At 44.7% G+C, this 60,948-nt stretch overlaps 1 protein-coding gene across 1 annotated transcript; it reads left to right on the forward strand.

Moving 5' to 3' along the window:
• Positions 1-45,036: 45,036 nt before the first annotated feature.
• LOC142784747 (uncharacterized) lies at positions 45,037-60,626 on the forward strand. The gene is made up of 5 exons (XM_075883247.1): positions 45,037-45,254; positions 54,542-54,648; positions 56,117-56,383; positions 59,793-59,843; positions 60,597-60,626. The coding sequence occupies exons 1-5, from the start codon at positions 45,236-45,238 to the stop codon at positions 60,624-60,626; spliced, it is 474 nt and encodes a 157-aa protein (XP_075739362.1). The 5' UTR covers positions 45,037-45,235.
• The last annotated feature ends 322 nt before the right edge of the window (positions 60,627-60,948 follow it).

The raw sequence follows: 60,948 nt of genomic DNA on the forward strand, positions 1-60,948 counted from the left end.
CGATTAAGTGGTATTGGGCAAATCGCTTGGAAGTGCATTTGAGTTAACTTGGGATAAAAATTTTCTGTAGGCACCCACCCAGTGCGTGCATCGAACGAGCCGACCATTTTCAAAAAAAAAAAGAAACCGTCTGCAACATTCTCATATGGCGCTAGAAAGCTTTTATTGTGTATTTATCATTTTAAATATTCAATAATAAATATTTCTTTTTTTTACCTATACCATAGGATACAAAATTTGTCGCCTGCTTAAGAGGGATCCGCAGAATATTTTAGCGATTCAAAATAAGCACCAGCTTACGTAATACTTCTGATCACTGGAAATACCTTGCTTATAGCTTAGTTTATTTGGTTACGCATCTAAGTTGTAGCATCATTTCACGCGGAAATAACTACACTCTTCCACACTGCATTAGCCGTGCATGATGTACCCAAACTAAACATGATTTACACTCTGCTAATGATTGTATCCCCATGCACACCAAATAACCAAGACACCTATAATAAATTTTAGCATACGCAATGCACAAATTTTGTTATTAAATGGAAGAATGTCCTTCGCGGGACGACGTTCAAGACAAATGCGTTATCAGCGTTTAACAAACGTAGCTTCTGTACCGTACTGCACGTAACTTCAGATGAGTCGCAAATGGTCTCAAACCTCCCATTGTCTTTGATAAATTGCACCAATGCTTTCGGCTTAGACAAAACCTCGTGACAATTGTCGTGCAATCAAGTTGACTGCTGGGTCCCACCACTCAGTGATGAGGCATAATGCGTCTGGGTGGTAAACGATGGGGCGTGGCACGTTTCGCTACATTCCTAATTCACACCTACATTGTCCCGTGCATTGTCTTCAGGGTAGCTGTTTGTTTTAGTTGGAGCAGCGGAGATTTTCTTGTCTTGTTAGGTTGTATTGCGAAAGAATACGCACGCCTTTGTCTCTAAGATAAGTATGGTCCGAACACAAAGCATATGTCAGCCTGCTGCCATGGTGAACAGCAGAGGGCTACCAAAACTAAACACACCGTGAATGGAGATCGGGAAATAAGATGATCGATTGATTTGTGGGGTTTAACGTCCCAAAACCACAATTTGATTGTGAGAGACGCCGTAGTGGCGAGCTCCGGCAATTTTGACCACCTGGGGTTCTTTAACGTGCACCCAAATCTGAGTACACGGGCCTACAACATTTCCGCCTCCATCGGAAATGCAGCCGCCGCAGCCGGGATTCGATCCAGCGACGCGCGGGTCAGCAGCCGAATACCTTAGCCACTAGACCACCGCGGTGGGGCAATCGGGAAATAAGCGTCCGTCTACTTTAATGTATACAGAGGGCGTGCAAATTATGTATTTTGTAAATGATTGCAAGTTAGGGAAAAACATAACTTTTGCTCAAATGGTCGGTGGCATTTTTCTTTGAATAACCAAGTAAAAATACAACTTTACTTAAAAGTGCTTAACACCACTTTTCAATTACCATCTGGAGGATTCGCCATTTTGGTGGTGGACTATCTTCAGGTTGCGCATTACGAACGTTAGCTGGAGCTAACGGCGCTTACATTTACTGTTTGTTTTGTCCGCGAGAATTCACAAGTTTTGACGGTGTGTTTGTTTTTTCACTAAGTAAATTGTATTACGGCTTCGCTAATGCAACTCACATTGAGCAATAGCTTTAGTTGAATAAAGATAAAAAAGCACCACAGCTTACAACCGTGAAATTACACGATAGTTGGTTTGTATTCGTGATTTACATGCGTGATCAATCAGAATTTTTTTATCTTTCCTTTTTTACCTTGTAGCTATGACGCAAGCACTTTAAAACTGACGGGATCCTGTTTCATAAGCGCACATAACTGATGATTCATTATACCACAATAGTACGTAGGAGTGCGCTGCTGTATGAATATTTGTGAACTCGCAGTATACACGCAGAAAGTGGCATTGCCAGAAGGAAAATATTTAGAAAAAGGCTTCCAAGTACCTTCATTTTTTTAGATGCAAAATCATCTTATTTTCGGGGTAGTGTCCGTTCTGCGGCGGCCACACCTGTACTGCGCATGCTCCAAATCTCCCCCTCCCCTCGCGCTACAAGAGGAGAGAGAAGGTTGTTTGAGTGCTGCCTTCACTTCGATTTTCATTTCCCATTTCTCTCTATATGCCACAGCTGCACACTCGTATATGAGCCGGTACTACCTTGCTCCTGTCACTCTCCTTCACAACATCGCCATGGGAGCTCGCAAACCAGAACGTAAACGGTAACGCCGGCAAGTGAATCTCGAAGCGTCGCGGCTGCAAAAGTGCGTGTTCGCTGCGCTTCTGTCGTTCTCTCTCTTTATTTCTGTACCAGAGTGCGAAACACCATGAACAACGTCAACGTCTCCGCTAGTTCCTGCGGCAGCGCCACCACGAGGTAGCAGGGAAGCCAAACGTAAACGTCAGCGTCGACAAGCGGTAATTGAAATGCCTCGACAACCACCGTAATATAAATAACATAAAAGAAACGGAAACTCAATGTGCACCCTCCGCAATGCTTTCGCATCCCACCATGGTTGCCCGTTGAGAAATTTAATGTGTAATTTTATACGAGTGAAGCTCTTTACTGCGGCACCCATTCGTCCCTCGTAGCCGTAGTAGTGTATAACGAGTGTAACATTTTGACCTCCAAGATGGTGCTGGTGAGAAATTTCTTCTGTGCGTTGTTGGACAATAAAAGATAGTGCTCAATGTACATGTAATGGCTGCTAATAGGGAATGATAGACAGGAGCATTCACCTTTTAGGTAACCTGTACGCTTTAATTTTTTTATTGTTCTACAACGCACAGAAGACAAGAAAGGGTTGCTACGTTATACTCGCTGGGCGTAACCTTTAGAAAGGTTTAGGGAGCGTGGAGCCGCAGTGCCATGAATACAGTGAACTAGTATATACCATGAACTCGAGGTCGCTGGGCGTAACATTTAGAAAGGTTTAGGGAGCGTCGAGCCGCAGTGCCATAAATACAGTGAACTAGTATATACCATGAACTCGAGGTGGTTAAAGGTGGGAAGTAGACACGAAGCGCAAGCCGTAAGAAAGTGTGCGTGTGCCTCCTCTCGTTCAGTCTTTGGAATGTACGCTGGATGGTGGTGCTTCTATATGAGGAATACAAGATGAAAAGATGCGAGATGGTGGTACTTGGAGCGTTGAATAGGTGGACGAACGGACACACAGACAGATGCATGGATGAACTCATGGATGACTGCACGGACGGATGGACGCATGGACGGACGCAGGAGCGGATGCATGAAAGAAAGCAGGGACGGACGCACAGATGAACGTGCGTGCGCAGGAACAGACGCACGCATGGACGGGCGGATGAGCGCACGGGTGGCCACACAGACGCAGGCATGGATGGACGGAAGCAAGAACGAATGGACGAACGGATGCTTCGCCCCACTATCCATCATTCACTCCGTGGATATGCTGCCATTTTTTTAACTGTTGCATTATTCTGGCGTGCTGTCTCATTTCAAAGTACCTCTAATATAAATGGTCCGGCACTTCACTGTACGGCTCGGAAGTTTTGATGTGACCTTGCTGTTATGATGAGTGCACCCACATTGAGAGGCCTACTTTTAGCCAGGTGTTGCTGTTCATGTGGGTAAAAAAATTCGACTGCGAAGACGATGTGCATGGCCCGAATAAAAAGTAACTGCAGCATACTGCTACAGATATGAAACGCGAGAGCCTTCGTTCGGCGAGCATGAATTCTTCAACGCAATGACGGAAACGGCCACCCATAGGAAATAAAATGCAGCGTCAAAACTTGGGAGCGCAAGCTCGGAAAGGGAGAACCTAAAAATTCAGCGTATCACTCGAAGCCGTTTGGGCTGCGTACTCATATCCCTAATGAAAACTGTAACGACCAGCACCGCCTAATATTGTGAAGTTATGATGATAATGTTGCGCGCATTTACCCAACTTCCGCATAACATTAAAATTGCCGCAAAGCTGCAGCAGATTAGTCTTTTTTCCAGCGAATTGACAACTTTTAGGTTTAGGCAATTAAAAGAAAAAAGACAACGCATAGAGCACAAGTTATTAGGCCACGCACGGCTTTGTTCTTATGATACAATTTTGCGTGAAAAAAATGTGTGCCTTTCACATTTTATGTGGATAGAATAAGTGCACATCCTCACTCTTCAACATCATAAAAACCTTAAAACAGTCGCAGTAATTTTCGTAATTCAGATCTTTTAGTGTCAGTTAGGCCTTATTTGCAGTGGAAGATGCCAGTTATCTGTGCCTCAGGAAATAGCTATTGTATCTTAATATTGAAGTTAACCTATTCAGAGATTTAGTACGAATTGTTTCACTTATTATGAAAAATCTAATACCTGACTCTGCAACAAACGGTTTTAGTATTGCCTTTCATTGGGTTATTCGAAAAACGGATTTTTTTGTGACTAGGAAAGAACTTTATAGCTACGCGTATTCTATTCAAGCATAGCCGAAGTCTAGGCTATGTATGAGTATTATTGAACTTCTACATTCTTCGATTGTATAAAGGATATTCATTTCCTCTTGTTATGCTTGTAAGTGGTTGCTTCCAACTATGTTTCTCTTTGTTAATTTTTGTGAGTAATCATTGCATTGTCCAACTGCCACTCTCTCAAAAGAGAGTAGCAGTATTGTAAGTAAACAAATAAAAACTTATAAGAGCGAAACAAACTTAGTGGATTCTGCATACGACCATCTATACACGTGCAAAAATTCAATGTTTGTGATCTCTAATATTGTTGTGAATCGCTTCCGGCTTTTTTGCATTCCACTGCATTAACTATCACTGTAAGTTTACAGTCTGACTTCAAGTCGAGTGAGCTTTATGAACTCGATAAAGTTATCGTGGATCAGGATGTACCGGAATTCCGTCATTCAAGGGGCTTTATACTGTACGTATGAGGGCCACGGGTGGGCATTACTGCGAGAATTTATACCTTTGTGATGGTGGATTTTACCCAAGGTACTTCTCGCGGAACGGGGCATCTTTCTCCGCATTCTCTACTGATCGACTCACTGCGTGTTCAAAAGACTAGCGCATTGGTGAGCCTACTCTTTAATCTAGGTCACCCTCGATATAGAGCAAAAAAGAAATATTCAAGCGGGAGAAGTTAGGCCCTTAATTAAACTTTATTTCCTACTCTTTCGCACACAACTAGAACTGATTTTACTGCCTTCACTTCCGCCCATTGTCGTTCCGAAACCTATTGAGTGCTCCTTTGAGGGTACTAATAAGCAAAGAATGCTCCTAGAACTGTTTTTACATTCCTTTTAGAAGTTTGCTAAATATGCTAACACTTCATTGAATTCTGGCTGTGGGCTTGCTCTGAAACTCATTCACGAGTAGAGAAAACTTGGAAGTGAGACGAAGGAATATTTGCAAGTAAACAGATGTCATTTTTGTTTGTTCATAAAAAAAATTGCCAGGCCTGGGTGGATTAGGCATACCGTCGCCATAAAGGGAATAGTGGCCTTTCTACAGCTCCTTGTAGACTCTCTTGGGGCAAGTTGTACAAGTACATATGTATAAGGTACCCACCATGTCAAAAGTAATCAAAACTTTCATGAAGAAAGCAAGCATTTACAGACAATGGTGATGATTGTCTATATAGCCTCACAAGGCAGTAGTGGAGTTGTGTCATACTAAGGTCCCGGTCTGGGCAAGACAACTATGACGTGTGAAGAGACTGTTTTCAGCCCACTATTGTGGCAGCCATTGGCCAGTATATTGGCCAAGCCACTGTGATGGATACGAGCCAAGGCATGCAGGAGCAAGCAAGCAAGTCGGCACGGCAGCCATTATCGACTATGTTTGCTTTCATTTAGCATACCATCGCTAGCAAGAAAAATATGGGTACGGGAAAATTATACAAGGGCACAGAAGGCGCGGACTTTGTAGCTTGCCCACTACCATTGTTTTCTCAAAAGTGTATACAAACTCGTTAAGCAGCTACTTTTATTTTATTGTCACTAGTCTGTACCTCAGCCACGCATATGTGTCATTATAAGACGATCTGATAAATAGGCATACGTTGCTCTATTGATTAAAAATTTCAATCGATAATAAGCATTCTTTTCGTTTGTTTCTTTTTCATCTTCATGTACTTGCGCTGTTTTATGACGAAGCTCTGTGAGCTCGCCGATATCGCTACAGTGTTTACGTGAAGGGCCCGTCCTATAAAATGGACAGAGAAGCACGCATGACAATACATGTGAACACATACAAATATGCGCACAAATATTCAAAAGGGCTCCAACCCCCCCTATCGGGAACAACTGGAGGAACGCTTCACTTTGGTATGCACTGGATCCCTGAAATACACCTTGAATTGTGTTTTGAAGAAGTGGTTAACAATTTAAAGTACTGGGAACTCTTCTATGGGAAAGCGGAAAGCCGTCCTGTGGAAGCCCATGTTTCTTTACACTGCTGAAGCGAATACCAAGAGCAACGTAGGAAAAAACTTGCCGTTGAAATATGCTCCGCGAGGCACCACATTTGTTCCGGCTCAATGGATCGATTTTCTTTATATATTGATACCTAATAGGTCTTTCTATTAATGAAACATATGGTCCACTATGAAATGCATGCGTCAAGTATAACTTCTAACTGTAATTCAAACAGTCGATTACGTGCCAGTTCTATTTTTTAAAACACGTTTGATGAAAAATGGTAAAACTGAAGGCACGGGGTAAAAATATTCAAGCATATATACTTGTAGACCCGAAGTACGTAGAAAAGAAACAATTATTTGTCTCCTTCCACGTGCCATTGATTGTTATGGCTTGTAATGATACCGTCACAATTGATTCATTTACCGAGAAGCTCTAAGAAAAAGAGGTGATGGTGATGGTGATGTCGTTTACATTGAAGCATAGCAACTCGCAGGGATTAGCCAGAAATGGGGCAAACTAACCCTTTTCATTAAATTCCGCAGTCAATAAGAATCAGCTGTTTTTCTTCGTTACTAGAACTGCTCTTTATTTAATAACGTTGATTACATATATTTCACCTTCAGAGCGGAGAGGTGAATAGGAAGTCACGATATGGGTTGGTTGCAGAATGTTTTGACTTAGATAATGCAAGGCACTTAACGTATCCAAGTTTAATGCCTACTCGAATAAATACTCATAAAGTAATAATAAAATTGTGTTAAAATATAGCACACATTTTCCAAATTGCTTAGTTCAGGTGAATAAAGCTATCTAGTCTGCTCAAAATTTTAGAAGTCAGTTGATATAAGAGCTTTTATTTGATAAACTAGCCGTGCTTTTGGGACGGAGAGCCCCAATCATTATCACTATTAGTAGTAGTAGTAGTAGTAGTAGTAGTAGTATATTTTAGTTCTTGGAATACAACAAAAAGTAACCCAGGAAAAAGGCAATAAATAGGCACGAGAAAAAGCCCGCTATGGTGGTCCAGTAGCTATAGTACTCGGCTGCTGACCCGCAGCCGGGATTCAGATTTTGGTGCATGTATTCAGATTTTGGTGCAGATTTTGGTGCATGTAAAAAACCCTAGGTGTTCGTAATTTCTGGAGCATTCCACTACGGCGTCTCTCAAAATCATATTGTGGTTTCGGGACGTTAAACTTCGCATATCAATCATCAACGCCTGAGAAAAGCCTCTGCACCCGAAGCTCGCTACCGATAATGAAAAAGTTTTCACGTATCACATATCGCAAGAGCGCTAATAAAAGAATACGGCAATCAAAGTAAAAAAACAACCAACACGTGATGCATTTAACATACTGGTAAGTGCATTGACGAAGGAAGCACAGATGAAGCGATGACTAAAATAATGTTCGAGGAAAGAATAGTTCGAATGTGGGCGTGCACTGTGAGCTCAACAAACGACGGAATTGTAATCCACGCCCTCGTGCTTAGCAGCGTGACAGCTTGTCAGTTAAGCTTTCACAGCAGGCATGCGTTTGTATTTCACGTGCGGCAAACAACAAGCTCAACAATTTTTTTACGGGATTATCTTGTGTGAACAACCTATGCACAGGATACATTCAACACATGGACAAAAATACACGCACGCACGTACGTACACTTTTCCATAAACACCAGCGTTTTGCGATAGTAACGAACGTAAAGATTGAATGTTTGTGCACATATATTAATATTTATTGTGGTTTAACGACCCAAAATAAAGTTATCATAAAGAGAGACCTCGTAGTGGAAGGCTGTGCAGATTTCGACATTTTGACGTTCTTTAACGTGCACCAAAGCATAAGAACACGAGCGTCAAGCATTTTCGCCTCTTTCGAAAATGCGGCTGTCGCGACCACGACTCCATCCCACGACATGTGGGTACGCAGCCGGGTGCCTTAGCCACCAGACCACCTCGGTAACTTGCCCATATTTTATTAGTGTCTAAACTACCAATCCTTCATGACGACGTTTGGTATCCCAAACAAACCTGGGACATTAAGGTGATGGAGATCGCGTCGCCTTTTACGGGCGAAGCTCCTCTTAGTCTAACCTTGTCCTGCGTCAGGCGTAACCAGCTAAATGGACAGACGGAACACAGAGAGACAGATAGTGAGATGAACAGACAGATACACGTACAGACAGAGAGACACACATGGACAGACAGGGACACTTAGCGACCGACAGAGACACGTGCACAGACGGACAGACAGAAAGACAGACGGATGGACGCTTCGACCCACTTATCAGCATTCACTCCGTGATTATGCTGAGATTTTTTGCAATATTTTTTATTCCTTGATTTTTTTTCACCAGTAGAAATGTTGAATGTGCTCGAACGCTCCTTCTTGCACATTGGGGTTGCGCTCGTTGCGACCTTCCTGCAAAAATCAGATGGTCCACGTTGTTGCGCCAAGACGTCGGCGTGAATGTGGTTCGCATTCGGCACGATTTGTCTCCAACGAAGCAGAAACACGTTCTACGGCGATTTGTAACTCGACGTCATCGGCCACAGCCGTATTCATCTGGTCATGCACTCTCATGCATGCGCTTTGGTGCCACCTTGTCGCCGATTACGCGGCGCATCATGCGAGGCTGGCCTGACGAATTGATCGCTGTGGATAACAGCCTGTGCCAGTTCCGCTCGCACAGCAGCGACAGACGTATCTGGAACTCGACCGCTACAAACGCCGCGAGGTAAGACCTGTCTGTTATTAAGGGGCGTTTGTAATTGTTAGTTGGCTTAGTTGTACTAATTCAATGTTTTTATTGTTTCTTCTCTCTGTTTGGGGATTTGCTATGGCGGAAACGATGAGTGGTAACTTGGACAAGTGCTATTTGCCGGAGCTTTAGTGTTGACGTTGACTGGCAAATGTGCTTGGTGGAGCCTTCGCTTTGGGCATCGCAAGAACCACGCATAACAAAAAACCAGATGTTTTGTTTTTCGAGCCGTCGTCACTGGTAGCGTGTGTTGTGTTCGCTTGAGGTTGCGACATGGCGTGCTGAAGATAAAAAAATTACTAATTTTGCCTCATGCTACGAACGAACAGTAATATTGTGAGTCGAGCTGTGAGGATGCACGATTCCCAGTATTACGTTTATTTCGATAGTTTTGCGTAATGTTCCATTTACGGCAATGTAGGTCAGGTGGGCATGTTAAGGAATTCAAGTTATCACTGGCGAGTACTCAGAAAAATGCGATAACGTTCACCGAAGTGGGCAAGCTGATGGCTTCACTCCATCGACGGTAAAGAAGATTGTTTGCTGAGGCAGCCTACTGTGTCGGTATTGTAGCTTTTCTAACAGTCGCGCAAGAGATAGCAAATGCCGGCTGTCTTTTTGAATTGTCGTAAGCATTTGGAACTTTAAAATAGAACATGGTCCATCTCATGCAATGGACGGGTTTGAGTTTTCGATAAGACAGACGGCTTGTAGGTGCTTGGGCCAGTATGGGTGACAGTACCGAGTTGATGAATGAGGCTTTCTTTTTCTTTAATTGGAGGGGACATACTAGGACATTATAATGCGACGTAGTTATGTTAATGTGTCCAGCGGCCGAGGAAGCGCATTTTAAGATTGTCACTTTCGGTGAATGTGCCACTTTGCGTGAGGTGTAACCTGCACGTACTATGCGAGCGAAGTGGCATGCCCACCTTCTTCCACAATTACGTCAGCGTGCCAGAAGCAGTATCATGGTGATATTTACAGTTGGAAATGAGGCCACAAGTATGCACCTAGGTTGCGTGCTTCAGCGTATACAAACAGAGCGGATTAGTTGGTCGCCCGAAACCTGAAGCAGCGTGTCGCTTCACTTACGCATGTGTTGCCACTCATTCCAGCGTAATTTCGGGTGCTCGCTAAGATTGCGACGTAACTAACATACTTTTGTCGCCAGAAATGCAATGAGTCAAGAAACAAGCAACCTATTTTGGAATGATTACATGCACCATGGCACAGCATGGCCAAACAAGTGAACAGCTCAGAGTAAGACCATTTTAGCAAATTAAGCTCCTGGCAGTTAGAAAACAAAACAAAAAACTATTGACAGAGTGCAATATGTTGCGTAGCCAAACCGTTCGTTTAGCCGCGCATTCGAGCAGGGTGTGCCGACTTCGACCATCGACCAGGAAGGACTCGGATAATCTAAGGCAAAATTTCACGTTCCCTGTCGCCTTGAAATAAAGAAGGGCTTTGATGGTGGGTGTAACAGTGACGAAAAAATAAGGGCGGTCACGTGCCATGACCATAATGACTGAAGGTTTCGGCTTATCTCGCGTTAGTTGGTTGACGGTCATGACCTCGCATTTTCTTTTGAGCGTCAGTGGAAAGGAGGCGGAGAAATTTCGCTGCATACGTGAACAAAGTGTTACTGTGGCCCTGACAACGATGTTTTCGCTAAACAGCTGGGAAGTTGATGTCCCGAGACCCCGTCCTTCTATAATAAAATTGTAAAGGAAATTCTGCAGTGGTTTGTCTCAGCCGTTAACGAATTGATTTTGTTTGGGTCACATACTGGAGAGACGAGAAGCCTTATGGTTAGTGGCGACTGCAGTGGGATAATTGAGAATTGCAATCGTGACGACATGAACGCTTCCGAATGCAAGATGGATGACACGATGAAATAGACAACGCACGTTCCGCTTGTGCATATGAACTGTTTAGGGGCTACATGGCTGTATGTAGGCTAGCACGAAATGTGAGCCTTTTGTTGGAAGATTATTTTTACATTCGTGCAGTGACGAAGAGTCATAACCAGCAAGAGAATCAGTCGAGCTCAACTTGAGTCATTTAGTATTGAAGAGTGCAAATGGAAGTGTTTCGAGGAATGGCTGGGGGAGGAGAAAGATTTGTGATGTGTCGCAGACAGGCCATACGATTTCATTCCTGTCGCAGAAAGAGTTGTCGTTAACTGCGAATGCTGCGGCGGCTTCATTTCTGATGAAGGCGGAAATGTTGTAGGCCCGTGTGCTCAGATTTGGGTTCACGTTGAAGAACCCCAGGTGGTCTAAATTTCAGGAGCCCTCAACTACGGCGTCTCTCATAATCATATGGTGGTTTTGGGACGTTAAACACCACATATCAATCAGTTACCTGCGAATACATATAGAGTATAAGGACAATTGTTGAAGTAATGGCTAGTTATGAAGGTCAACTATTGAGATTTGTGGCCTTAATAAGGGAAGTGGTGGAGTTTGTCCATTGACGACGATGCCACGTGCGAGAGATTCACCTATGCAACACGCAGTAGAAATATAAGCGTTTAGTCCGCAGAGCCACCACTCTCATGAAGACTCAGTAACGTCAACAATACATAAACTTGTACGAATGGAAGGCTAGAACACCGACGGGAATGTGCACTAATGCTGGCAACAGAGGTTGCACGTAAAAGACAGAGCTTCGAGGACCTAAACGTTTCACGAAGTACCGGCGAGACCACGCAATAAGCGTTACTTACCCAACATGCATGCATTGTGTATGTGTCGCTACCCGAAGGAAGACGGTCACAATGGAATTAAGCGAAGCACGGCGCTGCTGTTCTAGCTTGTGTGCGCCATGCCTTGTCGAAATGAGTGGTAGCAGTATGCGGATATGGCAGCCCACCAATTTGAAAACGGCACATATATAGGTGGGGAGACTCATATTAAAAACAAAACAGTGAAATATATTGATGCCTCTAAAGTGAGACGTGTCTCAGTTGCGTAGTTTGACAACTTCAAGTTGTCCAAGTCATCCCTTTTTTGTTCATTGAGAACGGCATCACTCTGGTTAGGACAAATTGAGTTTCGAACGCTATGATGGCACGCAGCTGGGTCAAAGATGCAATACACACGTGACTGCCGCAGTTTGGTGGCTTGTGTACCTTGCAATTTTTTCTGGGTTCGTCTTTGCCTAGCAAGTGCAGTACACTCTGCATGTCTTGTCGCAGGCCAGCCTGAGCCACCACAGTTTTGTATCTGTAGTTTTGGCGTATTGTTAATTATGGTGGCAAAAAACAAAGAAACTGGCTTAAATCAGTTGCGGTGATATCTCTCGCTGGCACACAGCTTTCGCGTTATGAATGACGCTGTACTTCGTGGGCGCAGGGTAGGGTATATTGGGAAAGGCATACTAGGAAAGCTCTGTAAAAAGGGGCAAGTACATTTGCGCAAAATTACCGATCAATTATCTGCGAATGGTGTAGAATGAATGACTGGAGTGACACACCGCCATGGAATATCATCCAATGGCTCACCCATACCAACCCACAAAGGTGGCGATAGGTGGTTGACAAGCTCGGACAAGGGTTAACCTCCTCAGCATGTTTCGGCACAGAAGAGTTCCAGCGTTGCTGAAGCCCATTGCGGTTGAAATGCCGAAACACAAGTGTGGTCTTTTGATTTAGGTGCACCTTTAAGAAACCCCTATTTATCTGGAGACCAACGCTGCATCTTGCCTACTAGATATATTGTTGTTCATTTTGTGACACTTTACAATTTTCAAACTGAGCACCAAATATAACCTTCCTAGCACTGACAATCTTGGGATAAAATATTTTAACAGGAGGGCCACCTCCTGCACTACATGTAAAAACGTTGAATCGTAACACTGAATAAGCACCCCCGCAATGCGTGTAGGAACTTGATTAATTTTGGATTTTCCAGTGATGGAGACATGGTCTACTAGAGACGTTGAATCAGCGGGACAATGTTGACGAAGATTGTTGTTGACCCTAGCGCTTGTATTGCCAGCGCAGGTAAGCTTGCATGACTTTTGTAACATTGGCTCTTTTTTGGTTCGCTCGAAACTTTCGGGCAACAACAAACCCTTTCAAGAGCAGCCGCAGCGTCCGGTGAAGACGTTCTCTGACTACGCGCTGAGTATATGCGATATTGACCTCTGGAATTTAGTTCAGGTGCCTTCCTTGCTTACAAAATTTAAGTTATTCACTGTACGCATTGACGGTGGCGGTTCACATTATTGATCGGGTGCAAATGAAATTCCCCGCGCTCGAAGCAGAATGGAAGCTACTTTCAATTGGAACTTTGCTCAGTCCGCTGCCTATTACCGGACTCGTCAACGCCTTTTTCACGAGCGATGATTACGGTGAGTTCGCCCATTCTTTTGTCCAGTTTCATTCTCTAACAAGTCTCTTGTTTCTGCTTTCAGAGCTACCAGCGTTTTTCTTTTCAAAGCTTTACAAACCCTTATTATGAAAGTATTGTTGCTCTGCCACAGTGGTCTTGTGGCTACGGTACTCGGCGGCTGACGCACACGTCACGGGATCGAAGCCTGGCTGTGGCGGCTGCATTTTCGATGGAGGCGGGAATTCTGTAGACCCGCGCGATCAGATTTTGGTGCATGTTAGAAAAAGTCTAGGTGGTCAAAATTTCTGGAGCCCTCCAATACGGCGTCGCTACAATGATATCGTGGTTTGGGGACGTTGAACCTCATACATCGGCATCATCATCATGTAAGTATTGGCTTCTATAGGACTATGTGTGTGGCCTACACTGCTTGTAATGAAAACCCAACTTTGTGTTATTCCGCGAAGTGGGAAAACTGAAGAAAAGTTTTTCGTAATACAAGCCATATGCAATGAAACGCAAAAATTGAGGACCAATGCACGGGCTTTCCTTTTCAATATTGTTACGCCTACGAGGGGTTTATTCGAAGCAGACGTAACGGTCGACTTGACGGTATACCGCAGTGAACGCGAAGCAGCGAGCTCTTGCCACCAACCGAACGTCCTCTTCTTCGGCTACCACCATGTTCCCCGCTACACAGGTGCACATACCTAAATTACACATGTGGTAAAACTTCCCTCCGCGCAGACGAAGCCCACTGGGCGAGTCAAACAGTCTCTCGAGGAACAAAGCGCTTCAAACGTGCAAAATGGACAAGTTCAGTTTTTGCAGACCGTCGGCCGTTTGAATGGAGACGCGCTATGCGGTAAACTAAATCACTGATACGGTCTACAACAAGGTAAGGTCCCGCATAGTGCGCTAGCAGTTTCTCGCTCAAACCGCGTTTTCTAGTTGGTGTCCACAGCAACACTAGGTCGCCGCGATTCTACGTCACGTGTCGGCGTAGGCGGTCAAAATGTGCCTTCGAGCGATCTTGCGAAGCAAGAGTGCGCAAATAAGCAAGGCGTCTATCTTCTTCTGCCCGACAGATGATCTCGGATATGCAGGGATCATGGTGGTCTAAACACGGGAAGATGGTATTCAGGGTATGACGAGGTGGTCGAGCATATAGAAAAAAGAAAGGACTGTAGCCGGTAGTTTCATGCTGAGCGGTGTTGAATGCATATGTAATAAGGGGTATAATACTGTCCCAGTCCTTGTGATCAGATGCAACATACGTAGACAGCATGTTCGAGAGAGTTCTGTTCGTTCGTTCAGTTAGACCGTTCGTTTGGGGATGGTACGGCGTAGAGTGCCGAAACCCTTAAGCACAGACACGAAGCATCTCTTCCATCACGTCTGCTGTGAATTGTCGGCCACGGTCACTGATTACGATTTTGGGAGGTTCATGCCGAAGAATTACAAAACGTAGCATGAAGGAAGACACATCGGCTGCAGTTGCCGATGGTATGGCAGCTGTCTCGCAGTACCGTGTTAAATGGTCGGTGCAAACGACTATCCAGCGATTTCCATCAGAAGACCGGGGAAAGGGTCCAAGGAGGTCAATCCCGACTTGCTCGAATGGAGCTCTAGGGGGCGGCATCGGATGTAATCGCCCTAAAGGAGCACTTGTTGGGCGCTTATGACGTTGACACTTGTTACAGCTAGACACGTATTGTTCCGTCGTCTGGCGCATTTTGGGCCAGTAGAATCTTTCTTGAAGACGGCACAGAGTTTTTGCTGTGCCTAGATGACCGGATGTTGGGTCATCGTGCATAGCCTGCAAAACATAAACGCGAAGATTCTTCGGAACAACCAGAAGATATCGTGAGCCGGTGTTGGTGTAGCTCTTTTTGTACAATAGTCCGTCTCGGATGCAGAAGCGCATAGGCGATGATTTTGGTTTGGTAGCAAAAAGCTGTTGTACGGTGCTGTCCCTTTGTTGCTCATCCTTAAAGGTCTTGTTATCAGGAAACGGGTGGTCGAGTGATGCAATGTAGGCATCGAAGGTGTCCGCGTCACATTCAGTCGTTGGAAGCGGTAGTCGCGAAAGACAATCTGCGTCAGCGTGACGTCGGCCGCTTTTATAGGAAACCGTGAAGTCATATTCTTGTAGACGAAGTGCCCAGCGCGCCAGCCAACCAGATGGGTCACGCAGGTTGACCAACCAGCAGAAAGAATGATGGTCTGTCACGACGGTAAAGGGGCGTCCGTACAGGTAGGACCGGAAGCGCTGCACTGCGAAGACTACTGCAAGGCATTCTTGCTCTGTGACAGTGTAGTTACGCTCGGACTTGCTGAGCGAGCGACTTGCATACGCTACGACGTGTTCTTGATTATCCAAGCGTTGAACCAGGACAGCACCCACACCAATACCACTGGCGTCTGTGTGAATCTCAGTGGGAGCGAGAGGATTGAAGTGGCGAAGAATCGGATGGGACGTCAAAAGAAACTTCAACTCCGAAAAAGCAGACTCGCATTCCCGGGTCCGGTCAAACTGCGCACCTTTCTAAAGCAGACACGTGAGTGGGTATGCGATATTGGCAAAGCCAGGAATGAATCGGCGAAGTATGAACAAAGCCCAAAAAGCTTCGCAGTTCTTTCACCGAGCTTGGCTGCTTAAATGCCTCCACTGCGGCCGTCTTGGCGGGATCCGGTCTTATGCCTTCTTTGTTTACTAAGTGTCCAAGGACGAGTGTTTGGCGCTCTCCAAAACGACATTTCTTTGAGTTCAGCACCAAGCGTGCTTTGCTTAGACAGTCCAGTACGAGACCAAGGCGTGTGTTGTGCTCACAAAACGTGCGCCCAAAAATTACAACGTCGTCCAAGTAACACATACACACTTCCCACTTCAATTCACGTAGAATGTTGTCCATAAATCGCTCAAAAGTTGCGGGCGCGTTGCAGAGTCCGAACGGCATCACATTGAATTCAAATAGTCCATCTGTTGTAACAAATGTCGTTTTCTCCTTGTCTTCCTCGTGCATTGGAATCTGCCAGTAGCCTGACCTCAGAACCACAGACGAAAAGTTAAAGGCCGATGATAGACAGTCGATAGCATCATCAATCCGCGGGAGTGGGTATACGTCTTTTTTATTGATGGCGTTGAGACGGCGGTAGTCAACACAAAATCGCCATGTCCCATCTTTATTCTTCACTAGAATTACTGGAGCGGCCCACGGACTACATAATTCTTGAATTACATTTTGCTTGAGCATCTCGCAAACCTGTTCATTGATCACTGCGTGTTCGGAAGGTGATACACGATATGGTTTCTGTCGGAGAGGTCTGTGAGATGTCGTGTCGATTCGGTGCTTTATACGAGAAGCAGGGATTGACGGTGAATCATGCTGTGCGAAATAAAAAATACCGGCATGTTTGCGCAGAATACTCGCCAGTTCATCACGTTTCTTGGCGCTGAGTGACTTATCAATCATAGCCATAATGGTGGTGTCCCTGGCGTGCAGATTATCGCAACGGGTCTTATCCGGCGAATCATTGCTTTCTGCGAGGGTGGCAAGCGACAATACTTGGTGTTCACGAATCTGTGCAAGTTTCAGACCCTTCGGCAGCACTGTAAATTCATTAGAGCCGTTAATCGCCCATAAACCAGCATGCCCTAGCGCAACCGATAATGTACAGTAGGGTATTAAAACTGTCTTCTTTATGCAACTGAGATGCACGGCTCCACAGTTGCGTCAAATGTTTTCTCGCTTGCAGGTGAACAGTCAGCAGGGACACATTTTGCAGACAACGGCGGCACAGTTGTGTCCACAGACACGCAAAGAGCACTTTCTTGAGAGGGCGAGTTTTCCATAAACGAAACTGGGATATCAGAATCTACTGTAATTTGTCCTGTGCGGCAATCAACAGTAGCACCACATAGCTTCAAGAAATCGAGTCCAAGAATGATGTCGTGCGTAGTATGAGGGAGAACAGCAAACTCCGTGACAAAGTTCTGGCATGCCAAACTAACAGTCACAGTGCAGACACCAACAGGTTGTAACACCTCTCCGCTCACTCCACGAAAGTATCAGGACGGTCCCAACGAAACATAACCTTTCGTCCAAGAAGGCGGGTGAAACGTAAACTCATCACTGACACGCTTGCACCTGTGTCCACCAACGCCATCGTCGGTACACCATCGATAAGCACTCGAACCTTATTTCTAAGCATGGAAGCTAACGGAGGTATATCTATTGAAATCGAAGACTGTCCGGCGACCTCACCTCCAACGGCCGCGCCGGCTAGTTTTCCGTAGGAGGCGAGGAGTGGCAGCGCCGAGGAGACGGTGATCGGTTGGCACGAGGAGCAGGTGGTGGTGTCACACTGCGGTCAGAGGCCGGAGATTGGTTTCGTAGCGGTCCTGGGATCTCGTAAGACGCGCTTCCCGGGAATGTCGGTGCTCGGGTAAGGTCTGAATGGTTAAATCTCCGTGATCGGTCGTACCTTGGCGGCTGCCGGTAGTTGCAATACCTGGCAATGTGTCCTTCGAAGCCACAGTTGTAGCAGACTGGTAGAGGACGCTCGCTGAACCAATGCTGAGACTGCTCAGCTGTGAAGGGTCGGTGACGAGCTTGCTGAGCGGGGGCTGCTCACCTCTGTGTGGCGGGGCCGTGCCGAAGGCGTTGCCCATATCGCTGGTCGGCCGCGAATGAGTCACGACGTGGCCTCGGATTTCCAATTTCGCTGATGTCTGCCACACATACCGATGGTGGCAAAGGAGCTGATGGTGCCGCCGTGTAGTAGGTTGGATTGGTAGGTGGATGAGGAATGGTTTAGTCGACCCTGCCACCTTGTCGCTGCAGCTCTTCACGCACAATTGCCCGAATAGTAGCCGCAAGGTCGGTGGGCGGGTACACGTCGACGCTGGCAACCGTTGTCACACTTGCCAGCCTACCAAATTTCGGGGCGATGCGACGAGTCTTCAATTTTTCAAACGTGCGGCATTGGCGTTGGACGTCGGAGGCAGAGGTGAGGTCATCCCTGCCTATCAGAAAATTGTAAACGTCTTCCGCTATGCCTTTCAATAGGTGTCCGATCCTGCCTTCTTCGGACATCTGCGAGTTTATACTCTTGCAAAGCTTAAGGACGTCCTCTATATAAGCAGTGCAGGTTTCTCCGGGAGTCTGGCTCTTCCAGCAAGAGTCCGCTCCGCGCTTTTCTTTTTTGAATCAGAGTCACCAAACACTTCTTGAGTTCTTGAGCAAAAAGGGCCCATGTTGTCAAGGACTCTTCGTGGTTTTCATACCACATCAGTGCAGTGTCCGTGAGAAACAGCGCAACGTTTTCAAGCTGATCGATAGAGTTCCAGTGATTGTACCGGCTCACCCTTTTGTAGTGCGTTAGCCACGCGTCCACATCTTCTCCTGCCATTCCCGCGAACGGGCGGAGTTCCATGTAGTGATGCCGAGGTGTAGTCAGTGTAGATTGGCGTGAAGTCGAAGCGGTTGATTCCTGACCTTCGCTCTGGGTCATGACGACTGTTGTCGGCGGCAGACCGGCAAGACGACGGCTCCGGCGAACTCCGAACAGCTGTGGCTCCGTGGTACGTCGACGTGTCGTACCCCGCACCTCCACCACTCTGTTACGCCTACGAGGGGTTTATTCGAAGCAGACGTAACGGTCGACTCGACGGTATACCGCAGTGAACGCGAAGCAGCGAGCTCTTGCCACCAACCGAACGTCCTCTTCTTCTGCTACCACCATGTTCCCCGCTACACAGGTGCACATACCTAAATTACACATGTGGTAACAATATTTACAGGTCGTGCGATGTCGGCTTAAATCGGACTGAAGCGCTTACATCGGAGCCAACATTACCTTTAGCGGCAATAATTTGCAGCGACATGATGCGGTAAGCACAAGCGATTGCGAATTGTACCCTTTATAATGAAAACAGTCACGTTTACATCAGCGAGTACTGTACATAAAAAATGAACAGTGAGACATGAAAAGTATGAGACATTTCCACTGCATAGTATCGTTTCAAGCACTCAAACAATATATAAGTGATTATCGCTATCGCGAAAAAATTCTCTAGTGCCGATTAAATATACCTTTCAGAAATACACCTTTAAGACGTTCTCGATTATTAAGACGCTGCACATGTGAGAACCCACTTACGATTATTCTGCTTAAATACCCTTACGTAAGAAAACGCAAAGTGCTTCTAATCATCCTTGACCCAATTTTCGCACTTGCCCCGCGGTGGTGGTCAAGTGGTTAAGGTACTCGGCTGCTGACCCGCAGGTCGCGGGATCAAATCCCGGCTGCGGAGGCTGCATTTTTGATGGAAGCGAAAATGCTGTAGGCCCGAGTGCTCAGATTGGGGTGCACGTTAAAGAACCCCAGGTGTCGAAATTTCCGATGCTTTCCACTATGGCGCCTCTCATAACCATATGGTGGTTTTGGAACAATAAGCCCAACATATCAATCAAATAAATTGATTGTTACACTTATCAGAAAAAAAAATTAATTTTAACTCTATTGGTGAATTTCAGCTTTCCACGCAATATACTTTCTTTGTTGCCATGCATTGCCATATAAGCAGTTGCTATGCTTTCCAAAAGTTTTGCCCCGCCGTGGTGGTCTAGTGGCTAAGGTACTCGGCTGCTGACTCGCAGGTCACGGGTTCGAATCTCGGCTGCGGCGGCTGCATTTCTGATGGAAGCGAAAATGTTGTAGGCCCATGTGCTCAGATTTGGGTGCACGGTAAAGAACCCCCGGTGGTCAAAACTTCCGGAGCCCTCCACTACGGCGTCTCTCATAATCATATGGTGGTTTTCGGATGTTAAACCCCACAAATCAATCAATCAATCGAAAAGTTTTTTTCTTTCTTTTGTTAGAACCTGAACTTCTTTTCTGCTCACGGCAGTAAACACGTTTACGCCAGTAAGCACAAAAAATGGCCGATGCCAGTAAGATATAATAACATTGTCGGGTAAGCAATGCCATCTCTGTACACGTGAATTGATGCAAATATAATATGCCGAAAAGTTGAGTCAAGTGCGGGGAACGTACCTTTGGTTTCAGTGCGAACAAAGACGATTACGGGGAAGACTTGGGAGGAGCACTAACTGTGCGTTGTCCTACATCCTTTACACACGCATTAGGGATAGGTTATACACTTTCAGAACTTTGACTATCTTTTCATTCATGTCAAAGTTGCATGTGTATATGTTAGAAAAGCACGTCGACTGTCTCTAGGACCTGAAGTCGTAACAAACATCACTGTCCACAAAAAAAAGCTCAGTGCATGACTATTTCCCAAAGAGAGCCAGTGTGCATCTCTAAAAGAGTGCCATATATCTGAGTCTCACAATTATAAAATGAGAGTCAAAGAACGCTTTTTCCTTTCTTGTTGTGCAATAAAATCTCGTGACTTCAGATTTCGCGGGACTGGAAGAACTTTACAAGTTAACCGAGTGCTGAAATACCGATAGTAGAATGAAAACAAGGAATGTCTATTACATCAATGAATTTCGATCAATGCAGTTTGAAGTCCTGTAACTATTTCGCATACGAGCAAGGCTAGTGTGGTGATTTTTGTGATTCACTAATTTGTGAACAACGGTAGTTCTCGTGTTTTACCTCTAAACTTGCTTTGAACCCAAACGTTCCTACGTGCCGCTACGCACTTGTACATAGCGACCTCACCTTTCTGTAAGGCCGCGGCCATTTAGGCTATCGAAGATCGCAACTTTTGCTCTTTGAGTCCACGAATGCTTCGAGGATCGTGGAAATCAACAAAATTGAGTTTTTTGCCACTAAAAATGCACAAGACTATTGCGAACAAAAAGCACATCCAACCCTCCAATTTTTCCTATTAACGCGCATGGAATTAACGAGCATTAGCTATAATCCAGGTTCTACGAAGAGCTTGACAGAGTTTTTGTGGCTCGAGATTGAAAACACGAGGTGAAATTTGAGCGCTTGTCTCGTGTGCTCTTACTCCTTCAGTCCTTGTTTAGAATACATACTATATTTAGATTGAAGCAGTCATGGCAGTGGAAGGTATACCCAAAACGGAACACGGCTCTGAAAACCACGGGCGCCATAATAGCCCCTGGTGTAGTCCTTGAAAATCAAGAACAATTAAGTGATCGTTTATAAAACCTGAAAAAACCACTTTTCTTTTTAATAATAAAGAAGTAACTTTATGGAATTTTCTTTGTTGTAATCATATTTTGCGCACACGCTCTTGGTAAATGAACGTTTTTTCTAATTTTTCATGGGCCAAATATGGCCGTTGAGTGCAGCACCTGTAATTTCTTGTGCATGCTGTCTCCAATTGTTTGATTTTGCATAACGGTGACTTGTATTAATAAATAAAGTAAGCAACGAACAAGTTCTCGTACTTTATTATTCCCAGCTGTTGTTCGACCGGACTCACGGAGGGAGAGCAGACCTTAACGCTTGATCGATGTGTCAAGATATTTGAAAGAATTTTTCGCGGAAGGGTTCTTCGCAATGATTGTTACTGGCAGTCAAGTCAATAAACCATAATTTCTGGCGTCATTTGTAAATTACTGCTGCTTTTTCGTGTGTCATGCCACCGTGTTGGTGACTGCAACAAAGGAAATTAGTTTTAGTGTGTTGTGTGCGTATAGTTGTGCTGCACCCACAGCTCCTCGGCCGAATATGAGTGTTTTGCGTGTGCTATGCATTATCAGGAGCTCTTTTAGCGCTGTTTTTCGGTACCGTGCCACCGCACCCATGCTCCTAGGGAGCAAACAAGTTTTTCTAGCTCTATACGTCGCAGCCGCTGCGGCTTTTTCGTAAAACAACTTTTGGTGCTTTTTTGCGTACCACCCGCAGCACCCACGCTCGTCAGGAGTAGTTCATCAGCATCTCTTTGAGCGCTAGGTCCCAAAGTCCACGGCTCTTTCGCAAGTGTACTTTTGTTGTTTTTTTTCGTATCGCGCCATGGCATCGATGCTCCTCGGGAGGGTTTTTTAGCTTGTTTTTCGAGTGCTATGTCGCAGCGTCCACGGCTCTCTCGCGGGAGTATTTTTGGCGTTTTTCCGCGTACCGTGTCATTGCGGCCATGCTCCTCTGATGGAGTTTGTTTTAGCGTGTTTTCTGAGCGCCACGTCACAGCCTCTGCGGCTGTTTCGCGGATGCACTTTTCACGCTTTTACCGCGTACCATGCCATGGCGTCCATACTCATTGAGAGGAGTTATTTCGCGTGTTTTTCGGCGCTACGTCACCGCCTCCGAGGCTCTTTTGCAGAACCGCTTTTGGTGATTTTTCTGCTCACAGTGACCCAGCGTCCACGTTTGTTCGGAGTATTTTAGCGAGTTTTCGAGCTGTATGTCAGAGCGTCCGTGGTTCTTTCGCAGAAGCTCTTCAGCCGCTTTCTTTTTTGTACTGTCCCACAGCATTCATGCTCCACGGAAAACGCCTTTCCAGCGTGGCTTCGAGTGCGATGTCGCAGTGTCTGTGGCTTTTTTGTAGGAGCTTTTAGCGCTTTTTCTACTTACCGTGCCTCAGCGTCCGCGCTCCTCGGGAGAAAATCTTTAGCGTGTTTTTAGAGCACTAGTCACAGCCTCTGCGTCTCTTTCTCAGAAAGCTTTTTGACGCTTTTCTGCGTATCGTACCAAAGTTTCCACGCTCCTCGGAGGAGTTTGTGTGTTTTTCCAGCACATCGTCACAGCTTTTGCGGTGCCATTTGCAGAAACCTTTTTAACGATTTTTCATGTAGCGTGCCAGAGCTTCTACGCTCTTCGGGAGGAGTGTTTTTGGCGTGTTTTTCGAGTGCCATCACAGCATGTGCAGCTCTCTCAAAAGTTCTTCTAGCGCCCTTTCACGTGTATACCTTGCCAAAACTTCGAAAGAGCCTGAGCAGAAGTCTTTTAGCGTCTTTTTTATTCACAGTCGCAGAGTCTGCGGCTGTTTTCCGCTGCTGTGTAGAATTATTTTTGTCTTACCTTGTGCACCTCGTCATGGGTTCTCCACAAGACCTGTTCATTTTAGCGTGTTTTGCGCACACTGTGCCAGAGCACAGACGGCTGCTGAGCTCGAGTTCTCTCAGCATGTTTTCCCTCCAACGTGAACTTCAGCGGCTCCTAAAGAGGAACTCTTTTAGCGTTCTTTGTGCGCATCATGTAACAGCGTCGTTGCCTCCTCTGTGGCAGTGGTTGTAGCATTTTTATTTCTCCGCGTACCATGTGACAGCACAGGCACAATTTGTTGCGGCAGCTCTCATTCGAAGCGCTCCTTCGCATACTACGTGAGAGCAGCAGCAACTAACTTTTGTGGCTACGAGTGAACATACTTACAATGGTGTTATGCACTCGTCAGAACGCTAAAAGTATGTTACATTGGCGATCACATATGGGCTTTGCAGTGCATACGTGAGAGGAGACGAGGGACTAGATGGAAGCGATGTGGTTCACGCCTCTGTCCTCGAGCACAGCAGCTTGTCTCTTCACCAAACAGTGTACGCAGTAGTGTACTGAGACCGCATCCACCAGTTATTCAGCGATACTACACTAAAGACTCCAGCGCCAAGCAGGTCCTTCACTTCACGCAACACTTACGAAAGAAGGCATGATACACTCCTACAAAGCAGCATACAAATTGACAGAACCTCAATACTCTGCTTCTACACCGACAGTCTAGAACCTCTGTCCACTCTGACACATGCTACAGAGGACAAACTTGGATTTGGTGAAGCATGCTGTAGAGCAAAATTGGCCGAGGTCCGCAACATTAATGAGAGGTGCATCTACAGCGCTACGTGTCGTCTGTCCCTCTTGTGTGTGACTGCCCCACGTAAATTATTATTACCAACCAACTAACTCGGCAACATGTCGTAGCGCCATAAGCCAACAGTCCACCCAGTTGCCACGTGTGATGGCAAGCGTGCTATTGTGTCACTAGACGACTAGCGACAACTAGTCGTGAGGGAAACGATGGTACCTTATCGCGAAGGTTGCTTCACTACATCCCACTCAGCTGAATGCGATAGGGGTCATTGCTTGGCCAACTGAATTGGGACCCTGTTCGACGTCGAAATGTTTGACACATGCAAAAGTGCCCGCAGCTTTTTTGCTGGGGCTTTAGGCAACTTTTGCATGCACTTCATGACAGGGCCCCAATGGCTCTTCTGCAAACCCTGTCTAGTCCAACTTTAGAGCAACACCTCTACTCCTTCTGGTACACACTCAGAAAACCTCTACATGCATGAGTTTACCCTACGAACTAAGCATGCATCAGCGCATGGCCTCCGAGATCACGGTTTGGAAGATTAACAGTCTTGAAGGCCATGACAAATGCAAAATGTCTGGTGCTGCCACCAGAAGAACACACAAGAGATGCGGCCTGCATCTGTTTACTGCGCTTTCTTTCCGAGGACACTGGGGGTACCGAGCAGCCTGTGTGTGTTGTGCAGTACGCAGGCATCCTTGTCTTCTTTACCGTGAAATATGGCTGCACTAATGGCGAGCCTACTGTGATATTGAGACGTCCCCCGCTACGCCACCGGTTACCAAAGAGAGGGAAGACCACTCATCCCCTTTTTATCCGGTTCCCTCTTGGATACGTGTCTCAAACACTTCTCACATACAGGGATTCGTGCTGGGGCCGGGAAGTAAGAGACGCTACGACCTGTTCCCGTTTACTGATTCATTTAAATTATTTTTAACTTAAAACATCGTATACCGCGTACATAAACCACTACACGAAATTATAGCACAAGATTTGGACATTTGCGACATTCGACACAGGGCAGGCACATAAAGTAACTGTAACAATACAAGGGGATGCATATAAAAAACACGACGACACAAATGATGAAGTTATCAATTATTAAAACCGCGCAATGTCTCAATATGCCGCATCTTTTCCCGCAAAGCTCGTTTAAGTAAGGGAGGTGAAGTTCGTCTCGCAGAATGTCCATGTAGTCGGGGCCTCGGAGTTGGCTGCTCAAATCAGGGCCGAAGGTAAGTTCTTGGCGTCGAGGTCTGATCTGTCCGATTCTCCAGTGTCTTCATCGTCTTCGTTATAGTCGCCTATATCATGCCTCTCGGTGATTTTCATCTTAGCTTCTCTACCATCTCGAGCTCATCGCATCGTATCTCTCTGACCTCTCCTCGCATTGCATCTCTGATCGCCCGTATTGTCTCGTAGTCCCTTTTTGTAGGACCCGACTCCGCCCTACCGGGGCACCAGACCAATCGCTAAAATCGACGCGGCATATTTTCTTGTAAGTCGCAGTGTATCATCTTCGACGGCCACCCCGCGGCCCGCACCAGTAGAAAACCCTCTCCCAAACAAAGCCGAGCAAGTAACGATGTACAAACTCAAGCCTCAGAGAGAGAGAGAGAGAGAGATAGGCGAGCTGTCCTAAGACACTTTAATTACGGGAGAACAATTGTCCCGATGCTTCCGGTACTTGATGAGCCGATGTCCAGACCAAGTCTCAACGTTTCCATGCAGCTCGGTGTCTCCCGCGAAATTCTCCGTAGCCGCCGCTTCTTCGTCATTCAACGCCGCGGGCGGCCATCCGTGCAGAGCGCAGTAATGAGTCCTTGAGCCACGGAGGCTGACAGAAGTCAGACCGGACCCGGCACAGGCGCTGTGGCAGGGTCGCATTCCCCGAACCAACAAAAGGCTGTCTGCTGCTCCCCCATGCCACAAATCTGAAGGGTGCGCGCGGATTACCTCCACTGTACACTGTCACACTGTATGTAGACGACAAGGCGCCGCCCGGACCTCGTGTTTGCGCGGGGGAGCCCGTGAGAATAGTAGAAATAATCCTTCCAGGTACTCCTCTCCGGAATGCCCATTCGTTACATCGAAGGTTTTCTTTTCCCGTTTTTTATGCGTGGGTTTGAAAAACAAGCGAAAAAATTTTGAAAGGACCGGGGTTCAGTCCGTGTTTTTTGGAACGTCACAATCCCTTTATCTTGCAGAAGAATTTTCCCAACGGGGAAATTCAAACACGAGAAATGCGGGCGCATAGCGCCTTCGACTTGCGCAGCGAAATTGAGACATTGCGGCAGTCCTAGGAATACGATAAGCGAACACAGCACACTTGTGATTCAGCCCTGGCGGCAGCTCGTCGCCGAGAGGAACCATTCTGTGATTGTCGCTGTATCATCACCCACCACGAAGCAGTTCGATTCCGTGTTTCTACCGTGCACAACACACTTGAAACCTTCAGAATTACCGCAGAAACTCGTGGATGATGCGTGGAGAAAACGCACACTGGTCACAGCTGCTCGTCGGTTGGTTTGGCACGCAGCGTTCAGTCATGTGTGCGGAAGGTTCACTACCATGCGAGCACAACACACACTTCGCCTGCACTGTCCACCCTCGGCACAATCAAACAGAGGATACACACATTTCAATACGCTTTCATTCCACACATGCACAATGACCGAGTAGAAATTATAGGACATAAAATGGCATACAACATTGCGGACTCTTATGACTCTAGCCGATCTCCGAGCGCTCAGCGTCCACCTGTATGTAGACTTCTTCCCCGACTCCGAGTGCCGGACCCTCGTTGGATGGTCCGAACTTCCACCTACTCAACTCAGTCGTGGAGTGAGGCATGTGCGAAGCTATCAGACAAGACCACCGCTGCGCATGTCCAGGTTTGGTGCGGTGTACATCGAGTGTGTTGCAGTTCCCCTTTGGCCCCACAAAAACCACCCCGTTGCGATATAGGCATTCTTTAATCTCACCTAGTCTCTCTAACGTTTGGTCTACCACCGTGTCGACCAAGACTCCGACAACTGCATCCTCAGAAAACCTATTCTCATCCAACTCCACATCTGCTACTCCTACTGGTAATGCCTCATCGTCTCGTGGGACCTTCGAGGTAGAAACTGCAGATAAACCGTCTGTATCTGCTCCAGCAACTTCGACAGCTTTTGTTTCACCCAGTGGCACCGGCGTGCCAGAGTTCCCCCTAAAAAACACACTCGCTCAATGGCGGAACGTCGTCCTCGATCACGGAAATTGCATTAACCACATCTGCACACTTTTAACCGGGACTCGTTTTTGCTGAGCTTGTTTCCTCGCGAATATTTACAACCGCGATTGACCTCTGCGCGTCAACGTTATGGGGAGGAGTTGCGTCTAGGTTTCCAGATTCAAATTTTATCACCACCTCCTTGTCTTTATGAATGCGGCTGCCGCCCGTCGAATTCCACTTTCGTCGCCGGTACCGGTGGCATTCTCGCCGAAGTGACCGAACCTGCCACAGTTAGAGCACCCGCCGGGATAAGGCAGCCGCTTCAGGAATTCCTGCCGATTCTGTTTCACCTTATTGCGTACTGCCAAGCTCTCCACAAGTTTGCCGAGGCGGTCAAGGCGGCTATGCATCCCATGAACATCCGTGTCCTCTACTACATATCGAACGGGTAACGAATGGCTCCACGACGCTTTCTCATTCTGTTCCTCCTTCGCTGCTATGGCAATGACCTCGTCAAACGTTTTAGGGTCCCGAGAGAGAACAAATCTGCGGACCGGATCTCTCAGGCCTAATAAAAAATGCCAGAGCAACTGTGTGGCTAGAATTTCACGCCGCAGTGAAGCTTTCACCAGATCCTGACTATCGGAGCTCGCCAGGGTGGTGGTCCCGAGGATGCGCAAGTGACTTGCAAATGACCGCACCTCTAGCACCCGACTCCGCCCTACTGGGAAACCAGACTAATCGCTACTATCGACGCGGCATATTTTTTTGTAAGTCGCAGTGTATCATCTTCGACGGCCACCCCGCGGCCCGCATCAGTAGAAAACCCTCTCCCAAACAAAGCCGAGCAAGTAACGATGTACAAACTCAAGCCTCAGAGAGGGAGATGGGTGAGCTGTCCCAAGACACTTTAATTACGGGCGAACAATGGCCCCGATGCTTCCGGTACTTGATGAGCCCATGTCCAGACCAAGTCTCAACGTTTCCATGCAGCTTGGCGTCTACTGCGAAAATCTCCGTAGCCGCCGCTTCTTCGTCATTCAACGCCTCGGGCGGCCATCTGTGCAGAACGCAGTAATGAGTCCTGGAGCCACGGAGGCTGACAGAAGTCAGACCGGACCCGGCACAAGCGCTGTGGCAGGGTCACATTCCTCGAACCGACAAAAGGTGCTCTGCTGCTCCCCTATGTCACAAATCTGAAGGGTGCGCGCGGATTACCTCCACCGTACACTTTCACACTGTCTGTAGACGACAAGGCGCCACCCGGTCCTCGCGTTTGCGCGGGAGAGCCCGTGAGAATAGTAGAAATAATCCTTCCAGGTACTCCACTCCGGAATGCCCATTCGTTACACCGAAGGTTTTCTTTTCCCTTTTTTGTATGCGTGGCCCTAGTGAAAAAACCTATATAATTTCATACAGGATCCGTATGCTTAAATACAGGGGTTACAGGGGTTAATACAGAAGCTGTGGGAGGACCAAATGTGGTATATAGGGCTTATACAGGACCTTCGTGGTGCTACGTAGGAGCTGAATGGGACCTGGGCAGAACATATAGGGGTATTTAGGAGCTATGTAGGAGCTGAATGGGACCTGGGAAGAACATATAAGGGTATGTAGGAGCTATGGGAATGCTATGTAGGTCACATCTAGCACAATATAGGAGCTAATGGGGCTGAATGGAGGCCATTTATAGGACTTGCATAGGGCTCAATGTCACCCTTAAGAATGAATGTAGAACATGAATAGAACTTATTAGACAGAATATTTAGGCAAGTATAACTTTTTCTGCTATTGAAGTACCCAAACTTTAACTTCTTCAGCTTTATTAGTTAGCTGTACAAATCTCAAGAAATAACCAATTTTAATTAGTGTATACCATGAGATGCAAATATAAGCTACAGAAAATAGATAAGTATATCATATACTTACCAAAGTAATTTCATTTGTGATCACCTTAGTTGTATGCATACTTACATTTGCACAATTTATGTTATGATATTTATGCAAAAGATCATTCAAATGTATTTGTGCAATGAATAATCCTTTCATTAAACTGGTAAATAGTGAATAACTTCCTATTACACACACAATACACAAAAAATATAACAAACAATTCAACCTGAATTAGATTCCGGAGAGATACGTACACCTAGTCTCACTCATATGCTCTGGCATTGCCTCAAGGCACAAGCAGCCAGGATTACCAAGGAAAAGTGCGAATGAGCTCTATGCACCTCGGATCTTGAGGCACAGCTCTGCGCTATCTATAAGAGGGCATGACACGGTCGTGGGGCAAGGCCTCTCAATTCTGACGTAGCAGCTGCTCTCTGTGCTCTAAACACTGAAAGACCTCAATAATGCCATTCATTCATCTATACTTCCCCTCAATAAAAAAGCACATAAAATTTTATCATAAAAGGTTAAAAAAGGTTTTGCAGTACTAGGTTGTTAAAACAAAACTACGTCAAATTTTCAGTTTAAGTTTTCACGCATTGCTTGAAATGGTCAATCGGTGTGTTTCGTTGGTTTGGCACAAGCTTGCTCAGTTAGGAACCGTACTTGGCTGTGTTTATTTGTCAGAACATGAATAAGAGCAAACAATTCTCAAACTTTTCTTCTGAACTGTTGAAAACAGCTTGTTGTACGTACGTATGCATGTATGCACCAGCCAACCATGTATTTCCAACGGCCCTTATGTATTAAAACAAAATTGGTTCAAATATTCAGTTCAAGTTTCAATGCATTTCTTTAAATAGTTCAATGGCGTTTTGGTGGCACAAGCTTGCTTGCTCCTGAAATGTACTTGGCTGAACTTATTGCTTAAAAGCTAAATAAGAGCAAATAGCTCTCAAGATTGTGTTTTGTGTGCTTCCATCCTGACCTTTGAAAAAATGAAGAGCCTAAAAATGCCACATCTCTTAACTCAATTAGTTTTATATATTTTTTTCTGAAATAACTCACGTAAGACTTGTATAACAATCCTTTGAAATTAGAAGGGCCTGAAAAGGACCATAAGTTTTTTAGCTCTATTACTTTTTGGTCTTTTTACATGAAGTAAACAATTTTTATTTTGTATATGTCATGACAATAAAGTATATCCCAAAGTATATAAGATATATTCCGAAAATCTTTTAGTTGCATTTATAATTAGCTTACTTGCCCACATGTTCAAGTCCATTTACAAAATTTGTGCTGTCTACAAAAGCCAATTCATACAAATGTTGTAAATGTGCTACTGATTGATGTTCCTTAATCCTAACATAAAAGAGTGAATTACGCAACTATATCGGGCTGAATTGTGACATAGTTTAGAATACATGTGGAGGGTCTCTGTATAGGTAAAATAGCCTTCAGCCTGCTCTTGCTTGGTATATATTTTAGTGTTTGTGTCAGAGTGGAATTTATGTATGTCTATGTTATTTATTATGTTTTATGTCTCATTCATATGGCATGTGAAAAGGTTTTAAAATTTGACCACTTTGTAATAAAGTTTTTATTCCGTGTAGCAAATTGCTTTCCACACAAAAATATTAAAAACATGTTTCTTTATTTTTACATATGAAGTGGTCAATTCTGTACGAGTCAGATTCAGGGGACATGCTTCTACTCCAGTACAGTTAATATATAAAATCTCGAAATCAATACAATGCAAGGCAAGAAAATATTACGATAGCTTTGTACTATTGGTGCAGCATACTCCCCACTCAGTACAACTAGTACATAAAACCTCAAAAATAAACATTGACACTCAGTACAGCTACTACAGAAAACCTCCAAAAACAAACATCGCCATAATGCAAGGCTAGAAAAAATAGCTGCTGCTATTGAGGTTTTCTGCTGCTTAATACATAATGATGCATGGCTTCAATTACATACAGGCATATATCCACATTCCTCAGCAATGGAATGCAGAGCCATCATGTAATTTATTTATTTGTTCATACACACACCACTGCCAAGACAATAGTTGCAGTTACAATGCTGTAATATACAAAAGCACAAATAACAAGGCCATCAAAACGATTATATTAAATGAAGATTTTAAAATGCAACAAAAAATGAAAGTCAGCTGTTTACAAATCTTTGGTTTGCCCGATACTGAAATACACCTAAACTGTTCAGCCACCTCACAGTGTGATACAATTGCATAAATACCATGAAATAAGTTCATAAAAAAGCAATAAGAGTCATTTACACTTGTTACATTCACATTTTTTCAGCTTGATTGCATGCTTATGTTTTATTATTGCAGACTTTGAAATGTGGGTGCCTAAAACAACGAATTGTTATGCTTCGCAGGATCATTCACACTTATAATCACATTCAGGAACCTCTCTCTTTCATATATTCTAGTGTATGTACAACCTGACATTGCATATGGACTGTTCCTTACCGTCACACTTGAACTGCTTTAAAAAATTTTGTTTTACTGATAGTTGAAATCTCGAACTACTCTACATACTGCTTTTCCAAAAGTTTGTTGAGCAAATTACAGAACTACATCACCAGTTAATTTGTTTCGTATTGCCATAATCTTTACTCAAGTTTTGTCATTGCCCTACTTTACTGCCAGTAATTCTCAGCACAAACCGCACCTGCGATGTTCAAGAAGCTTTAAGACTGCAGTAGATCACTTTGTCAAGATTACGCCCACTTCTGGAACATTGCAGAATATTCTGGAACCTAGGTAACTGCTAACGAGAATGCTAAAATAGTCGATGGCAAATGTATAAACGCTGATGCACCTCACCACTTGCCAGTTAATCAACGGCCAATGTTCTGTTTACTGCTATCAGTGCCAGTGGGAATCGCTGTAATCTGACCTTCAGTTTATGGGCCACAAGTTCAGCCAAATAAACAGTTTCATCTCGCAATCACAGTCTGCTTTCATTGTCCCCGTCACGCCCCCGTGAAATCTGGTGGAGGTGCTGCTTCTTTCATGTGCTAGACTTCCGCGTCAAGCCGTGAACCCATTCCACGTTGCGGTGAAGACGCCCACGCTGGCCACAAGCAGCGAACAAGCCGCAGGCAGCAATGTTTACCACCAGAGTACGAGTTTCTAGAAAACAAGGCTCGAAAGACCATAATGGCCGTAGTGCGGGAAGAACTTCGCTGAATGTTTCTGTCATGCCAGCCACAAGTTTCATCGATCGCAGACTTCGTCAGACAGAAAATCCGGCTCTCAAATATTCCTGAGACATCGCAACCGCAACCCCAAGGCATGGGCTATGCTGGTGCTGCCCGGCACTACACTCCACCTCGACGTCCACGTCAAGTGGCTGCGCTGATGCATTTTTGTCACCAGACACCCCCGCTGCCATACCGTCCGCCCACCGGCCAGTGCTACGCTCTGGCAAACACCGACGTGTGTTGTGCCCCTGATCTCTCTGCTACTACTGCGAAGAAGCTGGGAACACTTACAGCCGCGGCCAGTACCACCAAATAAGACTGTGTGGTTTCGCTATCGAAGCGCCGGTCCACAGTGGGGTTAAAGAATGCGCGCCATCACCGACTACCTCGCAGCCACACAGTGGACATCCCGAGAACCCTTGCATTCACCTTCACCTGGTCACTACATGTCACCTCACTGCCGGTTTTACACTGGCTAGGCCTGGGGCCGGCCGTTTGGCTCATATTCGGAAAACTAAGCACAGCAACCTATAGAGGCGCAGTTGCTGCAGGACGAACAACCGAAGAACAATCACTGACGACGACAATACCACTACACAAATTCAAGAACCCATCACAACCTCAACATAGTTCCGACGTGGAAACTTCGCGGCCAGAAGATCTGATGACGCAACGTCGAAACAGTGGTACAAACCATCGTAGCCGTGATTTGATGGCATGACCCAACCTCAACACCAGGCAACGAACTAGCGACCTCGACGTCCTCATCAACGGCCACAGCGTCAGAGCTCTCGTCGACTGTGGAGCCGACTATTCCGTCATCAATGGGACGTTCGCTGTGAGGTTGAAGTTAGGACTGGTTTCGCGGCTTAAGAAGGCCCGGAAACCCGTACAGCCACAAGTCACCTAGTGACACCGACAGAAATTTTCGGCCAAGTTTATCGTTGAGAACATCGTCCTTTGACATGGCGCTCCAGAGCTTCTCATCACCAACAGAGGTACAGCATTTACTGCTGACCTGACTCAGGCAATCCTGAGATAGAGCCAGACAAGCCACCACCTTACAACTGCATGCCACCAATAAACCAATGACTGAGCGTCTGTTTGGTTATATGGTTCAGGATAAATTTGCTACCCACTTCTGCTACTTTTGTGAACAGAGACAATATTTCTAAATAAAATAAATCAGAGGTCAGAAAAAAACAAAGCCCAAAGTGGGCTACCATCCTGATTTGAAAGCAAATCACTAATGAAGACTCTGGCAAGGAAGGGCTTGCACATAACCATTGTACCATAAAACACCACCAAATATGTCAACATAATGCATGTCATATTTCATGTCAACATAATGCATGACACACTGATTGGGGATACCAACGACAAAAGACTACTACAGTAAACTCTAGTTAAACGGACCCTGAAAGGACAAGAAAAATATGTTCCATTTATTAGGAGTTAAGTTTACTGACCGATCACCAATGTTGCAACTGAGTTTATACCTAATCATATAAGACGCATTAGTTCCTTTTAAGCAGCTACTTATTTTAGGGGAGACTTTGCTCTTAGATGTTTCTTATTTCTTGATTGAGTTTGATGCCAGGGTCATGTCTCTTCGGATGCCTTCTGATGTCCTCTCCACATCAGGTTCTGCATTCAAGTATATTAGGCACCCTGCAGTGAAATAGAGCAAAAACAAGATAAGTATTTCACTTAGTAAATGTAATAGACATTTCTCAAGGACGCAAGCACCACCAAACAGGCGCACAAGCTACTTGTTCATGGGAAAGTGGGTACGCCACAACTGCCATGACAAGCGCACTGCCTTCACACGTTTACTTTTGAACCTGTACCGTGTCAGCACTTTTGAAATCAAGCAAAGTTTGCAAGGTGCAGCATATTGCAGTGTATTCAGTCGTGAATTTCTGTGTTCACCTTCAATGATATCTGTGATTTCTACTGTCAAGTGTTTATGTGTGCCACTGTTGAACCAGCTGAGTGGTTCTGAAGTATCGTTTTTGTTTTGTTTTTTTTCTCACCCGTTTGCTTTATGGCATGAATTAAAACAAAAAGTTTCAAGTTGATTAATATGTGGTGTTTAATGTCCTGAAGCCAACAAATGATTATGAGAGACGCCGTAGTGAAAGGCTCCGGAAATTTCGACCACCTGGGGTTCTTTAACGTGCACCCAAATCTGAGCACACGGGCCTACAACATTTCCGCCTCCATCGGAAATGCAGCCGCCGCAGCCGGGATAAAAAAAAGAAGATTCAAGTCAGCTTTCTAGATAATGTGCAGGATCAGTCAATGAAATTCACGGATGCATTTGGAATAAATGTTCATGAACACTCAATGAGCAAAGGCGAGGTTCCGTTGAGAATGTGAGAGGGTACAGTTTCAATTTATTAAAATAAGATACCTAATCTAGACAGCTTTCATCCCCACTAGAAGCAACAAATGATGACCATCTATCACCCTTTGTTCGTTTTAACAGCAGGTGTTGGATTTTACAGATGCTGGTAGTGTTGTGAAATGTTTGCGCAAAGGTGACAATAATACCGTAGATATATGTACTGTCATAAGCAATATGAGATGCAACACTAATATTACTGTTTAAACGCAGTTGGTGAGTGCAAAAGTGTTCATGAAATTGACTGCTCAATAGAGAGGAACGATATCTTTAGCAACGCCATAGTGTCACGGGTTTGATCTCAACAGCAGTGGTTGCATTTCTATGGATGCAAAATGGTAGGGGCCTGTGTGATCCCAGTGCAGGTTAGAGGAACATAAAATGGTTGAAATTTCCACAGCCCTTCATCACGGCATCCCTCATTTTCATAAGGTTTTTAGGATGGTAAATACTACATGTACTTATATTTACTGTTAATATTATTGCGCTTCCACACGTCAGATTCACCTCTACAAGCTAGAGGGTTTCGCCGATGGTGCACTGGACCTGCGCACCATCGGCGAAATTTTATTTTGTTGTGGCACAGAACAAAAAATTACCATTTCAAAAATGTGAGTTTACTACCTTTCCTCCTTCCAAGAAGTTTCTGGCTACGCCTCTGTCATTGACTAAACATCAATTTGCTATTTAAACTCATATTGCTCACAATGCGTTTTGACAATATCGGCACAATGAGCACATACTGCTCAAATGCCATATTCGACATACGTTCTTTCGGTAGTACCTACACTGACTGAATTATTTTTTTCAAATTTTGCGCACGGAGAAGACACATGTAGGTGCATTTGTAAGAATATTCACTAAATGGCAACATGTTCTTTCTTTTTTGCCCTCCCACAGACTGAACGAGCAGTGAGCAACTGCAAAGTCTACTTACGCCACACAAACGCTTTTCCTCATACACAACTATTGGGCATTCTCGAATTGCCTGAAAAAGAAGACTGGTGATGATGCTGAAGCATTATGAAAGCTTGTTCAGGCACTCTGATTTATGAATTTTTGTGCACTTACCCTCTTGGCTTTCTCCACAAGCCAGGCACCACGGGCAGCCAAAAAAAGCCGTTGAACTGAACTTGGTTGCCAACTGCTGCCCTCACCGGTGCATCAACACAGACACAGATGGTGTAAATCTTGCTGTGAATAACAGTTGAAGAGCATTTCCAAATAAGTTCGCCAGTCCAACACAAGGATTCAACAAACTTTTCCAGAAAGACCAGCATGTTGGGGTGTTTTTGTCCGTACCATAAGCCTCCGAGAATAACATTCTTATATATGTAGGGCGCAGGAAGTTCATTTATTATCATTTGTATGGGCCACATTGAGGAATTAGATAATTTGTATAAAGGGCTACCATTCGTGTTCAAGGTAATAGTCAAATCGCTCCACTTTAACACACCCTTTTCTCGCAAAGTGTGGTGCATCATGCCACTGGTGATGTCACAAATCAAGTGGCACCCGACTTCTGCCTGCTGCTTCAACTTGCTCAGGTTCTCAAACAAAACACCACAGAGACTTTCTATAGTGCTGGAAAGTTGCATTCCAACATCCATAATGGAAAAAAAATGTGCCCCCGCTTTTAACGTCCGACATCTTCACAGTACTCCAGCAGACATTGCAAGTCAGGTGGATTTTGTCGCTAGAAATGTCGAGTAGCTTGCCACACTGACTACAGCAATAATGGGATTTGCTGACGGAATCGCATTTCGCGGACCACAATTTTCTCAGTAGGTATTTTGACTGCGGTAGGCCGCACTTTTTGAAACCGAACAAGGCTTCCACAAGTTTCAACAAGTCGTCCACAGCAGACAAGGAAAGGCCGTGAGCCGCTATGAACGACATTATTAGAACAATAGCGACTGCAATTGTGGTTGCTGATCCCGGAAGTGTTTTTGTTCCAAAATCCGCGACGCATCTGGCAAGCAATTTTGATTCGTTGAACAAGGGTACAGAACTACGGTCGCCAGAAATGTCTCTTTCGGCTCGAGGGTTTTGGTCTCGATCTACAGAAGCGCCGTCTCCACAAAGATAGTCACCACTATCTTCTTCGGTTCCGGAGCTTGGGTCTTGATCTGTATCTCGAAAAGGTCGAGTGTCACCGTCTTCACTGTCATTTTCTGAATGATTGTTTGAGTTGTCAGGGCATTCTTCGGGGCTTTGGTATGCATTGTCGCCTGCGCCATGCGCGCTGTTGAAGGAGTCGTCGCTTCCTTCTGGCACCTATATTCGTACTCCTATAGAACTCGTGTCAACAGAACAGCCGTCCGTGAGACATCAATCTCCTGGTGATGCGGAAGCGTGAGAACTGTCTGGTGGCGAGTTCAAAACACCCGCGAGACGAGTCGTAGCGCTTGCCGAAGCACTGCTGGTCGACTGCTGGCTGTACCATCGCGTCGAACGGGGTACTACATATTCAGTGTCTGGTCCTAAATACAGCTTTCGACGTTTCTTTGCAGTTAGTTGACTCATGACTAGTTAAACAAAGCAAAACTGAAGACCACGATACAATGGTGGAGGTAACGATATGGGTGACGACGGATGAATTACAGCATTAACCCACAGAACACCTACCAATTTAACAGCAGTAGCAATATAGTCGGTATAGTGCCTGGAATGTAAACGTATGAAAAATGAACATAGTAGCGGAATGCAGACAATGTAAAAGCAAAACATGGGACGATCAGCAACCAACTAAATAAAAATTGGCGCTGTCGTCGACAATGGTGTTTAGACTCTTGCAATTGACGTGTACTTTTGCTATGTACAGCACGTAACAGGTGGTCATAAAAGTAGTCGCTTCAAGGATTGCACTATTTTTGTTATCTGCAAGTTTATCACAGCACAGACTATTTTAACAAAGGACGGGACCGAGAGATTATATAAAATAATGGTCTGCTCATAACTGTTATTATAACCCACTGATGCGGCTACCTAAAAGTACTTTCCTTCATAAGCCCATCATTGAATGCCTCTGTATAAAGAGCCAGCTCCGGAACGAGAATTTTCCACCGGCAGTTGTCGATTGTCGAAATTTGTGATGTCTCAACAGCACTTCCCGGAAACCCGACCCCAAAGTTTATCCGCTGAATCAACTAAGAGAGCCGGAAAAAGGGAAAAGTAAAATCACTAAACACTACCGATCGTGTATATCCGTCTTTTCTCCATTTTTGCAGTTCTCTGAGCGCAATGCTTCAAGCCCACATATCCGCTTTCCACGCGCTCGAGCCACCCCAGGTCACACCTGCATTACTACCATGCAGGTCACTGCAGTAGCAGGGGGGGGGGCGGTTCAAACTCCTGCCCCCACACCGAAAGAAATCTTTGGCTGCATCCTGGGTCCTGGGTAAAAGTAGACACCTCGGATAACCTGAGACAGTAAACACGCTGGAGATTGACGCAAGAAAATGTTGCCGCTTATAGTTGTTCTCAGCGCACATGCATATATTTGCATTCATTTAACATGTAAAGATGCAGACATGATTACTGGCCAATGTCGACATGCAACTCTTTCAATTTTAGTTATGCCGCAGGGCACCATCGATTGCTTCAGCATTACTGTAGGTCCTCCTTTGCCGATCTGAAGTACATGTACATGTTACGCACATGAGTATACTCACGGGATAAAACGGGCTATTATTTTTTTGCTTTGACGACTTGTACGCGCAAATACTCAAGATAGAAATATTATGTTGTGACGAATGTGGTTTCTAAGAAGGCAATGTTGGCTCTGATCTTCGTGTCCGAATCAAAATTATATGCCGATATTGCAAGACGAGCTCATTACTTAATAAACAATTGTATCGGATCAGTTGATATGAATCCATCTTAGTAGAAAGCGCAGTCACTATTACACAGAACAAACAACACAAGCGCTTAAGAGACGTTAATAATGAAGAGCCCGCCGAACTATAAATGTAAGTCAATAAACAATTGTATTGGGCCAGTTGGCATGAATCCATCTTGGTAGGAAGTGCAGCCACTATTACACAGAACACACAACACAAGCGCTTGTGTTGTGTGTCCTGTGTAATAGTGGCTTCACTTCCTACCAAGATGGACTCATTACTTAGCCATAAATTAGCCTAATACAGTTCCGAAGGTGGACATTCACATGCCGTGTGGTATGTGAATCAGTTCTTTCCCGTTGCGCCACTGCTGCTCCCGAAGGTCTGTGTTTGAATCCGAATTTCTAGTAGAGGCGAATAAGCTTGAGGCCCTTGTACTTAGATTTCGGTGGACGTTTATGGATTCCATGCGGTCGCCGCTAAGGCGCATGTCTCATTCGTAATCGTTTTCGAACGTTAAACCACAACATTTATATTGTTATTGCGAGTGTTATCATTCCGCAATTACATTTCTAATATGCAAATACCTATCGTTTCGATAATTATAGCGAGCCATGCGCTTTTATTTTTTATCGTGTCGTTCAGTGAATATCGCATAACAGCAGTGCAGTGGTTTATAGGTTGGTTTCTTCATTATTTGATTGGCATTGTCTTGTCGCGCCTGTATATTCATAAGTAAGATTAGGGGTGATGTGTAAAACACGCACGTCTACCAACGTTCTTAAAATTAAGCAAGAACAAAAAAGATACAATCAAGTACATTTTATTTATTTCTCCAGTGTCCTGTTAAGTGGTAGATGTGGCGTGTGTTCGCATTTTGGATGTGCACAAACCACAAGTTTTGTAATGTTCTAGCTGGTATCGTAACTCATTTCCTCAAACGAAACGCTACCTTAAACATGTTTGTCCCACGAAACCACCAACCCCCCTTCAAAATAGGAGTAAAAAACACCCTCAAGAAGCAATACAGGTGAGTAAACTATAAATACTAAGCAGACCTTTCGAGTTGAATGAGTTGTAATTACATTGTTCTACAACAGGCCAAATCATCAAAAATCAAACACAACCCTTTTTTTAAAAACTCACTAGCGCTCTGTGTCATCTAGTGACAGAAATACATTATTTTGCGCGTACATTTACTTTAAAATACACATATGGTATACCTTCTACACATTAGGCGGCGAAACAATCACTAAACGTTTTACAAGTCAGGTTTTTAGCATGTTTATTTTAGCCAATACAAGTGCAGTACACTACATTTGAAGTACTGGATGTTTTGGATGAGACCTCTGAGACGTGCCACGGTAGTAGTCCCTGCAGTCTTTCTTTTTTGTTTTTGGAGTCAGTTTTGATTTTGCGCTCCCACTTAATTATGCCGGCAGCACCGAAGATGGCCTACGTCGTTTACGACGACGGTTACCGGGCTATAGTGAGCGTGAAGCTCATTAAGGACTTCAAGCCAGCGAGTGTGGCTGACTGCCAAGAACACAAAGAAATATATTGGAAGAGCAATGAAGCAGGGCACGTCGACGAAGGGTATTATCGAGGAGACGTCATCCTCCTTGGTGGTGAGTTCCGTCTTCTTTGAGGTGCTAATTTTGGTGGCGTTTAGGAATCTGTTTTACAATACAGAAAAAATGCGTGGCAGACGTCGCTGCTTGCACGTGTGTTATTCGGCGCGTATTCAAAATAAGACGCACGGAATTGCTTCTGAGTTTTTCAGTGTGCCTTATTTGATCCATTGGTGGTGGTTGCGCAACTACTGCTAAGTTGTTCATGCTTATTAGCCCACGTAGCTCTTTTCGTGTGCACGTGGTGGTCGTCTCGGGCACTCAATTTATGATTTGGAATACGGTATGACCTTGCGGGCTGCTATACAAAGAGGCAAAACCCTTTTCATGTATACTCTAAATGTCATTGGAATGTTTCACCAGTCTTTCAGCCCGAAAACGCACCACAATTGGGCTTAATCAAAACACGTGCGTAGCAGGAAAAACAGCGAGCAAGTGATCATTCTGTAATCTAGGAAACTAGAAGACAAATTGTGCACTTATTCACAGTGACAGTCATCCCGGTGGACGCCAAGATCAATTAGAATGTCCGTGGAATGTTATATTGTGCAGCTGGTCGAGTAATTTAAAGCGTGCGGTCCGTCGGCATATAGGCAGTTCAGGCAGGTTAGGCCTGTTCGGTAATGCGGGTATATACTATGTCTTGTAACAACGCCATAAATGTCATCATCTGTCTTTCAAGATCGTATTATTGATCATCTTCAATGCTAAAACAACTCTTTTTGCTTATTGTTAACCTAAATAAAACCCTACCCCTTATGTAATGCCCCTCCTAGAAAGGGGGGCCTTTAAGGTAATAAACTGAACTGAATGCCCAACTTGCGATCAGCTGAGCTACGCATATTTTCTGATTATCTTGTTCTAGTTTGAACTTGATGCAATCTTTGCACCTAGACATTTCACTTGACAAGATCTTTGTACTGCCGCATGTTGAAGCTATAAGTAAATGGCAATGCCAAAATTATTTTGACGAGTTAAATGTAATTAGATATTTTTTTTCTGGAATAGATTGCATTGGTAATAGAATAGCACTTCAAAAAGCTACTGCGGGACAGTTATTAAGCATTCCTAGGAATGGTGTTGCTCACACAGACTGAATTACGTTCAAAAGCTTTGACTAATTGTTTTGTTGATGTGTGTTCCGATAGCTCATATGTATTCACCTGGTATATAATTGAGATTTCGCTATAACTAGCAACATTTGATTTGTCTCAAAGTTTAAATACTTGCATAACTCTTACCATCAGCCATTGACTTGCATCATCTAGAGGTGAATGCATGTACAGCGCAGCTTTCTTTCTGCAGAACCAAACTTTTGTGGTAGAATAGATATGTAGTTGTACTTTGCATGCATTTGTGGTTTTCATAGCACATTGGTGCTTAAGTGGCCTGCTGAAATTTAATTTCGTTTGATAATTTCTGTAGCCACCTTCAGTGACCTTGTCCAGAAGATGGGGAAAAACGGCAGTCGGTTCCTGACACTGTATTTATGACATAGACAGTGAAGAAAAGACAACTGAAAAGGTAACACACATGAAACTTTGTTTTCTTGAAATCGTCCGTGACCTGCATCAGACACCTGGGCAAGAAGTGACTACTGCATTTTCAAATATAGGTGTTAATACTGTGCGGCCAGATTTGGTACATAACACTTATAACTGTATTAAAATGGCATATTTCTAAATTTCATGAAGCTGCAAAACAAGGACGAGATTTTCTCCCGTGACTGTGTTTGGCAGTTTTATAGCAGTGGAAGCTGCTCAGAAGTTCTTTGAAAGGACAAAAGTCTTGGAGAGCTCTTCTTACGGGGCACTATGTGAAGATAATGCAGCTAGTGTACACTGAGCATCTGTTTTGAAGTGGTGATAAAGTTACAGTTTCTTGAATAATCGCCCTCCCAGTGAACAATTCTCATTTCGCGGTTTTACATCGAGCAACAGTCTTCTGATGTGTACGGGACACAGGAGATGCAAAGTCTGGGTTGCAGCACTCTTACAACCAATAGGTGGCAAAACATACTGAGAAACTCTCCCATTGCTTTCGCAACAGTTGAGAAGGCCTTAAGGAAAGGAGCATGCATGTGCAGTCTGTTGTGGCCATTGTCTGGCAAAAAGGGAGGGGGGGTCCTTACAGGGTATTAGGACAAAAAGTGCTGTAGAATACTGGTTATAACTTGATTATTTATGAAAAAAGTCAATGATAACTGGTAATCAATGACCAGTAAACCTAATTGAGTTACCCAGAATGTTAGTTTTGGAAAAGTAATTGATTACTAAAAACACTTTGTGTATAAATCTGATCAGTGTACAGTAAGCTAGGTAGGCATAATATGGCTGCTTGTTACACAAATAGTAACTTTGACTTGCACAGAATGACTTTAGAGAGACTAGCAGGCACAGAGGAGCAACATGTTAAATTTCACAGATATGCATTTATAAGCTTTTTAGATGACATCGTGTGTTGGTGTTGTCGCTTTTATCCTATTATGTGGCAAAAGTTGGTATGGCATAGTTGTTTTTGTTGCAGTCATGGTAACTATGTGTTTATTGATTTTGTGATGCAACTAAGAATTTTTCTAGACAATTTAGCGCTAGTCTTGGGTGTGTGGAAATCGCACTGTTTGAAATCGAATATCACTGCAACTGTGGTGGCTGTGGTGGTTATCGGGACGCCTTGCAATGTGAAAGATGTTATACCCTTGTCACACGGCAAATTCAATGCCATTCACAACAAATTACATTGAGCGGACCTAATTTCATTTTACCTGCGTGCTGTCACATGACGAAAACAAATGTCGTTTTGAAATGATGACCATGACCTCAGCCCTCCTGACCCATGGCTTTGGGAAAAATAAACATATAATAAAACTTGCTTGTAACATGCGTGTATCCACAAAAATAATTTTTATGGGTGGAAAGGTACACCTATAATAAAAAAAGTGGCAGTTTTAAAATAAAAACTTGCCATAGCTGCACGACACACTCGAATACCGTTGGCCGATGGTATGACCGGGCATGAGTACAGTCAACTGAAGCAGGGTGCACAACCTACTCCCCCGCTGCAGAAATGAGACGGCAGCAACGGTTTCGTGTAGTCACCACCTTAGTCACCACATGATTAATATCCACAATACAGGCAATAATGACAACAGAGCACAAACAAAACATGCCCTGCCTTCAGCTGCTGTCATGGAGAGTAGCTTCTTTTTAACGCTATGGCATTAGAGAGCTCGATTAGCAGAAATTCCGGCGTAGGCATCATTGGTTGTGAGCGAAGAAATCATCTTATGCGCTACTGAAAAAAACTGAGAATGATGCAAATAAAATAAACAACAAAAAATTGTTGAGACGCAGTTTGTTTGCATGGCAAGCGGATGTTCTACCACACGGCCACGCATCTGTTTGGAAATGCAATGAATGAACTTCCTCTGCTTGGAAATGCAGTGAAATTACCTTTCATACTTAACAAACACACACGTCCTGTATACATGCTTTACAGTGCAACATGAAATATTGCAGTAATAATATTGCAGTAATAATGCGTAACCTGCCATTTCTAGCGGCCGTCATAACATGTCATTATCATAATGGCTTGAAGGTTTAAAACCGGTCACCCACATCCAAAGGCACATGCGCTACTGTACCTATTTCCTTAAGGCCTCATAGTGGATGCGTAAGAAGTTCAAAAAGGTTTCATGCACCAAGTGTTCGATGCACGTAGTAGCAACAGGATATCCTTATCGCCTTCAACTCCTAAAAACAAAGCTTTAGGCTAGCTTAATTTGTTTTTTTAACTTTTGCACCTGCTATTATGTCATCAAACCAGTAATAAGTTGAGCTAGTAAGGAACAAGATCTTCATAAATTATAAAATGTATATATACTGAAGCTATAGCCATTTCCCTAAAAGTCCCTAACATTGAGACTACTCAGTCAGAAATCGAATGCGATTGCGTTGCAGGAACTCGTTCCACAAAAAAGGTCGTATTCACCAAATGGCATTAGTTTCCCCGTGTGACAGCAAAGAAAGGACATTGCAAACGAAGGACATTACATTTGCTGTGTGACAGGGTGTTAGAATGCTCACTAGTCATGGCTGCAATATGCTACATATCATTTTAACATATGATATAGTAGCGCAAATTTGGTGGGGACACTGAGGACAAGAAAACACTGCACTCGCTAGTCTCACAAACAATGGCGTGTTTTCTTGTCCTCAGGTCACCAAGGACAAGAAAACACGCCATTGGGTCCGGAAAAACACGCCATTGTTTGTGAGACTAGCGAGTGCAGTGTTTTCTTGTCCTCAGGTCCCAGTCGAGGTTGTGCTACTATATCATAGGTTGAAATGATATCTCACCAACTAGCCCAGCTTACAACCTTACTGAACTTCATACGCTAGGTAGTTGCTATAACCTGAATTATGTTTGTATCAATGGAGCGTGTATGTTTCCTGGCATATTTGCTCGTTTTCGGCTTCTAATCAGTGATGTTGGCTTTGGGTTGATGTGTTTATTTGCTAGCATTCAAAAAACAAAAAAGAAAAAAATCAGCAACCAAGAACAAAGAGGTGCCGAAGCAGTGCGAGCTCCGAAGAAAAGCTTGTCGAACTGAGTCGGCTCGAAAAAGAGAGGAACCTTACGAGTCAGCTCAAGAAAAAAAACAAAAGACTAGAGGAAAGAATAGAAATACTTGAGAAGAGAAATGACAAGCTGCAAGACATGCTGCAAAATGAACACAGTAAGTGATATTTATTCCATGCTGCCTTTTAGAATTAAAAAAAATGAATTTTTATGCAGTCAGTGAGCGCTGTGGTTATGTGTACCCAAACACATTTTCTTTGGCATCTTCATGGTATTTCGATGCTTTTTGTTCCACAATTAGGAAGTGGTACCTGAAATAGCCCTTGTAACGTTTGCAGTGCTCGCCCTCTTTCTACGTCGGGGCTTTCTGATAACATTGCCCGATTGCTGTTATCTTGCTATTTTCTTTTCTTTCATGCCAACCTGCGATTGGCTGCGTAGCGCTTAAAAACGCGCCGCAAGGTGAATAAACTGGGATTGTCTTCCTGGCACTGCTTGAGTCGTCTCTTTCCTGGGCCGGCTGTCGTCCAGCCGCCGAATACGTAACAGCTGGTGGCAGCGGTGGCGGCGGTATGGAGCGCACGTCGAGGGCGGCCTTGGCGTCCGGTTTGGTGAGAGCACGGCTTGCTTGACTTCATTGGGAGCATTAGCAGCATTTACTTGGTAGTCGAGGTTCTTTTGTATTTGTTGTTGACTTTGCTAAATAGTAGTACACATAACGGGGTAGCACTTGTTAACTGCAGTCATGATCCTCACGTCGTTAACGAAACCCAACCTAGTGCTGCTAGCTGAAGAGCTCGGTATCCCTGTACAGAAGTCTATGCGGAAGCCTGCAATTATCGAAGCGATATCCAAATGCGGAGCAAACGACGACGAAGTCGAGGAGTGTTGGAGGGCAGTCTCGGAAAGGCTCAAAGAACGAGAAGTAGAACTGAAGTTAAAAGAGATGCAACTGCATAACCTTGAACGCAATGACAGTTTCGATATGCGAGGATACATGCAACCTTTCAAGGCTGGCAGTGACATCACTTTGTATCTCGTCAACTTTGAGAGGACGTGTACAAGAGCTGCACTTGCAAAAGAGACATGGTCACAACGCCTGTTGACATTACTTCCAAATGAGGCAGCCGATGTAATCGCGAGAATGCCAGATGAAGATGCTTATGATTACGAAAAAGTGAAACTTCATTTGAGGCGAAGGTACAGCTTGTCAACAGAAGCCTTGAGGATGAAGTTCCGTAACACGAGGCGTGGCCAAGGGGAGTCATTTTCAGAATTCGCCTACAAATCCATGAGCTTGTTAGAGGAATGGCTTAAGAGTGCCAACGCATACGAGGACAAGCAACGTCTGATTGAACTGTTTGCGCTCGAGCAGTTTTATGCGTCCATTCCGGACCAAATGCGGCTGTGGATTCAGGACAAGCCAAACGTAGAGACTTTGCAAACGGCAGCCAGCTTGGCGGACGAGTACCGTTCCCGTAGAATGGAAAGTTCAGAAGAACAAAGAAAGAAGCCCTCAGGAGCGTTCAAGAAATTTCAGAAAGGAACGAAAGAAACTAACCAAGGGAAACCAGGCGACAGTGTTCCAGCCCAAGGGCATGCAGCCAACGCGAGTGAACCGAAAAGTTCCAAGTTCGAAGAAAAACAACCGCTGGTCTGCTATAAATGCCAACAACCGGGTCACATCGCAGTCGGTTGCCGACAGCCAGCAGTTTCCGTCAATTTGCTAACCGAAGAGAGCGATTTACTCTTGCCCTACACTTATGACATGAAGGTGAACGGCATCAGTTGCAACGTTCTGCGCGACACAGGAGCAACATTTGATATCGTCCACCCGTCATTTGTTAAGCCCGAGAACTTAACAGGTTCATGTGTATGGGTACGCCAGGCACTAGAGCCAGACATGAAGTGTTTGCCGGTAGCCAGAGTCGAAATGAAGGGCGCCTTCGGCACATTCGAAACTGATGCTGCGGTTTCCGATAAACTTCCTCAGAAAATTCCCTACATTTTTTCTAACCGATCAATGAGGGACTTCCAAAATGCAGGACTGGAACTTAATGCTAACCCTGTAATGGTCGTCACGAGGTCCCAAACAAGAGCTCAAGCTACCAGCGCTACCCGTAACACGGAAATTACAGACCAGAGTGAACCGACACAAGCTACTGCACCAAGCGAAACTGTTCCTGTCGACGCCAATTGTGTCGCGCCAGCCATTGATAGCAGCACTCCCGTCGGTAATGCGCTCTCAGGTGAAGCGATAAACCCAGTCAGTGAAAATTTTCAGCTTCTAGCAAAGTTAGACAAAAGCGCTCTCAAAATGGAGCAGGCAAACGACGAGTCGCTGAAGACGTGCTGGGAAAAATCAAAACGGAAACAAAAAGGAGCCGTATCGTTCATAGTCAAAGAAGGCATTTTGTACAGAACATTCAAAAACAAGAAAGGCAGAACCTTTGAACAGCTTGTCGTTCCCAAAAAGTATCGAGTCGCACTTTTGGGTTTGGTTCACAGCGATAGCTGGGCTGGCCATTTAGGTATCAACAAGACCAAGAGCAGGTTATTGAACGACTACTACTGGCCGATGTGCTTCAAAGAATCGGAGAACTGGGTACGTTCCTGCAACGTTTGCCAAAGGACGGGGCGGCCAAACGAAAAACTCAAAGCACCTTTGGTCCAAGTGCCTTTGATTGGCGAACCCTTTCGCAGATTAGTTGTCGACATTGTAGGTCCATTACCAGTAACAGCGGCGGGCAACAAATACTTGCTAACACTCATTTGCCCTGCTACGAAGTTCCCGGAAGCAGTAGTGTTACCCGAATTAAGCTCCACTGCAGTTGTAAACGCGCTACTCGGCGTCTTTGCAAGAATTGGATTTCCTAGTGAAATCCAATGCGACCAAGGTTCTGTGTTCACAAGCGCGCTCACCACGACGTTCTTGAAGAAATGCGGCATATCCGTTCACCACAGCTCAGTCTACCATCCGCAAAGTAATTCAGTCGAGAAACTTCACTCTGTAATGAAGCGCATTCTGCGTGCACTCTGTTTCGAGAAAGGCGCCGACTGGGACGAAGCTGTTCCCGCGATGCTCTTTGCTCTGCGCTCCGTCACTCACGAAGCGACTGGGTTCACGCCGGCGGAACTTGTTTACGGTCGAGCGCTTCGCTCCCCGCTAACGTTGTTGAAAGAAAAGTGGGAAGACAAGTTCGTAGACAAATCAGTTGTCGAGTACGTGCTGACCTTGTTGAAGCGCCTACGTGAATCGCAAGAACTGGCGCAGATAAACATGGCAGAAGCGCAGCAACGCTCAAAGGTGTACTACGACAGATCCGCACGCACACGAACCTTCAAGGAAGGCGATAAAGTGCTGATTCTGCGGTCGTCAAAGGCAAATAAACTGGAAGTAGCATGGGATGGGCCGGTCACGATTAAACAAAAGCTCTCCGACACCAATTACTTGGTAACGACGCCCGGTAAACGCAATGATGTGACGATATATCACTGCAATCTAATGAAGCCTTTTATCGAACGCAGTGAAACGTTGAGCATTGTCCTTAACGAGCCTGAAGAGATCAACGTTCCTCTACCCCAAGTGCCAAGGCCCTGCTCTTCCCCATCAACAGAAGAGATAGTCCAATCTGTCACTAAACAAGCTTCTCTAACTGACAAGCAAAGAAAGGAGTTAGAACTGCTTGTGCGCAACTTCAGAGACTTGTTTAGTCCCACTCCCGGCAGGACAAATCTCGTGGAGCACGACATTGAGTTAACATCCAACCAACCTTTCCGAACCAGGATGCACAGATTTTCCCCCCGTCACGAGAAGATCCTGAACGATTGTGTTCAAAACATGTTGACACTGGGTCTAATCGTGCCAGGAGAAAGCGAGTATGTGTCACCTATGTTTATTGTAGAAAGTCCAGGCAAGGAACCGCGACCCTGCATCGATTATCGAAAATTAAATGCGATAACAAAAACAAAGATGTTTCCCATTCCAAACGTTGAGGGCTTGATCGAGAAAGTGTCCGCGGCACGGTACGTTTCTACGTTAGATTTGGTACGCGGTTTCTGGCAAGTGCCACTAACGGAAAACGCCAGTAAGCTCGCCACTTTCATGACACCGACAGGCACATATCGCCCTCTTGTGCTCACTTTTGGCCTCAAGAATGCACCCTTCGCATTTTCAAGGTTAATGCATGAAGTGCTCAAAGGAGCCGAGTCGTTCGCTGTTCCGTACCTTGACGACATAGCTGTTTTTTCGAGCACCTGGCAACAGCATTTGGAACATCTGCAGCAGGTATTCCTTCGAATACACGAGGCAGGCTTGACTCTCAAACTCGCCAAATGTCGTCTTGCGAGCTCTGAAGTCCACTACTTGGGGCATGTTGTTGGCCAAGGGAAGCGACGTCCTTCCGAAATAAAAGTTGAAGCAATCACTAGCTTTCCTTTGCCGAAAACAAAGACTAACTTGCGTTCCTTTTTGGGTTTAGCCGACTACTACAGAAGCTACATTCCCAACTTCGCAAATATCGCTAGTCCTCTCACAGACGCACTACGCAAAACTGAGCCAACTATTGTAAGTTGGAATAAGGCTCGTAAAGATGCTTTTGCTGAGATCAAAAAGATTCTTGTCAGCAAACCGGTCCTCGCGGCACCAGATTACTCTCTCCCCTTCTTAGTTCAGTGTGACGCCAGTGACCGCGGAATGGGCGTTGTTCTAAGTCAAGTGAACAAAAAGGGCGAGGAACATCCTCTTGTCTACGCCAGTCGAAAACTAACATCACGCGAGCAAGCCTACAGTACAACTGAAAAAGAATGTGCTTGCTTGGTCTGGGCTCTCGAAAAGCTGTCGTGTTACCTTAAAGGCTCCTCATTTGTTTTTGAAACTGATCACTCACCTTTAGTGTGGTTAAATCAAATGTCGAACAAAAACAGCCGCTTGATGCGTTGGAGTCTAGCACTTCAGCAATTTGATTTCTCAGTGCGGCACAAGAAAGGCAAACACCATGCTAATGCGGACTGCCTTAGCCGAACCTATTAAGTGTTCCTTGTTTCTTTTGTGTGCATGCAACTTGGCGCAAGTATATATATTTTTTTTTCCCTATCGTGTTCGGCTTTCACGTTATCTGCTCCCAGTGAAATCAACTGTCGGGCTTTTCTAAGCTTGGGCGCCAGGTTGCTTTTGACGTGGTTTCTGCGTTTCTACCGCTCGTCCACTCAGCCATTTCAGATCCTGTCGTACCAGATGGCGAAATCAACCCTGCTCCAGGCGCCTGCAGCCAACTCCCGAGCTGCAGCCAATCCACACTCGGCGAGTGGTGCCCGTTCTGAACATTGCCTGTTCTCGACATTGCCTCCTCTTGGCCTTTAATGCCAACCTTCGCGGGCGTGTTCCAGCCAGACGACGCGCAATGCCATTTCCATTTCCTTCTGCGGTGGCTACTTCAACGACCAGTGCCACCATGCACCTCAGGGTCTTCGCCCACGCTGTGCACAAAGACAACATGACCGTGCGAAACGTGTCAGTGCTGTGCTTGGAGACCTGCCCACGTGTTGGCTACCTGTTACCACCTCCAGCCGTTCATGAAGCGTCATCCTCTTGAACGCCTTCCGTTAGGGGTAGCTTTGGCCGAGTTGTAACGTTTGCAGTGCTCGCCCTCTTTCTACGTCGGGGCTTTCTGATAACATTGCCCGATTGCTGTTATCTTGCTATTTTCTTTTCTTTCATGCCAACCTGCGATTGGCTGCGTAGCGCTTAAAAACGCGCCGCAAGGTGAATAAACTGGGATTGTCTTCCTGGCACTGCTTGAGTCGTCTCTTTCCTGGGCCGGCTGTCGTCCAGCCGCCGAATACGTAACACCCTTTGGAATAATGTTCTACGCCGACATCCGATTTCGCGGACACTCAACGGATTGCTAAAGGTCCGGAAAATCAGGCATTCTGGAAAAACGAATGCAAGTAAAAATACACTTTTTGAATAGGTATTTTTCACTGACGGAAAAGGTCACGGCAGAAGTACAGGATTCTCGTTGCAATTCAGCAAATGCATCATTTAGGTGTCCTCGAAAAGAGCCGTTTGTATTAAATAAAGCGAAAAGAAAAAATTTGATGTGACCGACGCTACTTCATTTGTAAAAATTTACGCGCTAAAAGGACTCGCTTATTTTAGTTTGCACGGAGTTCCACTTGCCCCGATTTTGTTTGCCTCAATATCAGTTGATTCATGCTGTCACTGTACACCTATGACGATGCCATGCTCGCGTCAACACCGAACTTGTTGCCCGTGTAGGCTCTGCCTCTTTGATCTCTTTGTCGGAGTTGTCGAAACCTTTAGTAACTCGAATGATTTCGTCACCGGTAAACTCCGCACACAGCTCAAGATTTTCGCTAGCGTCGGCAAAGCCCTCCAAGGTTATCTCGGCTGAAATCGAAACACCAGCACCGTGTAAGTCGTTAAAGCAACGACCGCAGTTGGAAGTTCTTTACACACGCTGACCTGTCTAGGTGAGACTGCCGTCTCGGCGAACATTTTAAAGCTGGCGTGGCAAAAACAGTTTTTGGGAGTCTGTTGCGCTACCGCCTTCTATGAGTCGGGAAGCATACCGACGGCAGACTATAGGTCAACAGCGTAGCTTTCCCACCGGAGCACAGCCTTATAGTAACATTAGTAACAGCACCATGCAGTTGTGGCCACAGGTTTGTCTAAGCCACGGCTGGCTACAAATTGGCGTGCGCTTAGATTCCGGCATTTGCGGTGTCGAGGGTACGGCAGCCACGTCACAGTGGGTTCGAGGGTACGAAAATAACCAAAATAGTGGTGCTGATAGTGACTTCAAGTCCGCTGTTACCAGTAAAAAGTTAGCCGTAAAATTGGACGGTGAAAGCTATAAATGTCCGAAATTTTGGACTTTTTAATGCATTGACTGTATGGAGAACTTGATGGTGCCACAGATCAGTCCGGGAAATCAGGCATGTCCAGGATTTCGGTAGTCCGAGAAATCGGACGTTAACTGTATGATCAGAGTTAAAAAACCAAAACAATGCAGTCCTTTATGGAATCAGATTTTTGTGAGAGAGTGACCACTTAGAATGGAAACAGCTGTGACAGTTGCTGAATGGTGTTTCCTTCTGCGACGGTGCAGTGGTTACAGCAGCACTAGCAGGAAACAGCAGCCAGCAAAGCATATGTTCTCTATGAATGGACTCCGCTCCTCCTACCCTTTTTCACCAAACTGTAGACGGCTCCAGCAAAGTAACAGATAAAATTGTGGCTTTAGGCACGATGCCATCAGACACCACCCATCAAAGTGCATTCTTTCTCATTATATTCATATGTACCTGGAGGGGGGGGGTCAGGCGGCTTAGCAGAGGAGGAACATATAACGTCACGACCCACCCTGCTGGAACTGTTACCTTTCTTCAAAAAAACTCTGTAACGAAAATGCATCTCTTTAGCAGGAATCGACCATTAGAGAGGACTGCCTTTGAAAACTATATGAAACAGTTTGAATTGTCTGAAACTTAGAGGAGTTGTTAGTGTACAACTGTCTCAAGAGCAGGGCTGGGCAGTATCGCGATAGTATTTCAGAGATACTTTTGAAGGTCTGTATTGCTGTATCGAGATACTTCTTAAAAATGTGTTTGTATCTCAGTAGCGAAACACTTTTACGATGTATCGCCCGTATTGCAATACTATCCAGGGCATAGGTATGTGATTACTTTTTTTTCGGAAATGAGCTTAGACATGTTTACAATGGCAAAAAAACATATGCTGTGACCTTAGCATTGTGTGGCGAGATATGCACCTACCATTTCTACATTTATTCTCAGGGGGTAACTGACTCCTACCTTCTCGATAGTGAGCTAGTTGCTTTTCTACCTGCATTTCATTGTGCATGCAGAACTGGAATGTGTTTGAATAATCACCTGCTTGGGAGCTTGCCAATAATGTTATACGGCCATTTTGAATACCAGCAGTGAGGAGCATTGAATATGGCACATTGGACGCCAACCAACAGCGTCGTTTTTAAAATGCATTCGGTCATGCTAATTTAACGAGCAGTGCTTCTTTTCTCTCGTTTTTTGTGGCATCTATTTTAAAAAGCGGAGCTTATCGAGGAAGCCACAAACCACCCAAAAAATTTGGTGTGTGGTGCCGTGTGCCATCAACGATACTTCTTTCTCCAAAGCATTTCTGGAAGACAGCAAATGCGGCCACACGCTTGCTAGTCCTAGTCAAATGTGACCAGTGCTGTTTGAAGTTTCTCGTCTACAGAAAAAAAACACACATCAGGTACCGGCATTGACTTGGTGCAATTGACAAACCAGAATATATCGGTGGTTGTCTCACTTGTCGCTAGAACCAATAGCATCTGCACAATGCAGACTAGCAGGGCTGCTGACCTACAGCAAGTGCACAGTGATCTCTTAGCATCCGGCTACTCGAACTCTGGTTAAACGCCAGCTCTTTCAGCCGCGAAGATCTGATCGTGTGTTCCCAAGAAAACGTGCCGCTATACTGTACGTGTCTGAGGCGTGCGAGTCAGGCACTAGTTCAAAAACTATTACGATGTCCAAGTAGTTCCGTTCCAACAAATTGCATTATCGGCTGGTAAAGATGAAGGACAAAAAAGAAAGGTATCTTGATGCCTAATGTGTACCTTGTAGACTGTGATTTTGTATATATCAGTGAGACTGCAAATTTCGAACATCAGGTCAGACAGCATGTCCATGATGTCAACGAGGTAAAGGTGTCTTCCAATGCCTTGGCAAAACACCCTGAAAACTTGAGCAATAAAATAGATTAGCATGACGGCATAAGCTTAGAAAAAAAACACTTCAGGACACCACTTGCAATCAATGCTGATTTAAACAATGGATACACATAACACATGGAACCATTGATAACACATGGAACCTTCTTTCTTATCTACACTCGTGGTTTTGAGTCACTTTTGAAGTCCTCATAAGCATATTTTCACTGAATCTAGTTGTCACTCTGAACAAGACTCCCATCATGAGAGCAGAAATGTCTTATTTGTATTACTTTTCGCGGTTGGTGTCATTAATTTATCATGTTCTCACCCTAACAGGCTTCAGTCAATATCTCAACTTCACCCATCTTTTTGAGTGGAATGTATAGTACACCATGGATGTGATTAATTTCCTTTTGTTTATAACACGTTTTCTAGAGAGGTAAATTGGTAAGGCAACTTGGTTGGAGAAGTTCAGAGTATGAAAGAGTTTTATGGCACCCGAGGATTTTAGCAAAAAGCACTCCGGTAAAATCGGGAAAATATCAGCCTGACGCGCTGGTGTAGCTTTGAGCAATTACAACATATTTATGTTTGTAATAATCAGGTTGTAATATATTGAAGTTCTGAAAAGTAATGCTTCGTTCAGGACGCAATTAGGAAATGTGCGTTCTTTATTTTCACATTTGCTCTCTTACAGAAACATTGGCCAGCCGTTCCTGTTGCGGCCACCAATGCAGTACAAGCACATCTACTAATCATGGCGCCTATAAACATGAGGCCACCCACAGGAGCATTCAAGAGAAGGTATGAGCATATGACAACGCAATAAGATGCTTCATCAAGTTCGAAAGGTGGCCGTCAGCTACAACAAAAGTGACAAATTTTACCTTGTGATGCCATCATCGTGGCATCAGAATCAAGTTTCTCAAATTGGTCGTGTCATCATGACGTCACATGATGCCATTGCTTGTTTTAAGGTTGCCTATCCCGGAGGTATTTGCGAAACAGCTGGGAGTGCAGAAAGCTGTTGGGAGTCGTGGCGGGTCAATACAATCGACCTAAAAGAAAAAGATTTTCGTTATCTGTTGTTTTAAAGAAGCCGTGACGAAGAATAAAGCTGTGCCCAGTTGTTATTTTCCTGCTTCAATAATGATTAGACACGCCGATTTCAAAACATTTCGATGCTATTTTCAGTCAACTATGTGCATCATCACACATTGCTGCACAACGTATGAAAGAGGAAATATCTTTATGGTGGCACAATCGAACCAGTATGGTACTACAAACCTCACTCAACTATGGCTTGGCAAACACGGCTGCGCTGCCATGTTTTGTTAACGGAGACTTCTCATAGGTCGACTTGAAGTGATTTCAGCAGTACAGTTGAGGCAAATGTGCGAGCTGGAGAATGAAAGTTGCTGAACTTTATTGTTGTATTACTAGTCCAGAAACCTTTTGTGCCAAGGAAGTGCTTATTTTGAAATAAATTGTTTTAGTGGTCTGCGTCAGGTAGCGCACTTTAATTTACCCGCCTCAAGAAGCGGAAAGTCTCACGTCACTGTTGCCGTGCACAACGTTGCCCGGCTTTTTACTGTACGGTCGCCGACACTACTAGCGAAACTAAAGCACCAGGAGCCGCATCAGCAACAGTGGCCATCGATCAATTTCCTACAATAGGTTCCGAAATGGCAGACACGTTTTGGCCCAATTGGGCCCCGCTAGATGGCACGGCCTGTTTAGTTTATCCAGGAAAAAGTTGAATTTTTCTAACATCTTGTACCATTATCCATTGTAACTCCCGGCGGTTCTTTTTTCATGAAAAACAACTCAACAAGCAGCATTTTTTTACGTTCTTTGATACTTGGAAGGTTCTTTATTTAGTGAGCTAGTTGGATTACTCGTGATTATTTGTAGGCAGTTTGTCTGTCGTCATAAGGATCATTTCGCGAACGTCCTACTGCAGCGCATTTGTTCCCATGCATTTACCTTAATTTCTCGGTAAGTAGGGCACTGCTCTTGATAATACTGTCGTTTTAGATGACATACATTGAGCTTTCACTGTCCCGTGAATTGTTATTTGTTAATTAAGCGTGTTTGCGTTAATGAGATTTCACTGTATTTCACCAAAAACAAAGCGACAAAAGCATATTGGAGTGAGTTTAGACAAGTTAGATACAAATATAAAACTGACAAAAAACAAATTCGATTCAACATGCAAAAAGAAAGCTGTATGCTTCAAAAGTGTAATACAGATTTTTTTTTGCATTTTCAGGCAAGGCCGTTGCAGTTCATGCAGCCATCGCTACACGCATCGCCACCGTCGCCACCACCACCGTCACCACCACCACTATGGCCGTGCTCGCCATTGTCTACACAAGGGTGGTCAGCAACGCAGCCTTTGCCACCGCCGCAGCGCTTACTGCTACCAGAACCTTTGTCGCCTTCTTCAGAGCAGCCACGGATGCAGCCATGCCCATTGATGCTACCGGTACCACACCCTGGAACTACTTCAAGTGGTTCTCAAGAACCTACCAGCCAGGTGTGTACTTTATATTTGAAATGGCTGTTTCTTTGTTGTTTTTTTTTTCAATCTGATTTAGGGGTTATATTGTCAGGCTAGCCTCCAGTACCTTTTCAGTTTGTTTATTTAATCAGTATACATGTAGTCATTTTTAGAGGTATGCAGATAAGTATTATAAAGTTGAGCAAATGCAGTGTGACCATCTGTCAATGTCGAATCGCACTGGTTGAGCAGGATAAAAATTTTCTCGCCGGGTTCTCCTGGTCGATTCGGAGCAATTTCCCGCTTTCTACTGGCACATTCAGAGCAAACCACTCCACAATGGGGCTTCCATGTTGTTTCATCTGGCAAAGGTAGACTTTTCTGGAACTCCGGCAATGCGGGGCTGTCATTTTTGGTACGATCAGGGAATAAGGTTGTCTTTAACGTTTTTTAGGTGGTGTCTCATCATCCTATGGATTTCTTTACAATCTAAAAATGGCATCGTTTGACTTTGCTGGATGAACTGGCGGTAAAGTTTTGACAGTTGTAGCAGCAGCGACCACAAACCGTGTGTGGAAGTGATTTTTTAAAAAAAGTTGCCTGACCGGCTGTGCAGATGCCCGAAGATTATCGGCTACGTCGAAAAAGTTCAGGAGCCGGTTTAAGTGTCGTATGCATAAACAGCTTCTGGACACCTCATGCACAGCATTCATGTGTTCCAGTGGTAGATTTGGCTTGCTGTAAGACGTTTTTAGATACTGTCAGTTGGGTAAGCACACGCTGCCGCAGCCGCGAGGACTGCCCCCTCTTGTATCCCGCGGAGGCGGCCCTGCTGTCGCTTAGAGATTGGTGAAAAAGCGTCATCTGCTACCTCTGCATGTGAAACAGCAGCAAATTAGTTTCCAAATGGCGACCACAGAGGAGAGGATGCGGCGGAAGGGCGACCTAGAAAACCAAAACGCACGGGAAGGAGGCAGGTTGGGTAGCTTGCTTGATAGGTCCGCGAAACTCGCACGTAGAAAAACTTTGAAAGAGTGCCTGCGCGCGCAGAAGTCAAAGCATGGCCGCCTGGATCAGTGCGCGGGGGTGTTCGAACAATTGGCGGCTGTGGTCAAAAAATCTTTTTGTTGCGTCGGCGAGTTTGCGTGGCCTCACGAACTTCGATATTTCGTGATTCGTCCCGCGCAAATTAACAGCCGTTTTCGCGCTTCCGCACGTGCGCGGAAGGCATGCCGAGTCGAGTGCGAAGCGAGCGAGAGAACAAGTCCTTAACACGAAACGAACCAAAAATTATCAGAGTAGGTGGGGTAGCGTACACCCGTGCACTAGACGCAACTATCGGATACAGTCGGTGGCCGACGATGTTGGCAAATGGTCTGGTCACTCCAGGCCGGCGATGCCAACGACAGTACCAGCGAATGAAAACAGGGTAGATGGCCGACCGGTCTTCGAAAGATCGGTGGCAGTGTGAAAACGCGGGTCTCGTCTGGCGATGCGGGGCGCTCAGAGTAGCGGGGGGGGGACAAAGGACGGAGGGGTGCATAACAAAAAGCAGTCGGCACTTTCTTTTCTTCATGGGTTGGGGAGCAGCAACTAGAGGGTCGTGGATGTAGGGTCAGCAATTAACAATAAGAATGTATGGGCACCTCGCCGATGCCTGATCGGGGGTCGAAACTGGCTTTCCGGGAAGTCGGGAGACCGCTGACTGTTCGCTGTAACCGATCAGCGGCGCTCGGAGACGTTCGTTGTAAGTGCGATTTTGTGCCATTGAACTAATATATATTTTCATGGTCACGCGGATATTGTTCGTTTGAAATGAAAGTTCGTTTTAAGTGGGGCCGTTATATGTGGGATCGACTGTACTACTTAGTGATAAATAAGGTCCTGGCGTGTATCTGAGAAATGTATGATTATTTATGTATGTTTTGACCATTACCTGCAAGACTTTTCATGGAATAGCAGCTGTTCAGTCCTTGAGAACTGCAGGGTAAATTGGGGGTTTGAAGAAGTACTGTTGATCACAAGTGTTTTCCTCATAGGCATAGCCACTTGACAGCCCGGCGCACTGAAGGTCAGCATGTTTACTGTGTTAAACTGCTAATTCACTCAAGCTTGCTTGATTGTTGTGTACCTTGTTAAATACGATTTTCGTGACAGAAATCTAACCTTCAAGCTCCCGCCTCTGTATTCTGAGCAAGCAAACAAATAGGAAAAAAGAAATTCAACGCTGCCGCGGGAAGCCAGCGGTAGCTCGTTCTCAAGGCTACTTTAGCACCATGCCCCTCGGAGCGTGTACGAGTCGGTGCCGCCTCCATAGTGGGCTTTCCCAACTGACAGTACTTAAAAACGGTGTAAGCCGTGTGCTCGCTTCAAGACTTGGGCGGCTGTTCCAGATCTCTCAGTCGAATTCTACATAATAATAGTTGTACACGTAGCTTTACTCACCATAAAACCTAAATGTAAATTTACAAAGATTTTTAAGCTAATTGCATATGCTTTTTGCATGAATAAACATTCTTGACAAGCTAGTTTTAGGAGATGAAATTCAAGTGTGTGAAGTAAGTCCTATATTTTAATCACTGTAAAGTAGGATGTCATTATGCCATAGTTGAGGTATGTTTAGGTGAAAGGAAGTTGTAAATATCGGCAAACTTTGCACAATTATTATTTTTGAACATTTTATAATAACTCGGTTCATACAAAAGCTAGTATGAATACCGTTATGATTAAGTGATAACAAGTCAGATGCAAGTAGTATGAAGTTAGCCTAGACAAGGCGAGCAGCATTAGAGTAAAAAGAACTCTTGGTAAATATGTGTATGCCCCGATTCTGAATGTTCTGTATTGACAAAAGATTATTGTTATGCATATTTGCATGTAATAATGCCATAGGTGATTTGACTGTTTATGAAAGCAGAACAACAATAAGGCATCATAGGAGATAAATAAAGAAGATTTAATGAGGGCTCGTACACCGAAGGCAGTTTTTTGTTTAGTATAAGCAATATGATGGGTAAACTTCACGTTAGGCTCAATTTTTGGCCTAGAAAACACACCAAATTGCAGGAATTAAACTATGGTAGTCAATTAAAAGGGAGCTTTGTTTTAGAAACTCTATAAACCATGAACTTAGTTTTAAGTGGGATTGAAATTAGGTTGTTTTAAAAACACTATGTAGAACATTGATCAGTTCGTTTTCCAGCTCAGTGATTGGGATTTTAACAATTTATGGAGCATAAGCTGGAAAACAATAGGAATAAAAGTTTCAGCAGCTGTTATTGGGCTGAACAAAGCACAAATAAGGACTGATAGTTATGTTGTGTCTGAATTTAAAAAAAAAATTTTTGGAAATGATGCTTAACTTTCACACCTGGAAGCCATGCTGGCATATGTGTGCCTAATATTTTTTACAGCTGATCGACTTTTCCTTTGTTCTGCCTTTTAGGGTATGGGCGCCAGTGATGAACTGCCGCTGTTTTCCCAGGTGGACAATCAAGTAAGTAGCTTTACAGTAGCTTGGATGGTTAGATAGTTAGTATTCGTTCATCTTTTAACTGAATAAGGGCACGTACAGACACTTGAACACCGCTTATGTTGTGTGGATTTTCTTTTTCTAGTGTCGGTCTCTGTGTACATGCCTTTATTCAGTTGACCGATGAAGTAGCTCTACTTTTTCTAAATTTATGTTTATTCAGTGCAATACTTTCACTACTGGGTTGAATACATTGTTATGCAACTTGCATTGCACTTTCATTTCTTTGTATGTTTATGTCTAGCTTATTCATCTACTACGGATAATTTTGTAAATTATGAACTGGACTGGTGCATTTAGAGATTAAGGAGGTTAATTCACGAATGACCAGTGCAATCTTCTGCATTACCCTTTTTTGGAATATCACGGCATTCAGTACAAGCCTTATAAATATTTTTGTGACAAGTCTTGAGGTCAGGAAAAAGGGGAATGAATTTTTGATTCCTGAGTCTTTTTGATTCCTGAGTGCCTCATTATTGGACTTGACAAAAGAAATTTTCATCTGGAATGTGCCAGAGCACTTTTTGTCAGTGCCAGCTCTAAGCGCCTTTTAGGGTGTCTGGTGGTCTCTTCTACTTTAGTGGAATATTATGGACTGATCATTTCTAACAACTGTAACACAACTGTAAAATATGTTATGTAGTTGTTAACTTACCTTCCACACATATCTAGAGCACTCTAAATTGTAAATATGCTTCTTTTTAAAATGTCTTACAGTTTCTCACAAACTGTTCAGGTGAGAATTAAAGACAGCAATGATGTATGTGATTTGCTTTTCATTGATCATTGAAAGGAATGCTTTTTTGTTTCGCTGGAGCCACATTAGTGTAAAATTTCTAAAGAGGGATTGTGTTGATGTTTTTCTAACTTACTATGCCACCCCACTTTTTGCCCAGTCTTTTAGTATATAAAAATTAATGATTCTCCTTGTGAAGGCTGGTGTAGTATTGCCATTAATGAGCAATATATGCATCTGTAGACTTACATACATTCTGTGAACTGTACTTGCTTTAGAAAAAGAATATTTGGATAACGTTTAGTATGTCAGTGTTATACAAGTCGGCATGCA

This window comes from Rhipicephalus microplus, unplaced genomic scaffold (assembly GCF_043290135.1).
Source record: "Rhipicephalus microplus isolate Deutch F79 unplaced genomic scaffold, USDA_Rmic scaffold_15, whole genome shotgun sequence".
In the NCBI taxonomy this organism is placed as follows: Eukaryota; Metazoa; Arthropoda; class Arachnida; order Ixodida; family Ixodidae; genus Rhipicephalus; species Rhipicephalus microplus.

What these genes read in the sequence shown, in the direction of transcription:
- LOC142784747 (XM_075883247.1), top strand. An exon ending in ACAGGAGCATTCAAGAGAAG is followed by an intron (nt 54,649 to 56,116) that starts GTATGAGCATAT and finishes TTGCATTTTCAG; the next exon opens with GCAAGGCCGTTGCAGTTCAT. An exon ending in CTCAAGAACCTACCAGCCAG is followed by an intron (nt 56,384 to 59,792) that starts GTGTGTACTTTA and finishes TCTGCCTTTTAG; the next exon opens with GGTATGGGCGCCAGTGATGA.